The sequence below is a fragment of the Astatotilapia calliptera genome, chromosome 12 (genome assembly GCF_964374335.1).
Source record: "Astatotilapia calliptera chromosome 12, fAstCal68.1, whole genome shotgun sequence".
NCBI classification, from domain to species: Eukaryota; Metazoa; Chordata; class Actinopteri; order Cichliformes; family Cichlidae; genus Astatotilapia; species Astatotilapia calliptera.
The window spans coordinates 12409223-12469218 of record NC_137433.1 but is presented as its reverse complement, the minus strand read 5'-3'; the positions used below and the strand labels follow the sequence as shown (position 1 = coordinate 12469218).

Genomic DNA, 59996 nt, shown 5'->3' with positions numbered 1-59996 from the left:
GTTGACAGCCACGAGAGACTTTGCATTGATTGTACACTGACTGTACTTTAGCACTACGCTTCCCATGTGACATTAACAGTGTAAAAGGCTGAGCACTTGGTGTACACCTTAAAATTAAATGTACTTGAAAAGCATAACAAAATCTGTGGTGACACCACACCAGCACAAGTTGTATTGTAGAGGTGGAATGGGAAAGGTTACTCGGTTTTTCGCTGGCTGAATGTGGGCTTTAGCATGAGCTCTTGAACAGAGAACTTGCAGGATTTCACACAACAAGCATGAATACTAATTCAGCAAGAGAAAACAAGCACTTTCATCAACTTCCTGTTCGGGGAAACTATAAAATAGCTTTATTGTGCTGGGATCATATGCTTTGGCAGAATTTCAAAGAGCATCAGAATTTCAAATGTGTCTGCTAACTCAGCACAAACGCAAAGTTTGTTCTCCCCGATCAAACACATAGTTCATATCCAAAGAGCTCATGTGGTCTTTGATTTCACATCACAATTGACAAATGATTGACGACTAAAGCTGCTGAGACACATGAAGCCCAGCTTCGTAGCTAGATTAAAGAATGGGATGACAAAGAAACAGATTTGTGTTTCAACATGTGCTAGCCTCTTACATGCAATGTTATTCTTGTTTCAGTTTAAGGGCATTTTAAAAAGAAATTAATGACTTTATAATTAATCTTTTCTTTGAGACCTAAGATCTGTTTTTCAATTTCAGTGCTAAAAAACAAACAAAAAAAACCCCACCTCATACAAAGGCTCTGTACTTCTGCTTCTCTGCTATTTTACTACCTATGCTCTGGAGTTAAAGCAAACATTATCTTATAGCCGTTGGACTGATTGTAACACTGAGGAGGATCTTGGCATGGTTTTAAAGGATGTAGGCTTTCTTTCTTGAGTCTGTTATTACAGTTCAAATTTTAGGTGAAGGACAGAAGGTGCAAGAAGAGATCACAACTACAGACATGTAAAGTGAATCAGATAGACTACAGCAGCAAAATAGCGCACCAGGTGGAAACTGAGGCTACAGTTCATACAGGCTCACCACAATGAGGCAACAAAAGATTGGAAAACATTTCCAGGTCTGATGAATCTCTATTTCTGCTGCAACATTTGGATGGTAGGGTCAGAATTAAGTGCAAATAAGATGTGTACCCATCTTCTGCTTCCAGCAACACTATGTCACAAAGCTTTGATTATCTCAAACCTGTGTCTTAAACATGAAAATGAGTTCAGTGTACTCAAATGGCCTCCACAGTCACCAGATCTCAATCCAATATCCAGACAGTACACCTCATTGTTGGTGTTAACCCAATGTTTGTCACTTGTGAAAAGATTAGTTTGAAATGTTCCGTTTTCATGAACTGTCTTTTGATGTCACACATCACAGTCTGTGTGGAGGATCGCAGGAGCTTTAATCCACATGTGCAACATTTGAATGCAGCCTGTCTCCATAACAAACTGGGTTGAGTTTGATAAGTGGCATCAATCAGGGGACTGGAGGCCATTTAGCAGACTTAATGTGTTTGGAATAATCAAAACAATCAGTAATCAAATATTTTCACACCTTGGTAATTTATACAAAGGAAAAACGAGATCTTTAGGAGTGTACCTGCTAGGTTGTAGCTATATGGGCATCAGAATTGTTTCCATCTTCTCATGAAAGCAACTGTTCCTTTAAGTAACAGTGACTGACTTTAATATCAAAAGAGACACAGCAGCTTCATATTACCAGCAGACACTCTTACTTTTATTATTTCTAAACTTTTTTAAAATTCTTTTGACAAATGCACTTTGAGCTCAAATTAGCTTCCGACTTCAAAGAGATCTGCTAACTATAAAACAGATGGAGCGTAAGTCTGACGACTGCATTACATACCAGAGAAACACCGAGCATGTTTATGAGAGTAACTAATAGTGAGAGTTAGACATGCACGTGCTGCCATCAGACCACATCTTAGGATTTCAGCATCAAAACACGAGCCAGAAGATCTTTGATGCAACAGCAGTCTGGAAGCAGATAGTTTATAGGCATTGGTTTTTGTGTCGCTGATAAAGAATTCCCCTGAGATGTACACAAGGCTGTGAGTGATTTAAAGAAAAATAAGTTTAACATGGGACAGGACGGCCTCGGCAGAATTCATAGCATATGGTGAGCATTTATGCATTTGGTTGCTTTTATTCTTTTCCACTCACTAGAGGAGAGGAGTTGAAAATGCCGAGCCCAGGGTGAGCTGAGGTGGTTTGGAGGAGACAAAAATGGAAATAGAACTAGAAACTAATAAAAGATGGTGTTTGATTGTTTACAGCACTGTAGGAGAGGCTTTCTGTCTATATACCTCCCTGCACCACATAAAAGAATGAAAGCAGAACTCTTACGTGGGGCTGATTTGAAAGAAGCCTCGTTAATCATTAACGAGTCTCAGTGTTGTGTACATGCCACAGTAGCCCAATAAATATAGGCGAGCTCACCATCCAGATTAAACACACACATGCCATAAAATGACGACATATCCTTTATGATGGGTTTTTTATTTTTTTATTAAGATTTACACATCTCAGTTTTTTTTAATCTATGAGGAAATTCTCACAAGCTGTTCACAAAGGAGGAGATAATGTAAATTAGTTATTATCTGAGGTAGGGCCAGGACTGTGTGTGTTTTGAAGTCAGTTGATCCTAGATGCAGCTGACAAAAGCTCAGACCAAACACAGTTTGTTCCGAGATGAGGTGGGGCATTTCTGATCACTCCTCAATTCTTTTCAGCGTAAGGAAATGTTCCGGACACTGTTAAAGCCGGGAATACCCTATGCAAAAGCAAACTGAAGGCAGGCTAAGCCGCACATCAGCATGTGGACAAACACAGAGTCATGCAATCCTCCGAGTGAATAATATCAGTGCTTTGCATGATGATTTGCCTAGCAGCTTCTTCATCGCCCCCAAAGTGGGGCTTTATTGTCCTCGCTTTTTGTGTTTGCATTCCATTGTTACCGGGCGAGTACAAATATCCTCCTTTATGCACAAAAACCTCAGCCGGGCCTTCCACTACAGCGCCTTGTGTCCAGCCCTCATCCATCCGTCAGCATTGCCCCTGTTCTACACAGGGCCCCCCAAGCTCATACTCACCACCCCCAGCCAGCTCTTTGACATAATGCTGTTGTGGCTTTCCGGGCCTTTATGTTGGCTGTTGTCTGAGGCAGATTGAAGACCCTTTGTGTGTGTCAGCCCCTGTCCTGAGTGGCCAGGAGGAACCTGCTGGGCTGCGAGCAGAGAGACAGGAATGCACATATGAATAGGTTAGTGTGTGGAGGGCACCTGCTGACAGAGGAACGGCGTGCCTCTGTGAGTCTTAGTTCATCAGCGTAACCATCTTGTTCAATTACACGTGCAGCTCGGTGTTGCGTTCCCTGGTCATTCACACTGAAAGGAAGTGTTGTCACCACCACTGGGACTCCTTTTTTTGCTGTTTGGTATTGTAGAGAGGCTTAATAAATGATGTGCCAGTTCCATTGCTTTAGCTGTGACTGATGATCCCCACTAAACACAACCATTTGCCTCTGCTCTTCTGTTCTGAACTGATTTACATAAAAATAGGGTTTACAAGGAACTTAATTAAAATAATAATGTAAACTTGAAAACTGAAAGGTTAATCCACAACATATGTGGGAAACTGTAGCTCTATTGTAGAGTTAACCTTGTCATTTTTTTCAGATCTCATTATAATTTTAATTAAGTCCTCTAAGGGCTTCTATAATTAGCAATGCTGCTTAATTATGAATAAAGTTCCTCATTTGAAAGGATAGTAAACATAATTTCCATGGAAATTTACTTAAAGAAATTATAATAATTTTTTTAAGTGATTTTGAGTGTGCTATGGCTGCTGGTGCCAGACAGGTTGGGCTGAGTATTTCAGAAACTGCTGATTTACCAGGATTTTTACACTCAACTATCTCTAGGGTTTACATAGAATGGTCCAAAACAGAAAATATCCCGTGAGTGGCAGTTCCCAAGATGAAACTGCCTTGCTGATGCCAGAAGTCAAAGGAGCAGAGTGCTTTGAGCTGATAGGAAAACAACAGTAAATCAATCAACCACTCATTGCAACCAAGGTATGCAGAAGAGCATCTCTGAGCAACACAATGAACCAAGAAGGAGATAATCAACAGCATCAGAAGGCCATGCCATATGCCATTCCACTGTGACACAAACCAATTATTTCAACTACAGCAATGTCTTAAAACACATAGATAACCACTAGTTTCCTGCTTCTAAATTCAGGTAAAATTGAGGTTGTTGTACTTGCCCCTAAAAACCTTAGAAACATGGTTTCTAACCAGTGGAGGGCATTACCTTGGCCTCCTGTAACACCGTGAGGAATATTGGAGTCATTTTGGATCAGGATTTATTTTACAGTGTACATATTATACAACTATGTCTTATTGCATTGACTCAGTATCTCTAAAATAAGAAACATTCTGTCTCAAAGTGATATTGAAAAACTACATTATGCATTTATTACTTCTAGGCTGGACTACTACAATTCGTTATTACCAGGATGTCTTAAAAACTCCCTGAAAAGCCTTCAGTTGACCCAAAATGCTGCAACGAGAGTACTGACAGGGACTTGACACAGAGAGCATTTTTCTCCTGTATTTGCTTCTCTTCATTGGCTCCCTGGTAAATCCATAATCAATTTTAAAATCTTTCTTTTCACATTCAAGGTCTTGAATAATCAGGCCTTGTCTTATGTTAAAGACCTCATCGTACCATATCACCCCATAAGAGCACTTTGCTCTATGACTGCATGCTTACTCGTTCTTCCTAAGATATTTAAAAGTAGAATGGGAGGCAGCCTTCAACTTTCAGGCCCCTCTTCTGTGCCCAGTTTGGATTTCGGAGACAGACACCCTCTATTTTTAAGATTAGGCTTAAAACTTAAATAGTTTAATGAGCTTTGAAACTCTGTCTCTTTTTTGACAGTGTTCCTTCTGTCCCGTCTCCCTCACCTCACCTCCAACTGGTCTCAGCAGATGACTTACACCATAAGTCTGGTTCTGCCAGAAGTCTCTTCCTGTTAAAAAGGAGTTTTTCCTTCCCACTGTTGCCAAATGCTTACTCAAAGCTTTACAATATAAAGCACCTTGAAGTGACTGTCGTTGTGATTTGGCACTATAAAAATAAAACTGAACATAACTGAAAAAAAATAATGGAAAATAGACCTCCACTGAGCCAACAGCAAGCGAACATGTGCAAATGAAGAACATGCTGGAAAGGGAAAAAAATCATATACCGCATATTCACAGAGCTCATTTGTAGATTTGGCAGGTGATATACTACAATATGGTTTCCCAAAACAGTCTGCTATGATAGAACCTTGATATATGATCCAACAAGCTTCATTAATTGTCCTCTGACTCATATGGAAACAGCTTAAGGGTTGTTTCACTGGCCATGCTTTTGAGAAGATTACATCTCCATAATCAATAAAAAGAAATTTAACCATCCATCCCAGAGTCAAAAGAAAAAACATCCGGGAATAAAAAAGAAGAAAAAAAAAATCAGACAATAACACAAAAATCACAGTTCACTGCACACAATTACTCAAGGAAGTTTTGACATTGTCCAGATGTGAGAGCTCCATTTTAGTCCAAAACACTGCTAACATGTCCTATGTTAAAATGACTATCTGATCTATGATGTGGTTGAAAAAACCTGGCCTGCAGATAGAAATAAAAAGCTAGCAAGCATGTGTCACATGGTGATCACCTGATAACCCTGACATTTCCCATGGTCACTGAGCTGACTGCCTGGAAGAGCTAAGCTGCAGCCTCTGGACTCATGGATCTGATCACCCGCTGACCTGGAAAGTGAAAGCGTAGGATCTGCAACATCACATCAACCAGCAGACAACATGCTTCTTTGAAGTGGGAGTGGACCTAAATTGGATTATGCAGCATCTCAGAGGAACAGCTCCCATATATTTGATTACACACGCCCCCTGAACCAACATCCACACGCCTACCTCCGCGACACACAACAGATAACATGGAGCTGTCTTCCATGCCAGACTCTGGTACTGCACCTCCTAATGTGTGCCCATCTGCCAGCCATTTACCTGATTACTTTGGGATAGCTCAGACAGGTCCGGCTCTGCCAGGGCAGCTGCGAGGCAAGAGAATAGCATTATTTTTGTTCAGCTGAACACAGGAAAGATAAGGACTAGATGACCTTTTTTATCTGTGAAAACAGAAATCTAAATAAAAACATTAAAAATAATATTTATATAACCACTGAAACCACTACTTTTTACAGCTTTAACATTATTCTCAATCTGTAGAAAAATACACAGAGGAGTATTTGCTCTCAATACTTAGACTAAAAAGTTCCCAACACCAACTTTAAATCCTTCACACAGACCACCTTCTATTTCTGAGGAAAATAACATCCAGTCCTGGTTTAACTTGGGCTCATTATGGTGGAAGTGGGTTCCAGGGCCAGGAAGTTTCATTGCTTTCCAAATAAATCTCGCTAAACAGAGCTGCAGTCCAAATTCCTCATCTTGTGGAGTCCTTCCCAAGTCCTCACACTATGCGAAGCCTCTCAGAAAACAGCCGTTAAAATCATGCTGCATTCTTTGCTTTAACATAAAAAATCTGAGAAAAATGAAGCAGCACAGATGCTTCAAAGAGATTTTTAAAGTGTGTGGCAAAAAATGGGTCTTTCTTGACCAAGCATTTGATTTTCACTCATGCAGGCCAGATTTTTTCTCACATAAACAACTCTCAAACTCAAACCAGGTCATGAAAAATTAAAGACCAAGGCCCTTAAGGTTTCCTCCAGTTTTATCAAGTGACACAGAGGGTTTTCATTAGCTCACTCACTGCTACCAAATCTGCATCACCATCAACTCTGATTGTGTTCCATACAGCCTGGCAGGGGAGCAATCACAGGGTGCTGTGGGTGAGTCCGACAGTCTGTGTGCCAGTCAAAATTACTGGTTCAACTCAAAGAGCAGAATGTGCTTTTTTCCCCTCCATAATGCCATTCAGACAAGAAAGAAAAAAGGGGGGAAAAAAGGCGAGCCAACCACCCTGCTATTATAGACATGTGGCAATCAAAGCGGGTTATCCCAGATACAGTTCCTCAGCTGTGTGCAAGGAGGAACTTGTCACTGAGCATAAACAGCTCTCTTGGCTTAGCTCTCGGAGTTAAAATACCCCCAATCCTACCCCATCTACCCCTCAACACCCTATCTCCCTGTGCTGTGTGGCGTCAGCTGCAATCAGCTCCAGATGTGGCCTGGCACCCCTCCAGTCACGGCATGGATGTGGTTTGAAGGTAGTTTGGAAACACCACCCACCAGCGGACCCAATGAAAGTTCCTCAGACTGCAGAGAGAGGTTTCTGTCATGGGTTTGTATCTGTGCAGATCGCACTAATACCCACACATCTGTAGGAGGCTGAGAGGAAAATGTATCTCTCCTATGTGCATGTGTTACTTATTGTACATGCTTTGAATAAGTAAGTATGTGAGATAATGGTCACACAAGTATTTCCATCTGTTTCAGTATAAGGAAATACTTCCATAGGTTTTTCACCTCCGGGCCTCCTTCAGTCATGTGACCTGTGTCTGATTACTTAAAAATGAACAAGTAATCTCAGTACAAAACAAACAAAAACAGCTAATAATTGCTATTTTTTTGTTAAAAGTTACATGCTAAAAATCAGCAGACCGTTAAGAATGTGAGACACTCATATGGTTTAACTTAATTCTGAAATCCTGAGACTCACAACTAACAACATCTCGGTGCAGAAAAGTGTTAATGCTTTGCACCAGAAGCAGAAGGTTCCACAAGCTTCCTCAAATACAGTCGTAAAACTAGTAAAGTAGAAACAACGAACATCCCACTGTGGCTCAGGAGGTCAAGTCGGCCAATTGGTTCTGTGGTTCGAGTCCCAGCACCTCCAGCTCATGTGTTAAATTATCCCTGGAAACATACCGAAACCCAAATTGCCATCCATTGTGAGCCTTATAGTTAGAAAGCACTTAAATACACAGAATAAAGTGCTGTAGGAATGGGTGAATGTGGCTTGTTGTGAACAACACTCTGAAGGCACAGTTTGGGTAAAAAAGTGTGACATACGTACCAGTCCATTTACCCTTTTTAAGCTGGCCCATGTTTTGTTTTTTAAATGACCAGAAACCAGAAAAAAACCTGTTGGAATTAGTTCACTAATATATCAGCAGTACAGCTGCATAAACATAAACTGCCTGGACACTAGAGTCCTTCTGTGATGTCTTGCTATCAGCTGTAACAGATTTCCCTCTTTCTCACAGTTACGCTGTTTAGTTCTCCAGCAATGTGCTGGGAGGATTGAATGAGGTCACTTTGTGCTTGTTGCCATCTAATTCAGATGGTGTCCCAGGGAAAGTGTCCAGCCCTTTTAGGACAACAGCTCCCCCTACTGTTAAGAGTTTAAAAGTTCAACAAGGATCACTTTTAGATAAAAGCGACCCAAAAACAGGCGAGAAGTTGGCGTACAGTTTTAATAGAAACACATGCCATATGCTCAACAGAGCCAATTATAAAAACTGATATTGTGACTGTAACAGGTGACTCGTACTATTGTGTAACACTCACAAGGGGTTTCCTCTGTGAGCTTTTAAAAGCTGCACTCCGTGTTCAAGTTCTGTGACATCATTGCACCTTTCAAATGATCTCTGTACTCTGCACTGGCATGTTGTCCTTGTCTTGCTGTTGCTAAGTTGTGTGACTGTTTTGGGTCTTGTACCAAACGTAGGAGTCTGGATACAAACTTAATTCCACAAATACACATCAAAGCTTATAATGCACCACCAGTTATCTTAACATTAAGCCACCAAGAGCACTTCAGCTCAAAAGGTGGGCGTGTTCGATTGATTCTTCCCACTTCCGAATCCATTTCCTCACCATGTCTCAGTTCTCATCAACAGCTGTAACTTTCTCTTCCAAACATGAATGCTGATGCTTGCTAAGGAAAATGTGGGCGATCATTCGTGTGATCTTAGTAACACAGCATGCCTCAGGTTCAGTGCATCTGCCATCAACAGGGGGGTTTTAAGAGCTCCTGCAGGTCTCCCTGCTGTGCCAGCTGGTAGGGTAGCTGGAGCCTCTTGTTCATCTGGCTGCGGAGTGCTGGGCAGTGCTCAACAAGGAGCTGACAGACCTCTTCGTGGCCCCCTTCTGCAGCCTGCTCAACCATGTAAGAGAGTAAAAGATGCAGACACAAGTTAAATGATTATATCTCAGCAGAATGGCTGTGTTATTGCTGGAAATTCTGTACCTTGTGTAAAGGGGACATGCCATCATCATCACAGAGTGCTGGATCTGCTCTGTGTTGCAGAAGGAGTCTTACCACATTCAGATGACCGCAGTAAGATGATCGATGGAGCGGCGTGGCCCCGCCTGGCGTCTGCGGAGACGCACAGGCACCGTTCTCAAGAAGAAACTTGCACACACAGAGATGACCACTGCGGCTTCCATAGTGCTAAAAAGGAAAACAGCATTAGTAAATTACAAGTTTAGGTACATGGGTACATTAGGTACATGAGCTCATGCTGTGCAGCCAAACGTGTCTTCTGTAAACTGACCAGAGCGGTGTATCCAGCTGAGTCTCTCAAATTAGGGTCTGTCCCCTTCTGCACTAAGTACTTTACCCGCTCCAAGTCTCCATTCATTGCAGCAGACCAGATACCTGCACAGGACGCACAGCACCCTACTTCACTGACACATCTTTCAAATCAGAACAAAATAGTATTGCTTGGCCTAGTCTACATATTTGATAGCAGTGCGGTTTAACTCAGTCACCACATGCCTGAAAGGTGAATGCAAACCTCGTTCAAAATCCATTTCGTACAGCGTCTGGTAAACACCAGCAGAGGAGACGGGATGAGAGCAGCACAAACAATGCTGTCTGTCAGACATTTCTTAAAAACGCGATAAATGAAAACATTCAAACCTGAAGGTGAACGCAAGTTTATAGTTACAGAAATGCTGTCAAAGATTACTCTGTTGACAGTAACACTGTTCTTCTTCTACTGCTATTGTTGGGCTGCTCTGTGGCGCATTACCACCACCAACAGGACTACGTCGCAACAAACAAGCCGCAAAAATGCTGTTAGTGAACCAATGAATGTTTGGCCCGATGACAAGTTGAGATGTTACATTTGAAATAAGATAAAGGCTGATGCGATGCGAATGAGTGGCGCTTTTCTTCACACGAAACGAAAACCTTCAGGATGGCTAAACGCTAGCGCTACAAATAACTTACGCACGAAACGTGCTTACGTAGAAGCCTCTCAGCCAATTACAGAGCTGTTTACAGGCCCCTTCAGATGCTCTCAGATTTGGTAGCGTTACATTAATGGATTTGTTTAGGCAAATTAGCGGCCGCGGTTAACTTTGACCTGCGGTGACATAATTATTATCAGTGATGCACTTCTACAGCGACTGCAACTGCTCACGCTTGCACTATCATTTTATAAGCATCAAAAATTACGTATGCTGTTTGAAACTTATACATATCACACCATCAGCTCTATTTAATGCTTGACAACAGCACAGATCCAATAAATTAATACAGTTGACTCAATAGAAAACACATTGAGCTTTTTAAATATAATAATAACACTCCCAAGTTCAGCTGTGCCTATAAGTATTCCTCCAAGTTACACTTGCAAAAAATATCTAGTTTTCCCGACAGCTGTGAAGGCATCTTTTGTCTCGTGTTGTTGTCTGATGCAGCAAGCTAGTCAGCTTCATTTGTTTCGGCACACGAAAAGGAGAGTAGCTGGGAAAGGATACGTCATTGTCCTATTATTTTAGCCTTACTAGACCTTCAGCCATAGCGCGTGAAGAATGAGAAGAGTCACGTTATTTGTTAACGGGACATGTAAAAATGGCAAGGTGGGTAATAGTGTGAGAGCTTGGGCCGCAGAATGACTGGCTTTTTCCACTGTACGTACCTAAGGTGTTTCAGGATGCACTGCTAACTGCTGATACTCAAACGCCACATCATGTACTCATATGATGACAGAGTTAATCTCTGACTTTATTACATTTTTTTCCACAAATAAACTACCGTTGAACTTTAAGGTCAATCACCATTTCCACCGTGAGTCATTTATGTCATGTGTATGTTAGGCTGGAGTGACCCTTTTGCTTTCAGTCCTTAATCCATCGTTTTCCCCCCCTCTCTTTAGGTTGTAGCAGTATACGGAACCTTGTCTGACTTACTATCTGTAGCAAGCAATAAGTTAGGAATCAAAGCCTCCTGTTTGTACAATGGAAAGGGTGGTCTCATTGATGACATTGCCCTTATAAGGTAAGCTCAGCTGTGACAACAAATTTGAAGGTCTCCTCTCTACATTATGTTTCTGACATGTGCGTCTGTGCCTCTCCCAGAGATGACGACGTGCTGTATGTGTCAGAAGGAGATCCATTTATTGGTGAGTGCTGGCATGTCTGCTGCTGGAGTCTCATCCACTGTCAGAGTGTCCAAAGGTTTCAATGTCTCTGTTGTCTTCCTTCACTTTATTATCACAGACCCTCAAAATGAAGCCAAGATTACATCAGATCCGCTGGCAGCTCACACTGACTGGCTAACCCTTAACATTGGTGGCCGTCTTTTCACCACCACCAGGTATTTGCGCTTTAAATTCAGCTTTCATGCCATATCTCATTCGTTGTTTCTCTGTTCTCTGGTTGCTGAATGCATCTTCTTTTATAATCAGGAGCACCTTGGTCAGCAAGGAGCCGGAGAGTATGCTCGCTCACATGTTTCGAGAGAAGGGTACTGAGACCAGCTGATCAATGAGCATTTCAGTTCTTATTCAGCCATGTTATTGAGTAAGTTTCGTCAAGCTCTGTGTTGTGTCTGTTTTCAGATGTGTGGGGAAACAAACAGGACGAGCATGGGGCTTACCTCATTGACCGCAGCCCTGAGTACTTTGAGCCTATTCTCAACTACTTGAGACACGGTCAGCTCATTATCAATGAAGGCATAAATATACGAGGTAACCTTTCTTCTTTTTCTTTTTTTTCCTTCTTTTAAAAATGTTATTCCTAAATGATGAGGTCTACCTGCATGCAAGTGATCTAATGTCTAAAATGTTAAAAAAAAATGGAGGGATATGTAGCAATCTCCTGAATGTTTTCCAGGTGTCCTCGAGGAGGCTCGCTTCTTTGGAATTGAGCAGCTTGCTGAACAGCTTGAAGTAGCGATCAAGGTAGTTTTTAATGCGGAAGTCAAAAAGCTAGTTTACAATAAAATCACGTTTTATGCTGTTAAAAATGTTAATAAAAACAAACTGAAGTAATTTGTAAACCAGTTAAACCCGATATTTGATAGAGAACAGTACAAAGAAGAAAAAAAAACAAGAAGTATTAAAATTGCATACTCATTTTGAATTTGATGACTGTAATGTTATTTTTTTCTTTTTTTTAAAGAAACAACACTCTGGGAAAGCAATTGTTGTACTTTTTGTGCATGTTTTTGTTTTTAGTCTTTCAGTCCATGCCTGCTTCACATTCAGATGCTTTTTATTATGCAGCCATGTTGATATGTGAAGCTGGTAAACTGTAACTGAGCATGCAGAGTGCTTATAACTACAAGCCACATTCACCCGTTACACATATATCTATAAAACCACTTCTTTTTTTTCTTCTTACACCCAAGCGTTTTGTCTAGCATTTATACTCACACCAATGGTTGCATTAGGAGCAAATCGAGGTTGAGTATCTTGCCCAACTACCCCTGGCTGGGGAATCAATCCTCTGACTCAGCCGTCCCCAACACCCGGGCCACGGACCGGTAGCGGTCCGTGAGTCGTTTGGTACCGTGCCGCGAGAGTTGAGGCTCGGGTGTGAAATGTATGGTTTTTATCGTTAAGTCGGTTTCCCTGGGTCTTTTCCCGTGTTGTAGTCGTGTGTCTTATTTTGAAGGAAATATTTACGTGTTACTATAGCAACCAGAGAGCATCAAGAAGCAGAGAGGAGGATGTTACTCTCAATGTTGTTGGCGCATTTCAGGAGGATGCTGCTAATAAAGTTACACAATTACACAGCTGAATTTACTATTATATTTACATAATGCCACAGTTTTTGTCTGTATCATTTTATTTTGTTGTATTTATCTGCGACACCTTAAAGGCCGGTCTGTGAAAATATTGTCTGACATTAAACTGGTCCGTGGTGCAAAAAAGGTTTGGGACCACTGCTCCGACTGATATACGACCTGCTCTACCTCCTGAGTCACAGCTGCCATAGAATGTGGTTGGCATTGTCTTACATGAATGGTGTAGAGGCTTTCCTTGAAAAGGAAACAAATCAACTGGGAAGTAGAATATGTCACGTCAAATTGTGTATACCATTCATCTTAAATGGTGCGTTCACAAATGTGCTAGTTACCCATGCCATGTGCATTAATGCACCTCCACCACACATGCTGACTTTGAGCTGTGCTCTTAATAAGCCGGCTAATCCTATTATTTCTCTCCGTATTGACGCTCCATTTATGGGTGCACCTGGAAACAGTTTACCGTCATTTGTTTTCAGACGTGTTCCTGAGTCCATGTCTGTGTTACTAAAACACAACAATACAAGTTTTTGGTCTTGTCCATTGTGTGCAGTGGAATGGATAAATACCCATTTATGCTAATGAGCTGTTGTCAATTAACTTTTTTTGATATTATGATCTGCCACGTGATTGCTTTTTTCCCCCCCACAGTTTTTTGGGAAATTCAATATCGGAATATATTTTTCAATTATTTATAAAAAAAAATTTGTTTTAACATTAATATTTTATTATCAGAATTATAACCTGTCTTTGTAAATGCAGAAAGTATGGAGTCATTTGGAACTCACTGAAAGCCCAAATTTAACTGAGAATTTTGATTTTTACATATCACCTCTGCTTCTTTGGAAACATGGTTGTTAAAAATGTGATCTCTCCCTTGCATGCTTTCTTTTTAAACAGAACTCGCAGCCACCCGAGGACCACTCTCCTATTTCCCGCAAAGAGTTTGTCCGTTTTCTTTTGGCAACACCGACCAAGTCAGAGCTCCGCTGTCAGGTACGGTTAGATGAAACCGTTTTAATTCACTCTCATATCATCTGATCAAATTTATACTTGACCCTATTACTCTTAATGTTTCTAGGGACTCAATTTCAGTGGCGCCGATCTGTCCCGACTTGACCTGCGCTACATCAATTTCAAGATGGCTAACCTCAGCCGCTGCAATCTGACACATGCCAACCTGTGCTGCTCCAATCTGGAGCGGGCTGATCTCTCTGGAGCCAACCTGGATGTAAGCGTGGCGGCTCTGGTGTTGTTCAGGCTAAATCTTATACATATCCATTCACATCTGTAAATGCTTCCTCCTTCCGTGTATCTTAATGTGCTATTTTTTTGTTTGTTATGTTTTTTTAAATGTTGGCCTTGTGGTGATGCAAAAATGTACTTGTCTTAGGATTTTTGGTCTCTATCTGCTGCCCCCTCACTTGTGTAGAAAAAAGGACTACTCTGTTCTTTAATATCTTAAAGATACTGCTACAAATCTTCCTCTCACATTCAGCTTATTTAAAAAAAAACGGCACTTTTTTTCTCCATAATCTTTTCATTAATAATTTGTAGAGGTTAGGTCAGACTATCATAAAAACTTTTGCTCTTTGCTCTGCTGGTTGCAGGGTGCTAACTTACAAGGGGTGAAGATGCTGTGTTCCAATGCTGAGGGAGCTTCTCTCAAAGGATGCAATTTTGAAGATCCATCTGGACTGAAGGCCAACCTGGAAGGTAATCTTTAAAAGCTTTTCTGATGAAAAAGGAGGCAGCCTTAATTTCGTTTTTATTTTTTGTTTTTGTTTTAACTGTACGATTTTTATTATTATCATTTTTATTTTTTTCTTTAAATCAGGCGCTAACCTGAAAGGAGTCGACATGGAAGGAAGCCAAATGACCGGTATCAACTTGCGTGTGGCCACTCTCAAAAATGCAAAGCTGAAGAACTGTAATCTGCGGGGAGCTACTTTAGCAGGGACAGATCTCGAGGTGAGTCAAGGATTATCTTTAAAAGCACAGAATAAAGTGGGCTCAGGTGGCAGGTTTTGTTTATGACATCAAAATCAGGAGCAGAAATAATGACACTGCGAATCTGAATAAAATTCCCAATATGTGATGCAGCTCGCGAAAAGCAAAGTCCCACGTTTTTGTTTGTTTGTTTGTTTGTTTTTTATGTTTCCTGAAATCTTAAAACTAGATGACATGCAAAAACAGGTTTAATTTATCGCTCTTTCTCCATTTTATGTTCATTTTAACTTGAAGATCTCAAACTTTGTGCTTTTCGAATGATTGTGGAGCAAATAGACACTGACCTGAAGCACATTTGTAAATGATTAAAAGCTTCACTAAACTTACAAGAAGCCGGTCGATCTGTCACAATCCACACAGTGTTAACAGCACAGGCCAAAGACGGCAAGGCTCGCCTCATTACTTAGGAATTTTCATTGGGTTTTTTTTTTTGTTTTGTTTTTTTTCTCCTGTCCAGAACTGTGATCTATCTGGCTGCGATCTACAAGAAGCTAACCTGAGAGGGTCCAATGTCAAGGGAGCCATTTTTGAAGAGATGCTGACCCCTCTGCACATGTCACAGAGTGTTAGATAACTCAACACCACACCTGCAAGTCCAATGCGGGCCACAGCTTTCCCCAAGTCGCTCCTTTTCAATCTCTCTATACCTATCAGTGCAGTACAGGTATATGTATGCACACCCCTGGCATTCCACCAATATTATGTTAGCTTTAAATATATTGCACTAGAATTTATCCAGGGTTGTCTTATGTATGTTTGTATGGTAGGGTGTTTTGAGAATGTTCAGCTGCGTTTATCACCAAAAAAGTAAAAGGTTCCTAGTTTGTGTAGATGTGTCTGGATGTAATCAAGTGACTATACTCATTTAGTTTCATACTTTTATTTCATATTACTTGACATGTTAATAGGAATCAAAGTCAGCTTACCTTTGAGCAGTAAAGCTCAGAGCATTGAGCTTCACTGCATGCTGCTGTAGCAGAAATGGAAGAGGGTTAATTACCAATAACTGTGTCAATATATATATTCTTCTTTAAGTATGTAACTTAATATTGCTGGATATACAACATATTATTATAAAAGAAATAATGCAAGCCAAAGCCATACACTAGCACAGTCTAACAGGCTAAAAGTGCTGTTAGAGCAACATAAAACTATGCTACAGGCTCGTTTTAAACACAGCTCGAGTATGCAATACAAGATGTATAGCTGTGAGGTTTGTTTTTCTAGTTTGATGTTTTTCTGTCTCCTAAAAAACAAAACAAAAAAAGCTTTCCCTGGTTTTGTGCTCTGTGAATCTACCTCTTATTAACCCGAGGTGTGAGTGATCCACAACTGCATGCATTCGGATGTGGCAAAGCTTATCGTAATGTTCATGCACATCATCCGTTATTTATCCGATCCCCAGTACGGCAGGAGAGTCCATTTTCATGTTGTTAAAGTGGGGTTTGCCTGGAAACGTGCTTCGTGTATTTATGTATGTCACTTAATCATGCTTTAAACTTGTTTGCACATGTATATGTTAACGTGTAACGTGGTATATCCTTTCACCAAAAAGGTTTGGTGCTTTTCTTATGTAATGTTGTGTAAAGCAAATCCAGTGCTTCCAAAACTTCCCCAAAAAGTAATTCTTAGAGTAGACAGAGGTGTTGTCAGCTGTTTTCTGAAGGATCTAACTTCAGTTCTTGTTCCACAGTGTCCGTTTGCATGTGAGGGGGGAGGGGGAAAGCTGTGTCTTTGACCAGTGAAGTTTCTCTAGCTGTAGCTCGAAGCTGCACCAATGATGCAATATTATTCACTCAATGAAGTGGAAGGTACCCGGCCTGTGAGAATGAATGATGAAGGCAATCATAATGTGTATTTCACCCTGAGTGTGAAAACCAATGGAAGAGCTATGGTTATTTATTTTAATACATCTCACTGAATGCAATATGGGGCTGGGGTTGATTTGTTTGAGGCAGGGAGTTGTGTAGTTATCCCTGTCTATGAATATTGCACTCGACCATGGAAATATGTTTCCATAAATGACTGTTATAAATAAACTGCTATGAAGAAAAAGTCTTTGTCATCTGTTTTTCTTTCTCGGTTGCTTTGGCTCAGTTCTCGAATGACAGTCATCTAAACAACATGTCACATCCTTCAGAACTGCTGCTTGTGCTCATTTGAATGAGCATTTGTCATTCTTTGTTAAAATTTGCAAATGTTTTTAGACATTTTGGCCTATGACTCAGCACAGCTGTCTACAGCTTGAGCTGTCATTAGTTGCACTTGTCTTTATGAGCAAAATGGATAATGTTCCTATCGGCCGAATAGTTCTACACACTTGGAATATGTTTTGAAATACAACATCTGACAACCAACAGCTGGAAAGACTAAAGGTCTATGTTGTGAGTATTAGGAAAACATACACTCGCTGGACACTTTATTAGTTACACCTTATTAGCACCAGGGTGGTAGTGTCGCACTGTTGCAGATTTGTCGGCTACACATTTATGATGTTAATCTCCCATTCTGCTACATCCCAAAGATGCTCTGTTAGATTGAAAGCTGGTAACTGAGAAGACCTTATGCAGCCACCGTGCAAATCGAACAACTGCGGGAATTCAAAGACCTCGGCTCTCTGATGCAAGAAAAGTGGCATCTACAGCGGAAATGTACTCAAGAATCGGTCAAGCGGCGGCGGCATTCCCCTCCTTACGATGGTGTATCTGGAAAAAGACAAACGTCACCCTCATCACCAAAATCCGCCTGTACTGCTCACTGGTATTGCCCATTCTTCTCTACTGATCCGAGCCCTGGGTCACCCTCAAACACAACCTCAACAAGCTCGAGGTCTCCCAAATGGGCCGTTTGCGTCAGATTCTCCGAGTGTCCCTCCATGACCGCCTCAGCAACAGCGTGACACGTAGTCAATGTCACCAGCAGCCCTAAATGGAAGAGCTGACCCTGAAGTGACGACTGCAATGGTTTGGCCATGTCTGCTGCATGAGCAACCATCACCTACCATATCGCCTTCTGCTGCAGCAGTGCACCGCCCACTGGAGAATCGAGTGTGATGCACCCAAGGCGACTTGGATCAAGCAAATTGAAGACGATCTTAAACAACCATCAAGCAAGCAAAGGTCAAGGACACAGATCGCAATGACTGGAAGTGCATTGTTGACCAAGATGGAAACCCTACGGCACCCACAGCGACGTATTTACTTCGACCTCCCCTGCTGACCGCCAGCTAGGGACAAAACAAAGAACTGTGGAGACCATTTAACCCCAGTGGCTCACTTTCATCTTAAAGAAACCACTTTCAGGAGATTTTAGCGCATAATCCTGCTGGTACATTATGGTCAAAAGGGATGAACACGGTCAATGGACATGATACAAGGCATGATGCATTCATGCTTTCATTATTTACACCAAATTCTGACCCTACCATCCAAATGTTGCAACAGAAATTGAGACTGGTGAATCAGAATGTTTTGCAAATTTTATGCTGACCAATTTTGGTGAGCCAGTTTAAACTGTAGCCTCAGTTTCCTCCTCTTAGCTGACAGTAGTGGCACCTGGTGTGTTCTTCAGCTGCTGCAGATGTTCTTCTGCATACCCTGGTTGTTATAATTGGTTATTTCGGTTACTGTTGCCTTACTATCCGTTCAAAGCAGCCTGCCCATTCTCTCACATCAACATAGCATCTTTGCCCAGAGACGTGCAGCTCTGTAAAACAGATGTTTGTGTACATCAGGGTACACATGAGGTGAAAAACATACCAAAGCAGTTCTGGAATAACTGTCATATATCTTGTGAAGTCAGTTCAAAGTACATCATAAAATGATCAGAAACTGCAAAAATCACACATCAGGTGCAATTGTTCAAACAGCTCTGTGGGTTGCCAGAGTTGCCAAGTGTTGCTTAATCCCACTTTGTGACCCCCTGTAGTGAAGTGTTGGAGGAAACAAAGCACAGTTATATAAATCTTGGAAAATCATGTGCAGCAGACTTCACAAAGGACAGCAGAAGAGATCAGAAGTTCTTGTCTAATGCACAGAAGGTAAGGTCTTATCTGAAATGTGATAAGGACTGAAACAATATCTGGAGTTAAATGGGGGAAAAATTCTATCATTAACATGCTTACGTGCAAAATGTGAAGCTTTATCCTCAGAATGGCTGCAAAAATCTTGGCACTGTGGCTGCTGCTCGCAGGGACGGTGTTTCCACAGGGCTGCTGTCAGCACTGGTCATACGGACTGAGCCCAGGAGGGAAGAGGGATCTGGACAACTTCTCAGACACACTGGGCAATGTAAGCATTAGTCTAACAGCAACTCTTTATCTGTACATTAGCAGCTGTTGCTTTTCACTGCAATGTTTCTTCATTTTTCCTCAACAAAAGATGGTTGAAGAGTTCCCACGCGTCGAAGCACCTTGCAGTGTTTTCGGTTGTGCAGAGGAATCACCTTTTGCCAAAATGTACAGAGTGAAAGGACTTCTTGTAAGTTTTTCTCCTGAATAATTCGATGTTTAGATTCACTGATGCATCTGTCATTGCTGTCAAAAGGCAGGCAAAGACCTGACCTCATTTTCAAAAGAATTTTCTCCTTTCCTTTCAGGCGAGTGTGGCCGAAAGGGAAAATGGACACCGGACATTCAAGAAATGAAAGATTTCTTTGATTCTACATTTCATTTTTTATATAAGCATAAAACATTTTTTTGTGAATGTTGCTCTTGTTTTATTATCTAAAATATAAATAAAAGCTTTCAACTCACTGAATTTGTTTTCTGCTAAGTTTGCTTGTAATGTTTGATGCAACAGCACCTCGATTTATTAATTTATTTTCATCTTATGACCCAAATCCAAGCAAACAGTACCAGGAAAAAAAAGCCCTTTGTATTTGATGTCAAATGGACAATTTCTCTTTTAGTCAAGTTTGGCTAAGGAGAAAATTTACAGCCACAGTTCAATGACAACAATATGCATAAATTTGGGATAGTTAATGGTATTATGTACAGTAAGTATTGTCGTGTAGGGATTTGGAAGATTGTTACAAATTGGCAACTAAAAATGACACAATACAATTCTTCTTCAGAAACACTATAATTTTAGAAAATAGTAATTTTATGTATTTTTTTAATGTATTTTTTGCTAATTCTGCTTAAAAACAATATTTCTGCTTCTAATATCTCAAATACGCGATACTTTTTGGTGCATCAGTGGACCTTGAAGTATTTAAATCTAAATATAATAATAATTTAATAATAATTTCAAATAAAATACACTGAAAATCCATTTAATTACAATTATGTATATATATATATATATATATGTATATATGTATATATGTATATGTATATATATATATGTATATATATATATATATATATATATGTATATATATATATATATATATATATATATATATATATATATATATATATATATATATATATATATATATATGTATATATATATATATATATATATGTATATATATGTATGTATGTATGTTTATGGCACTATAATATGAAAAATATTTTTCATATGTATATATTTTTTATTTAAATCCTCTTTACCTTTTTTGACTTAGTAGATGTGTATCGTAGTAGATGCTGTGACTGACTCCAACTGGAAAGCAGGAAAGAGCCATGTATTCTGCAGCTCGGCTCATAACTTGCACTCTGTTAAGTGCTCATATTACCCCAGTTCTTCAGCAGCTTCACTGGTTGCCCATAGAAGCCAGGATAAATTTTAAAATCTTACTTCTCACGTTCAAATGTATCCATAAATCTGCACCTTCATATTTGTGTGACCTGCTCCATATCACCACTGTTTCCCACCCTCTCAGATCATCATCTGCTACTCATCTTACCGTTCCGTCCTCACACCTTATCACTAAGGGGAACAGAGCTTTCAGTCGCTCTGCTCCCCAGCTCTGGAACTTTCTTCCTCCTGCACTAAGAAATATTGACTCCCTCTCCATATTTAAGACACAGCTCAAAACACACCTGTTTAAACTGGCTTATTCGCTTTAATGCTGATTTTATCTGTTGTCACGCTCTGTTTTGTAATTTTAACTTATTTTATGTATTTTATGACTACTGTTCCTTTTATTAATTGTGTTTTTTGCAAGGAGACCTTGGGTTTCTGAAAGGCGCCCTCAAATAAAATGTATTATCATTATTATTATTATTATTATGTCTCTTTTCTTTCCAGTATCTCCCGCCTTCGTCCATCCAGCCTTTCTCTCTGGCTGTCTTCTTTGGCTCCTGCTTTCAGCTCCCCTCTCTCAACATTGCTTGTTTTCTGGCACAGACGATCACATGATGTATCTCTTATCTCCCTATCTGCCTTTCCTCTAACTTTCTCAGCCATATTGTTCTCTTTTTCCATCTCCCTTCATCAAAATTTCTAACTTTCCTTCTTATCTATGCAAACCCTCTTATATTTCCAGCCCCCTCTATCCCCCACCCCCTTGGCTTTTCTCTCTCTTCCATCCAGCTGTCAATTTTTGTTTGACATTTTTCTTTTACATCGTCTTATCCTGTATCGAGTTGTCATGGCCTCTGGCACCCCTCTTCCTCTGAACCCTGCCTTGCTCTCCGTTTCCTTTACACTTCCACTGCTCTCCAGTGTGCTCCTTCAGCAATCTTCCTTCCCCTCTTTCATCTTCCCTTGAGTCTTCACCTTCTTTATCTACCTTTTCCTTCATCCTGCACCCCCACCTCCTATCCTAAAACCATCAGCCCGTCCTCATCTCCCTTTCAGTCACAGTCTGTACTTTTTCCTCTCTGTGCTTCTGTTCCATCATTTAATCATCCTCTCTTTCTTTTGTTCATCTTCCCCACTGCTCTGCTTATACAATTCATTCCTAACCTCCATCGCTCTGCCATTGTTGTGTCCTCTTCATCTTCTTCCAGCTTCACCTCACACCTTCTGTAATTCTAATACACTTCTCCAGCTTCTTCTGCCTCTGTGTCACACCCTCTCCTGTCTCCTAGCATTTTCTTTTCCCATTCTGCCCTCCCCGCCTTTGTGCGTTCATCTTCTTTGCTTCTGTGTCCTTCCTTTTCTGTCTACTTTCATTCCTTCCTCTCTCTACTTTGTATCCTACATCCTTATTTTGGACCCTCTGCACTCTTTTCATGTCTACACCTTCTGTTCTGTGTTTTTTGATCTTTCTATCTTGATTGTCTTACTTTTTCACTCAGCCTTGTTTTTTTTAATCTTTCACCAAGCCATCTAACAGATCTTCATCCACTTTTCTGTAGCCTGTCACTCCGCTCGTTTCTGGGTTGTTGTTTTTTAACTCGACCTCTCTATTGTCAGTCTTTCTCTTCTACTGGCTTTTTTAAAAAAAAACCAAAAAACCAAAAAAAAAAATCTTCCAATATCTCTTGTCCACACTCTCTCTCACTTTGTCTTTAATTTTCTTTCATCTTTATTCAGGAGGAGGAGTGTAGCCCTCCAACTAGTTGCTTTCTCTCTGATCAGTTTTACTAATCGTCTACTCTGTGGATTAGACTACTCTGTCTGTTCCCCGTTCTTTTCTTTCCACATTCATCTTTCTTCCATTTTATCCAGTTTCTTTTTGTTTCTCCTGTTACTACCCCTCTTCTTTTTCTTTCTACTGATGTCATCTTTGTGCTTCTTGCTGAGCGACCTATCTTTCTCAACCCTTTTAGCCATATTTTTCCTTATTAATATTAAATTTCCACACTTTCTGTTCTCTTTCTATTACACTCATTGACCTTTACATCTCTCTACCTCAGAAAGACATATGCAAATGTAAGTATAAATTACACCTTATTGGTCATGCTTGGGAAGAAGCTTCCTATCCTTCTTCATCATTCCCTTTTCCTTCATCTTCATAATCCTTTATGTTTCTCACCACTAACTTTGTCATCTTCCTACCCTTTGAACCTATACCTGCCATTTGTGCCCTCCACCTGGATCTCTCTCTCTCTTTTTTTTAAGCGGTCTTTTTGCTCCCTCATCCCTTCAGTTCACCATCCTTTCCTTCACCCTACTTCTTCATACTCTTATACATTTGTCTTTCTATTCAGCTTTAAATTCTCCCTCTCACATCTTCTGTTTCCTCTTCGTTTTTTTCAACCTTTCAGTTCAGTCAGTACTGCTGCTCCCATCCGTCTGCTTCATCCCAAACAAGCTTGACTGGGGTTTAAGTCTGAGGACTGTGCTGGTCTGCCATCATTTGTGTGCCTACCTTTATTTCTCTTTGGGAGGAGCCCAGCCCAACCAGTCTGTCTTCCGCTGTTACTTGTCTTTTTTTTGTCCTAGTAATGCATCGCAGGGTGTGGTAACACAGTTTGTTCCCACGCAGCTTTTGCATGTAGGTTTTGTAAGCATTAAAACAAAAGTTGGTCCTCCAGTACACATTTCTTTCCACCCCACAACTAAAACCATCCAGCAGGAGTGTGTGTGTGTTGGTCAGTCGAATAAAAATAAGGGCGTGTGTACTAATGTAGTTTTGTGGTAAAAAAAAACCCCATATATATATATGTATGTATGTATGTATGTATGTATGTATGTATGTATGTATGTATGTATGTATATATATATATATAAATATATAAAAATAATATATAATAATATATAATATATAAATATATAATAATATATAAATATATAAATAATATATAATTATTTTTTTTTAATTTATTTTTAAATTTTTATTTTTTTAAATACTTGTTTTTGGCTCCAGCAGGACACACGAGCCTGATGCAGCGTCTCTAGCCACCAGGGGTCACTAGACAACAACATGACAGTCCATCTTTCCATGTTTTAGTGTCGGTGTGATATTTTTGTAGCTGTCATGTTCACAAATTGAGCTGCAACTTTGTAAAGTCTGCATGCTCTCTCCAAGTACCTCTGAGGTTTTATCTACTGCGTGGACTTGTACTCCGCCCCCCAGTGAGGGTTTTGATACGGGCGACACGGGGCGGCATCGTGGTGGGGGGCGGAGTTCTCTGGCTGGCTGGAGCAGCATCTAATAACCAACTCACAATATAAAACAAAATAAAAACAAAACAGCAAACACGAAAACACCAGACATCATGATACAGACTTGTAATTTGCGCCGATGTTTTTTCGAAATTCTATACGCGAAAAGTGATCGCGAGAGCCCTCGGTATGCCTGCTTGCTGCTGAAGTCAAAGTAAACTTTATTGTCATCTCTGCCACATACAGTCCAGTATATAGAGAGATGAGACGACGAGGCTCCAGTTACAGCAGTGCAAGTAAACAAACAATAAATATAAGAAGAGTAAGAAAATAAATATAGCCTACACTTTAGGACTCGGGGTAAAGGGATCAATAACAATTGAAAATTTACAATTTACAGTTTGATGATTTAAAGTCTCACACACAACCAGTCGAAAGGGGAGGGAGACCTGCTGCTTCCAAATAGAGCACATTGCATTCATAATGTTGTAAATCCAAGCCCATTATCTATTCATGATTTGAATCCTGGGTTGTGTGAAATCCCAGAAATAAACCCTATTTGCCTGGGGCGCCAAACAGGCTAGGACCGCCACTGCCGCCCCCTCCCTACTGCACCGGATCCCGTCAAGAGCACCATTTAATGACATTTACTGTACATTACTGTGTTTGCTTTCCAACAGGACATGTGCCCGAAGCCAATTTACTGTATCGCAACAGCTCGCTCAGTCCATTTCATGTGCACTCCGCAATCTCCTCTGCATTATAAAAGTGCTTATTTATGGTTTGATAAGCACAATTATTCAGCCGGGCCAATGTGTGCTTCGAATTTTAAACAAACTGCACAAGAAATCGAAGTTTATTCATCACGACGATTTGACATCCATACAGCAGCCTGTAATATCCTGCTGAAGAGCGAGTGGGGCTGCCGCACTCTTATCTTCAATGGAAAGTGTTTTTTGTTTTTTCTCACAGTAGTTCAATCTGTCTGTCACTCTGGTGTTACTGGGGCACACACACACACACACACACACACACACACACACACACACACACACACACACACACACACACACACACACACACGACAGAAAATCGTCTCCGTAGTTACTGATGAGATTGCTGCTACTTTGGTTGAGCATACAGTCCACACCACATGGGTCAAGTATTGTCCTTTATTTAAAGAGCTTTGATAAGGGCTGAATCATCTATGAAACGCAACAGCGCAGCAGGACATGAAATATCGACCGGAGATCAATGCCCTTGTGTACAGTAACCACCCTCCATTTGAAATATCAAACATTACTGACTATAAGAAACTTCTGCTATTATTATTCTTGTTGCTTCCCTCAAGAGGAACATCAGCAGCAGATTTTAAATCACACTGTACAAGGAAACGAGCTCCTTGCTGCTGAGCATGGACCCCCCACCAGCTGTGAGGTCCACCAGGTTACTTGTAATTAGTCTCACTGAGACCAGCCTGAGAATAGATGAACTAATAAGAGAGAACAGGGGCCTTAGTCATGGAGCTGGCAGACTCTGTAGGCTTTGAATCTGGAGACCAATTTTATGTGTGAAACTAAAGAGAAAGTGTATTGCGAAGAAATTACAGTGAAGTAAGCTTTCTTTTTTTTAAAAAAAAAAACCTTGGAAAGAGTTAGAAAAGAAACTAACTCTGTTTTATCTGCTATATTTTTATATAAAGGCTGGAAAAGACTTGACTCTGTGCAAAGGTCATTTTTATACTTCAGGCAATCTTGAACAGGACCTAAATGTTCTAGTCTTTAAGCTATAAACAGCTTCTGCAGGTGGTCTTATATATTGTCTGCTGGGAGTGCGCTACTCCAGGGTGCACTGTTCCCCCAGCTGAATGGTCTGTGAACGCACATTAACTCTTCAATATCATCCATTCTTGGAAAAAAAATAATAATAAAGGGATTTAAAATAGCAGAAACAAAACCAAACCCATGGCTAATATGTGATCTGACTGTGAAGCAGAAACAAAAAGGTTTTGTCTCTGGTGATCTGGATCAGATTTTAAAGTGTCTTCGGCTCCTGGCTCCATCTCATATTTGCTTTTCAGGCGTGAGAATTGCAATGAAATTTCCAACCTGACTCTTGTGTCTTTGCCAAAATATGAAAATGTTCCTTTAATAAAGCCTTTCCTCCTGGTGTCCTTGCAATAAACCATGCAATATTAACTGGCCTTGACACAGGCAAATGACATACTGCCAATATGAATGTAGCTACACACGCCTGTGCTTTCCCTGCTACAACTTCCAGAAATGCTCTTTTAAGAAAAAAAAAACTGCTTGCTGTGATGTAACTATCACAAGCCAGTGCAAGTCAAAAGGAAAGTTGCTGTGCGTCATCAAGCATCCTCAGCAATCATGTCTTACGTAGGACTGTTTGGCTGACATGGGTCCACTGAACTGCTTCCGCCTTGTGCAGCTCCTCTGTCAGTGTTTAATAAAGTGACTTTAATAGCTTGGTGCTCTGTGTCAGCTTGAAGGAGACCCATTGAATACCCCGAGGAAGCTGTAACCAGGCAACTAAAAGAGGCTGTGGTCTTTTCCTCAAAGAAAATGGAAGGCCGGACGCAGAGGCCAAGACCCTATCTATCTATCTTTTCATGCACGCAACAGAAAATCGTGAGTACAACCTGGCCGACACCAATCAGGGAGTTGCTATTCCAAGCTGTCAAGTCTGCTTGCATTATGCAAGAAGCAACTGTGTGTGTGTTATTTTGAATAGTACAGAAGACACATAGGCAAATGAAGGCAAGAAATATCTTGCAGTCTACAAAGAAAAAAAAATAATTTCCAGATGTATTTTAATACCGGAGACACGCAGAATTGTATTCTGGAGGTGGTCATGTATTCTCGCTGTCATGGTGTTTGTTCAGTTTCATCTGCTAATCAGCAGATGAAACTGAACACTGTCACGATAAAGCTTCCCTGCAAGATCTGATGAACACAATGTGGGAGGACCATTAGGGCAATTCAGCAGAATGATAAGGGAACAAGAAAATATTGACCTAGCCGATCTATGTGTTTGACCTGTAAATGAACAACCTACATGTCTAACGGATGTCGGTATTTGCATAACACCAGGACTGGGATTCGAAAATCAGCAGCTGGTCTTCCTTTGACCTTTTCATCTGCCAAAGTCTAAAGATTAGTTCTTTCTCAGCCGGGATCAGAGGTGCCATTGACTTTGTCTCATGAGATTGCAGCAAAGAGTACAAGCTGAAAAATCATTCTGTAGCACATCTATATTGTAATTCTTCACAAATCCTTTGGCACAGGCAGCACAAACCCCTCAGGTTTCCACTGTAATATTGATCCTCTTGCTATGAATATTGACACAAGGTAAAGCAAGATGAATTATACATCATTCTCACTGTTGAAAGGAAAGCAAGAATATGACTGAGGAGAATTGAAATGCTCAAAACAACAGCTTGAGCAAATCTCTGGCCAACTAGTTCATGTTGTTCCTGTGATCTGGAGAGATTTTTTCTTTTTTTCCCTTTAAAAAAAAAAAAAAGAAAGAAAAAAAAGAAAAAAAAAAAAAGAGAATCTCTCTAAATTAAAATGCACAGAGCCAAGATCCCAGTCTTCCTGGAACAGCTCGACTGACAAGGAGAGACTGGCCCTGTGGACTCATTAAGTATTTGTCTCCAGCTGAGCTTCATTTCGTAGTGCAGTAATGTGCTTGTAGACTGGGTTACAATTGGTAACAATGTAATAAAAAAAAAAAAAAAAGGGGGGGGGGGGGGCTAATTTAGGTTCCACTCGTTGTCAAGTGCCACTGGAGTTTGCAACTACCTCTGGCATCTTGGGTCCTTTATTGCAAGGGCGGGGGGAATGAACACTTCTGCTTCACTCGGCTGGTGTTCTGAAAGGAAACAGACTAGAGGAGTGAAATATGGGAAAGGAGAGGGGATTGGAAGTCAGCAAAGGGCAGCACAGGCCAGCAGAAGCATGCAGTCAATTATGCTGACAAGGACCTGAGAGCTCTCTTCAGGGCTAAGCTGCCTTTTGGAAAACAGCATGGCAGGTGAACAGGTTTGGGTCTTTGTAAAGTGTGAAAACATCTTACACTCGACCTCCTGAAATATCATAAAAGCTACAAGGCACCTGGCAGCAAAAATAAAATAAATATAAAATAAAAAATAAAAAAATAAAAAATCTCTCGCAGTTGGTCTTTGATCTCACTTTCAGACAGGACGAAGCATGAGCGTTAGCAGGCATTCCCCGAATATGAATATTCAGCACTAATTCCCATTGATCTCTCATACACTTTCCTCCCCTTCCCGTGCTGTTTAACATCTATTGCACCAAACACAACACTGATTTATTCAACACTACGAGCGCATCTAAAATGTGTTGTGATCTCAGACTTCCCCCTTCTAAATAATGCACACTGAGGCAGCACACAGAATTTGACCTCAGAAAGAAACAAAGAGTTTGAAATATTTAATATTTAGAAGTTGAAGGGTTTGGAGGGTCCCCCCATGTACACTATATAACACAAAAAAATATATCAAACCAGCGCTAAATGACCAGCCTTCTGGTCAAAGGGTAGCATTTACTTTCCTGGGTAACTTGACCTGCAAGATGACAGCTTCAAACCAGCATGTAAAGCAAGGCAGAAACAAAGAAAAGAGTTAAAAAAAAAAAAGTCAGTACAAGAGCTAAATATGAAGCAAATATTACAACACATTTCCTAGAGATACTTTCTATAGTGCTATGCTACACAGTGCTTTTTATTGCACACCACACGCTAAAACTGTGCTTTATCTTATATACAACGGAAGGAGCCCGCTCTTGTCCTTTACTGCCACTTCTATTTTGTTTTATTGCGATTGAGAAATGGTGGCTGTGTCGCACATTTTATGACCCCCCTACACATCTGTATTATATACACACACACACACACACAGGAGCATGGACGTGTCAAACAGCATGAAATGCATTCATCTTTTGCCAAGGTTCTCTGCAAAAGACCATTAAAGCGACAACGGTGGCGGGTTTAGGTAATAAGAAATGCATTAAAATGATGCCGGTAAGTCCTCCGCCTAGAGCTACATCTAATGCACAAATGTTCCCTCCTTTGGTTGTATTCTAAGCTACTCTGTTGATAATCATTTACATGTTGCAGTTCACAACCCCTCGATGTTTTTGTCATCACTATTAACACCAGATAAAAAAAATAAAAAATAAAATAAAAATAAAAATAAAAACATTTGCTGCTCCACGACCCACCTGCTTTTTTGTCCTTCCAGCACTCTCTTGGGGTGCTAATATGCATTTAAACATGATTTCCAAGCAGATCATTGCAGAGAGAAAACATGGTGTAACAGAGTAAAAAGGCATCTCCTCTTTTTTATATGCGACAGCACGTGGGGGAAAAGACTATACATACTGTAAATATCCTGTAAACCTGTCCAACCTTTGCACCATCACTGCGTTCTCTTTCCTCTTACATGTGGACTCATACTGATTGGAGGACAACCTGCCATCCTGCTTAGGGCTCTTCAGCCTGCTCCTTCTGGACTGCCGTCCTGAAGAGTCTACCTTTTGCAAATGTCAAACCAAGAAAGAAAGAAAATCTCTGGAGAGTGACACAATAAAGGCTGAAGAGCACCAGCTGCTTTCTTTGTCTTTCAGTTAAAAAAAAAGAAAAAAAAAGAAAAAAAGTATGGATTTACGTATTGTTGCTGACAGAGCCGTTGCTCAAAATCGACCCCTTGGTGACCTCTGTGCTGACGGTGGAGAGCGGCACGCTCTCGTACCTCTCCACCACGGCCCAGCAGCGGCAGCGCAGCAGCGTGGACTTGAGCTGTTTCTGGAAATTGCTGTTGAGGAAACCGTAGATGATCGGGTTGACGCAGGTGGAGATCATGGCAGTGAGGTGGCACAGCGAGAAGATGATGTCATGGCTGCAAGACGGGATGAGCTCGTGGTGCCAGTCAAACACCGTGTTGAAGACGTTGAGCGGGAGCCAGGAGAGGGCGAAAGCCACGACTATGGCGACTAACATGGCATTTATTCTCGTGGAGCCCTTGTTCTTTTTCTGAGCGGTGTTCCTGCTGCGGTCCACCATGTCCTTCCTCCTCCTCAGGCGAAGGTAGACATGCAGGTAGCAGACCATGATGAGGATAAGCGGGAGGAAGTACTGAAAGACGAGCAGGGAGGTGAAGTAAGCTCGCCGTTCCTTAACTGACGGCCACTGCTCCATGCAAATAAAGTTGTCATTTATTGGGAGTGGAGTGCTGAAGTTCTGAAAAGGCAAAATGAGTACGTTGTAGGAAAGCAAAGGCACTGAGATTATGCAGGCCACAATCCAGGTGATAGCCACAGCCAGGTAGGAGTGGGCTACCATGGGTTTCCATCCTGTCGGGTGGACGATAAGCTGATAGCGCTCCATGGCGATCAGAACGAGGGAGAAGATGGAGACAGTGACTGATATACACTGGATGAAAGGTGTGAGCTTGCAGAGGGTCTCTCCTAAGATCCAGTGGTCCATCAGTGTGTAGATAATAGTGACCGGCAGGCATATAATGCACGTGAGAATGTCTGAGCAGGACAGATTGACAATGAAGATGTTGGTCACGTTGTGCATCTCTTTGTGCCGTGTGATGACAAACACCAGGCAGGAGTTTCCAATGAGCCCCACTGCCATGACTGTACTGTAAGCAATGATGAGTAACGTGGTGCCACTCACCGACAGCAAGCAGTCCTCGGTCGAATTCCACGAGGCTTGGTTGTGATTGGTGCTGTGCTGCAGCTCCATGGCAATAGTTTTCCCAGGCTCGCTTCGAACACAGAGGACCAATCGAACCAGATTGTTTTGCAGCACCTGCTGTAATTATTTTATGAATGATATAAGAGTTTTCCCTAATCCTTAAGCTCAGCCAGTCTTTAAAGCAGTCTTCCTTTGTGGCCTGGAAAAAAGAAAACAGGAAAAGAAATGTGCAACCTTTAACAAAACTTTCCATCATTGGAGTTTTTTTTATTTTCACAGTAATGGAATTTTAAGAAATGAAGACTTCGGTTTATTGCTCAAATTTAAATGTAGCAACCACAAACACACCAGCATGACAGGAAATTGACCTTCGCTCGCTAAAAAGCTCATTTTACCCATTAGAACTGATTGCCATGCTGCAGGATAGGATTTTAAAATGTGCAGCGCATCAGGATGCCATTCCACAAGTGTCTTTTTAAAAGAGTGTGTTCAGTATTGGAGATTCAACTTCGCACGCAGCAGAGGTAGTTTCCATATAACAAAAACAGAAACTGATGAAGGGGATAATTAATCTCGCTATGCAGATATCACGAGCAGAACACAGACCCCCACTTTTTTTAAAATTATAAATCTTTGCAAGCAGGCAATGAGAATAAATGATGCACTGATGGAATATCATAAGAGAAAAAGCACAGATCTAGGTTTTTGCGGCGTCGCTGTAATGGCATGCTGGTTCAAATTTCCATCACAATAACAGTGATAATGACTGCTCCTTCAGAAACAATCACCCCCCCTCCAATCACTCTTATCAAGTGATGGGAATTTATTCTGTCCGTAACAGCTTTCATCGTCACTGGACATTCACAGAAGCCTCACAGTCCTTACAGTTCCCGAGAAACGGCTGCACTGGAAAACAGCAGAAATACAATTCCACTCCACCAAGGCCAAGGACTTCTGAGTAGTGTGTGTATCCGCATGTGTATAATTATTGTAAGTGCGTATGCACAGCAGTAAAAAGAGCCCTGATTAACTGAGATGTTTGCCCACAGCTCAGTTCCCTAGAAAATAATTTTGCAAACATGCTGACAGGATTAAATCACCAAAGGATGGAAAGTATTTATCATTTTAATTGAGCACTCCTTAACAATGATAAATGTTGACAGGTAGGACATTAATTGCTCGTGGCTGTCTCGATAATGAGCTCTGATGTCCTATTAGAATGTGTCGCTTCGTCTGCGGTACACAGATAGAACCAGAATAACTCAGGTATATACTTGAACTTGGAGGCTAAAATGACTTGAATTCATTTGTGGTACACAATCTTTTTCTGGGTGCCAAACTTAGTCTGACTCTGTTTCAACGCATATGGCGGACATGTAGCCAAGACCCATCCTTCAGAGCCTTGATGCAGAATATTTATGACAGAATTTGGACTTGTGAAGCGATGCAGTGCTTCCCATTGTGCGGTGTCTGCAGGCGGAGGAGTAGAAGCAAAAGTAACGAGAAATTTTGCTAAAAGCTGACATTAGATTTCATCCTTAATGTGTAAATTATACCGATTATTTCCAGATTACACACAAGTAGGAAACCTGCTGGGTGGGGAAACAATAAAAATAGTCTGAATGGGAGGAATGTGTGAAGTCACTGCAGGGGGAAAAAAAAACCACACAGAAGGAGAAATTATATCTCGTGGGGATTTATCTCGAAATAGAGATGAATGCAAAATGTAGATTCCCCCCACCCTGTGTTGTTATCCCTGCTCTGTCACCAAACCAAACAACTTTGCCAAGACACAAAGTCAGCACATGAATTATTACAGAGGCTGAAACGCATAAATCAATGAAAAGTATGATAGTATGATTGTGTGCGCGCGCCCTACCCTCGGTCTTTGTAGCTCTGTCCTGGATCCACTGTCTCTCTGCAGCTGTGCGTCTGCTCGCACTTGGGCGGACTTTCTCAGCTCCGGACAGGTGAAGGAGACCTCTGTTGGTAGATGCCAACTGCTTTTCTGTCCGGGGGGGAGACTCGTCAATCATTTCCACATCACAAACCGGTAAATGTCCAATATAAAGCTCCACTTAGACTTTAAGCATGTCATTTTGGAGATCAGTCTGACCAGGGGGGCAAATATTTCGAGGGAAGGAAGGAAATCCCACTGGACTGGGGAGACCGACAAGCGACGGGAATCAACAATCCCAGCGCGAGCGATCAGGTTATTAAAAACTCTACGCGCAAGAACGCACGAGCCTACAGAGAGCCATCACCTAGAAAAAGGTCATTAGAGCTTTCTTTTAGCATATGATGAAAAATAAATAACCGTCCTGGGAATTTTAATTACTCACTCCCATCGCCACCTGCAAGAGTTAGAAGCCAGAGGAAATGGCACACTAATTAGCCACCGTTTCTTACCGAGTCTTATTTCTTCCAGGACTTCTTCGCGCCGCTGTGCATCAAGTGAGACAAAGCTGAGAGTTTGTGGTCGAGGAGGAGGTAGGTGGTGTCCTGCCAGGACCACTGGTAGGAGCTGAGATGTCTCTTAAAGCGACCTCATGCCTCACACTTGCAGGCAGAGATGCGACTGGGAACATCTTACATAATAAGTTCTCCGTGGTTGGCACGCGCGCACGCAGGCGCGCGCACTCACGCGCTCTCGCACACGCACGGGGGCCAATGGGGAAATTCAGCTGTTTGATATATGGTTTGGTTCAGCCAGACCGACGCTGGCCGTACCCACCTGAAGCCTGGAGACATGTATTAGTGACATCAGATGATCCGTTTTTGTTTCTTGGAAAAGGGGCACGCGGAGGTTTCTCGTAACGACGTCAGCTTTCATGTCTCCCAGATGAGGAATTGCCGTAATATCACAGTAAATTTATATTCACGTGTTATTTTTTTTTTTTAGCGCATTTTAAAAAACCAGACAGTGCTTGCTGTATAACAATAAAGTATAGAATGAAATCCAGTACTATGCAAAAGTCTTGAGCCGGTCGTCCCTTTTTTTGTGTTTGGCTTCCAGGGAGCCTGAGTTTCTGCTAATTCTTTAAAGTGGTCTTGATCAGTGGTTCTCCAGGCTTTCTGAAACTATTTCAGAGTTTTTCTTTGGACACTGACTGTTTTTCAGTCTTGTGAATTCAGGCCTTGTTCCTGACCTTTTCCCCCTTTTTTGTTCACTTAACCCTGACTTACAAGCATTCAAGCATGAAAAAAGGTGATTAACTTAAGGGATGAACCAGTGTTTTGTCCACACATAACAAGAAATTCAGCAAAGGTGTAGTTTTAAAAATTGTACCTAATGGAGAGCAGTCTGTCACAAAACATGTAATTTGTTCCCATTTCTTTAGTTGAATAAAAATATATATCAGTGATAACACATGTCTGTGAAGGTTCTCAGTCATCCAGATCATCATAGTCAAAGGAGCTTGCAAAGAAAAGCTTCTCGGATGAGAGGTGAAACGTCTTCAAGTAACTTAAAGAAGTCCAGACGCTTTTCTTTGCAAGCTCCTTTGACAGTGATAACACAGTTTGACAGGTATAAAAGAGTATTTTTACCCCAACAAAGCAATACACAAATAACAACTAGGCAAAAAAGTTGGCATATCTCACCATGTGCTTAAAAACTTTGAGGGGTAGCTTGACAACTGGAGGACAGGAGAAGAAGTGGCAGGTGTAAAACACACAGAAAACAGCAGACAAACAGTATGTGAAAGTCACCTCCTTATGAAGAAAGTGTCTATAGCATCTGTAAAACACGGTGGACACATCACGGACACATCTAAAAACTGCAAGACCCTTGAGGCCTGGAGTTGGGGACCCCTGCTCTAAACGCTTCTAATGCAGTAAAAACATACATGGATAGTGTCATGGATTAGTCTTTCCAAGAGTCTGAACCATATTATTATTGAAGGAGTGTTGGATCATCTCAACAGTGAACATAACAAAAAGCAGGAACATCCAAAGAAGAGCTTTGAATGTCCTTCAAGAAGCCTGAAGAATTATGTCTGAAGAGTCCTTAAAGACATGACAAGAAAGCGTAGCTAAGAGAGTTCAGGCTGTGTTGAAGAATAATAGTGATCATAGCAAGTACTGACTTTCAAGCTTGTTAGAATTGTATAAACTCTGTTTTTGTCCTATATGCTATGTTGCAAACGTTTCAATGAATCACTGCACAGCACCTATTTCCCATTATAAATAAATGAGGGGTGGTTGAAGAGTTTTGTACGGTACTGTATATCATAATTGTGCTTTTGTTTCCGTATATGGAACTGAGAAATTCAGGCACAAATTTCACTCATTATAGTTCTGCAGAATGAATTTTGGATTGATGTGAATGTCAGCGTCTAATGTGCCTACAACTTTCTGTGTGTTATGTCCCCAAAGCCAGTGAGACGCATCTTAAAATCATCTGCTGCCAGAGTTTGATAATGAATACTGATAGACACTGCCTGCATTAAGACATAAGCTGACTTCTCCATTAGTTATAAAGATCACCAGCCTTTGTGATTGTCTGTGAGATGTCTCAGATCTGCATATCTGCTAACCACCCAGGGGCAATGTTCTCTGAATCTGCCATATGCACCTATCACAGGCTTTTCTTCACCCAAACCGACTGAAGCATCATCAAGAATAAGCTCGCAGCTCTGATCCCTCTGCAGCTAACACCTAGAACTATTTTAAACCCTTTTTTTTTGCACCTCCCTTGCTTGTGCAACAGATTCTTAACTGCATCTTCACACTGTCCCCACACATTCCTGTATGAAGAGGAGCCTGTTTGAAACAACAGTAATAGCTGTTTGTCTGAGAAGCAGAACTGTGTAATGACTTGCCACCAGAGCTCTGTGGGTGTTTACTCGACATAGAGACACGAGTTTCAAGTCACTCAAGACGACAAATCTATGCACATATTTTTCAGAGGAGAGCAGGACTGCTGAAATGAAAAAAAGAAATGCTCCAGGACTGCAATATTGCCATATTATTTGGCCGCGGTCGCCCTTTCTCTGTGCAATCAGCGCTGCTGTCAGTCACATTTTGAGTTTTCTTTGAACTGGAGCTGTTTTGATGGAAGGAGAAGAAGAAAACACTTCTTGGAGCAAATCTCTAATGTCTAGACAGTTGTGCACTGTTATGACTTGAAATTGTGTTTCCTGACCGCATGTGTCACCATGTCGGTTTGATTGAAAAGCGACAGCTTGATTCGGTAAAAGGAAGTGTGGCCGGTGAAGTCGGAGCAGTCTAAAAAGACTTCGAGTGGATAAGGGAACATTGCTTCTCCAGCCAAAAATGGTGTCGCAGTTCACAGTGCACACAACCAGAAAGCAGGGGGAGGTTTGTTTCACATGACATGATAAGGTAGAACAAGAAACAGACAACATGTTCTAAACATTTTGGAAACATCATCTTGCTGTCACTTAAAAGATTTAAGCACTCTTTGATCACTTACTGCAGTTGGTACACAATATCTGCTATTTAGTCCCCCTGTGCTTGTACACAACACTTGATTCAAATAGGGCCCTATTTGGACAGAAAGCTTATATTACATAAGGTATGTGTACAAGTGTGTGTAGTTTTTAACACTAGCAAGCTAAAACAAGGAAGGAAGGGTGGTGCTGTGAAATGTCACACTTTGCTCAGTTGCATTTGTATGTAGGTATGTAAGGAAAGAAAGAAAGAAAGTCATACTGCTGTGCAAGGCAGTCTGATAAATGAAACTAGTCACATCGACAGATTACTTAGACATGCACTTTATTACCATTAGAAAAATCCCACATAAATCAGAAACTTAATAACTTAACAAAATAATTTAAGATATTAGACTACAGCCTAGGTTCAAATTAGAGTTTAATTGAGCTTTAAATGGTGCTCAGGCCCATTGTCGAATTGCCAGCTCACTGTGTTGGAGGGGTTTGTGTGTTCCAGTGATCCCAGGGGGTGTGTTGTTTGGGGCTTTTGTGCTTGCCCCTGATAGGGTCTCCAAGGCAAACTGGTGATTGTGCCTTAGCCCATGGGACCCAGCTGGATGCAGCCTGAAGAAAAGACATAGACCACCCTCCTGTAGGCCCACCACCTTCAGGAGGTGCTGTAGGAATTGGGTACAATGTGTGTTTTGCAGCAGCCAAGGGCGGAGACCTGGCAATTCTATTAATGCTGACCAGGGGGACATGAAACGTAACCTCTCTGGCGGGGAAGGAACCTGAGCTCGTGTCTGAGGCTGAGATATAGTCGGGTTCACCTCAACACATGACTTGGGCTCTGGAACCAGTCTCCTCCTTTAGACTTGCCCATGATGAGGTTGGAGGCAGGGGTGGGTATTCGTGTCCCCTCAGCTTGCCAGTGGATGAAAGACCTATAGGGGCACGATTAGGAGGAACAGCCTGTCTGATCTGAACCGAGTCAAGTTCTGTGCAAATCACAGTTTGTCTATATGGAAAACAATGTTCGAATATTAGGATGTTTATAAGTGCACGAGGCACCAGGACGCCCTAGGTCACAGATTGATGATTGAGTCTGTAATTGTATCATCAGATCTGCGACTATATGTTCACGACAATCAGGTGAAGAGGAGCTGATGAACACCTGGTGGGGAGTTGGTTCAGGTAGTGTTAGGTTTATATTGTTGATTGTCATTTATGCTTAGAAATATATATTCATATATGCTTAGAGTTTTATAATCGATTGCATATTGAAAGAATGTCTCATCCTAGGTCTGTAACAACCCTGTGTAGCGTGAAGAGGGGAGTATGTTCACGCCTCTTCAGAGTGTTCTGGCATAGATCACCCACCTCCTAGGGTCATGAGAGAGGTTGTATCTTCTCTTGCTGATATATGGTATAGCAAACACACCTATATCTGTTTGAGTGAAACAGCCTTATGTTTAAGTGAACTGCTGGACTCTGGCACCAGCAGGTGTGGGGAGTCTTCACAGAGTCACATCTTGACCCCACACACACACGCATGCCTATACGTACACACAGACAAGGTACTCTTTGTTCACATGTATGCCTATGTAAGACGTCACTTGTTAATGAACTTATGCATATTCATGTAACCTCAATAAAGAGCAGTGCTACGAGGGAGCAGACAAGAGCGACTGGGGTTTGAGCGGAAGGAACAGCGCTCGTCACAGTTCTCTCCCTCGTGCACGAGTAACACAAAGAGCTCTGGTGACTTGCGTCTTGCTTTTGCTGTCATAGTAGAATTGTCTTGGCGTTCCAGCAATAGGGGTTTGTGCTAGACAGACCCATCAGGTAGTGTGGGAGAATGCTAGTCTGATGTTCTGCCACACCTAAACGTATAGTGAGGGTTTGCTGGGAATGCCTGGCAGCCTGTGAAATCTTTAACTTTCTGACTGGGAGAACTTGGACAGTATTCCAAAAGAGACTAGGGACACAGATGAAGAACGGATTGTAAGGTGGCTGGTACCTCTCGTGGTGGTAATCTCCAAACTAGATGCAAGACATCAGAGCTGAAGGGAGCTATTAAGCTAAAGGAGTCCTATCAGGCTTGGCTAGCCTGTGGGACCTTGGAGGGAGCTAACAGATAAAGGCCAACCGGAACGTCGCACAGGCACCTATAGCTGAAACAAAAACTCAGGTGTGGGAGGAGTTCAGTGAGTGAACTCCTCCCACACCTGTGGAGGCGTGTGGACTATATTTTGTTTAAACAAAATATAGAGAAGAGTGAGAACTAAATAAAGTTTCATGTAAATTTTAAGATCTGATGCTAAGGATGACATCCGATATTTCTCGGCGATAGCTTATCACTAACAGTGTGCTTATGAATATGTGATGATTTATGAGGGTGACTGGACCACTCTGGGCCAAGTTGTTGTTCCAGGTCCTTATCGCTTTGATATTTTGCATCTGGCAGATTCTTGGCGGGACACATGGGAGTCAAAGTCTTTGAACAGACTGCTGATGCATTTCTTCTGGCCCGGAGTAAAATCAATCGCAGCTTGAGCACGCTGTGTGCACAAACATACTTCTAGACACCCTTTTATAAGTGTGACACTGTAATCCGCTTAATTGAGAGGTTTCCTTAAATCAGCCTGCACGTGTTCAGAACAGAATAGAGGTCTACAAACCTCCATTTACATGATTGTGCAACTCCTGGCACTGCCAAGCTATTTCAAGCATCTCTCTTTACTGCTGTGTGTCTCCTTTTTCTTTTATTCAGCTTTATTAACCTTATTCTTATTAACCTTGTTGGCGTAGTAAGCGGTCTCGTAGTGCTGATACTGTCTAATCTGTAAGACTAAAAGGAATTATGATTGTTTGTTCCACAAATGACGCTCAAGGTGCTAGAGACACACCGTGTATTGATAGTGACACCGTCGTAAATTTGAACACTTCATGTTTACCTTTCACACACGTTTCAGTCAGGTTAGATCAAGGTCTTTCTTTTAGGGAATTAGTTTATGGCCCTGTTTACAGCTCACCTATGATGTAAGCATGAAATGATCAGGACAGAACGGATCAGTCACTCATGTTACAGCAATATTGTTCCATGCCAGTATTTTATATTGCAGCACATATTAGTTAGTATAAATACATCCATATGTCAGGCAGTGATAAGGAACCTTATGCATACATGTATGTGCTGATTTTGTAAAGTGTGATCTATGCACTAACTAAAAGCTGTCCTGCTACCCATGCTGTCATTCAGAGATGGGGAAATTGAACTTTTTGAGAAAGTGGGATGCTGACTATTTTTTAATTACAGTCTTTTTATATGCATCTAAATTTAATTTTTGTGTTTTGACATTATGAGAAATGAAATACTTGATCCACTTTCATATATAATAGTGTCATAAGTGAAGATAACCACAAGCAAACTGGGCTTTTAAAAGCTAATTTATGGGGCAAAAATATCCAGAGATGTAATCGGCTTTTATGAAAGGAGTAAGGATATGCTTCAGCCTTCAAACAGATGGCCTCACACTTGATATGATGCAGAATTTCTAGCTGAATCAGTGACTGCAAGCTGCCCAGTCCCCGAGGGCAGTAAGCAAACCTCAAACTATAACATTTCCACCACCATGATTCACAGTTGGTATGAGGCTCCTCTTCGGCTGAATACGGAGAAGTCCCAAAGAAATCGGCAGATGATTGAAACCTTTCTGCATCTGCCACATGCAGATTGAGAAAGTACTTTGGCAGAAAATGTTTTCTTTCTTCAAAAGGGAGAGACTTCTTTCAAAGTATTTAGACATCTTGACAGACTCATGCATAGCTTCTGCCATTTTTAAGGTGTTAAGAGAGCTCTGTATTTTGGTAGGAAAGCAGCAGATGCTTCACTAAGAATGGGAACACCACATCTTAGATGTCAGAGATTTGGATAAGACAGCTCCCACCTGTCACTCTCCAAAGGAGGGTCTTATCACTGGCAAATAATCTGGAACACTTATTTTGTTTTGTATGGGTGTATTTAGTTTTTACACACGACTTTGCTTTTGTTTTCAATTTTTGTTTTTGGCAAATTCTAAATGATAAAAGCTGCCAAACAATACAGCAAATCTCACATATAATCATGTGCTGGCCTAAAACAAGGATGTCAAACTTATATCATGGTGACCTTAAGTGGGTCGTACCCATCAAACTACATGATGAACCTTTTGTGAAAAATTACAGGAAAAGTGGTTAGTTTGTTGCTCAGACTGTCCTGTAATTATGAAATGTAAAGTTTTTTATAGTTCCCAGAAAATGTTCCTTTTATTTTAAACTGTGGACTTTTCAAATAAAAGGAAAACAGGGACTTTCCTGTCATTTAATTGTTGATCTGTTAGTTAATTACTATGAACAGTTGTGATGGCATCAGCCACACAGGGGTAAATTAGTCCATTTTTCACTTTATTAGTTTGCTTTGCAGTTTTCTTCATTAATCATTTGGTTAAACCTAACACTGGTATTATGAGGCGCGCACATAGTAACATTGTGTGGTTTTTCTAAAATGTTTTGTTATATTAATTATGTTTCTCTTTCTTTGAGTTACCTGGGTTTGGGCGGTGGCTGTTTCCTGTCTGGGCAAAAGGCGTGGCTGAGGACTCTGGGGACAAAATGCCTGCTCAGCAGGACCAACCATGAGCTTACCAGGAGCAGGTGTGTTTTAGGTTTAGTTAGGTTATTCTGTGCTTAGTTAATATTAGTGTGTGTTTTGTTTTTCCCCCTTATTGTGTTCAAATGGTTTGGCCAAATCATTATAAAAGTTACCCTCATGTGTCTTTGTAATTAGGTCAGTTTGTGAGTTAAGTTGTGTCTCACTTTGTTTTGTTGAAGTTTCTGGAAATTCTTTTTTGTAGAGTTATATTTAGTTGACCTCTTTTATGGGCCTGCTAAGTATGGTTTTGAATTTTGTTAATTTTGGACTTTTTGAGGGTTAAAATAAAGAAAACCCTTTTTGAAGATATTTTTTTCCTGTGTCCTCTTTGCTTTGGCTGCTTGGTCCCTCACAACAGTAAGGGGGGAGACTTTAACAATAGGAAAAGCTTTAAACAGGGTTGTCAAACACGACGCTCAGGGGCAAGAATTTTGACCCCATGTGGCCCACTGGACGTCTTTGGAAACTTTGGAGGAATTTTGGACATTTCACTGTAATTTCATCAATTTTGCAGCTTGTCTTTCTGATAAAGACCTTCCCCACAGTGATAATACACCCAAAGTAGTGAAAACAATTAAATGACAGAAAAGTTCCTATTTTTTGTTAAGTGGGCCATAAAAATGGCCTCCATACAAGAAAGCAATAAGTTCTAATGAAAATGAACTGGAAATGGGGTACACAAGATTTATTTTTCCTCTGAAGCAGACTAGTGGCTGAAGATGCAGTTCTGGCCTGCAATCCAAGGCCCACAGTCGGCACGGTCAGAATTGTTAACCTTGCCTTGCTAGGGAGTGGGTTTCCACATCAAATCCTGGCACTTCAGCTCTCAAGCTCCTCCTCTACACGTCTTGATCAATTTCCTCTCATTGGTTACCTCCCAATTCCGGAGTAGGCTTTTCTTCCTTGAACCCAGCATACCAACAGTTTCCAATCCAGTCTTTTTATGACAACAAATCCACATGAACCCTGATTAAAACGAGTCCTCCCTCCAGTGTCATTTGATTATTTTAAAAGCAAAACCTTCCAGGCCAGATTAAAACTATTTTCCTTTAAAATATTCACTTCTCTCACTGGAGTTTCCAAATTTAAATGTTTAGTGGGAGATTCTCTCAATTATTCCACCATGCCACATCCTGCAACATTTTCACCACTATAGAAATTCCTGGGATTTCTTTTTTTTTTTTTTTTTTTTTTGCAAAGTAAAAATAAATAACATAAAATAAATCTTTTGTGAATTAACAAAAACTTTCTGCTTTATAATTACAGGATAGTAATCCAACAGGCTACACATTCACTTCTTACAATGTAAGCCCAAAGAGTTGCGCTGACTGATTTCTTTCATTAACTACAAAAACATTTTCTTTATCATGTAGAGGCTTACTGATATATGAAAGTGAACTTGTTTTTCTTGTACTGAGATGTCTGTGATATTAAATATGAAGTTGAACTGCTTTTCACTGACAGAAAGTTTTACCAGTCTGGTCCACTTAAAGTGGTCAGTATATAAAATGAGTTTGACATTCCTGATTTAAAGCTTAAAGTCTATCCACTCCTTTGCATTTTGTATCCTTCACATTTACGCCCCAGGACCTGATGTTATCAATAGCCAACATTAATATATTTTAAATAAAGCAATCCTACATTATAACTTTTTAAAACAAAAACATATTTATCATGTGAATGAAATGGTAACACTAGATAAACTTGAACTTTGCTGTCAAAGCCACAAAGGGAAACTCTGTCATGACCTTTATTTATATTCAATTTTCTCCTCTATTGTCTGCTTTTCATGTCAGTCGTTGCTTGTTTGTGTTGGACACCCGATCGCTGCCTGCTCCCTTTGTCTCGTTCGCACCGTCTTGTAAGTCTACTAACATCTAGTAAACTACATATAAATCAAATGTGCCTTTTTTTGGGTGCTGTGCTTTTAAATTCCTGTCTGAACTGTGACACAATCTCCCCTGCAGTATCGCAGCCTCTTACATGAATAAAGCTGAAGTGATCCTTGACACCATCACAGCAACACAGTTCTACAAATCCCCCGAGGCTTTAAATAACCCCAGCAATGAGCAAATGCCACAATGCCTCAGGTAGCTTGCGATGACAAACAACCCTCATCAGTTGCACAGATCACATCTGACATCGAGCTCACCCCGGTGCTCTTCGCTTAAAATGCGACTTAAAGGAGCAGCACACGGTGGGCGGTACATATAAGATGTGCACATTATTCAGCACTGACAAGTACAATGTTCAGCATTTCAATAAGTCACACATTTATGTTGTAACAGATGGATCACACTGGTGTTGTGATGAGCCCACAGGTAATCATCAGCTGACTCTGCATGCGGTCCCCTCAAGTCTGTCGAGTTTGTTAGTGTCTTCCAGCTAACGGCTTTGTTTTCACAGTTTCGCTTTATTATCATCAACCTTGGTTTTGGTCTGCTCGGGGACAGCGAAAATAATATTTTAAAAAGGACAAAAAGATTTCAACTAAATGTGAAGCAGTCTGATGCTTCCTTTGGAAGTCAGTGGAAGCTAAGGCAGAGTTAGAAGTTAGAAAAAGGTGAGCTGTTAAATGTAATTGAAACATAAACATGCCTCACAATCAGGTGAGAGACCACACGTTTTTCACAAAAACTTGAATATAGTGTTACTGTCCTTCACAGTTATAGTTTGTTTTGTTTTAAAAAGAGAATCGTTTCTTTTAACTCATTGATAACATTTTCTGATCTGTGCAGAATAGGCCTACGGTCATGTGATGAAGAACGTTTTCTCAGGACAGTGCACATTTCAGCAGCTTATTCAACCAGGTTTAGCAGCAGTATGACTTCTTTACACTCTTCTTTGCATCATTGCTTCAATTCATTGAGATTTGCAGGCATTCAGGTATACACAGCTCTCTTAAGGTACAACCACAGCATTTGAGTGGTTTGACTGGGTTATTGCAGCATCTTAATTCTTCTCTTTTTCAGTCATTCTGTTGTAGGCAGGTCTGACTGGGATGATTGTCCTATTGCATGACCTAATTTTAGCAAAGATTTAGTTCATGGTTGACTCAATGACTGCAAGCTGCCCAGATCCTAGACCTGCAAAGCAAACCCAAATCATCACCTCTCTACCACTATGCTCACAGTTGATATGAGGTGTTTGTGCTGATATTTGGTTTTCACCAAACATGGTGCTGTGTATTATGGCCAAGCATCTGCACTCCGGTCTATCCAAAGGACATTGTTCCAGCAGTCTTGTGATTTGTTGCAACTTTGCAAACCTAATCCATGCTGCTGCCACGCTCATTTTAGAGAGAGGAGGCTTTCTCCTGACAACCCTTCCAAACAAGTCGTCCTTGTTCAGTAATTGTACTGTCATGAACTTTAACATTTAACATACTGACTGAGGCCTGTAGAGTGTGAGATGTAACTGTTGTCTATCTCTGAATGTTGCATGGTCTGATCTTGGAGCTAATTAGTTGAAAGCTCCAGACCAGCAATCTGACAAAATGTGTGTTTTTATAGCAGTGCTCACAGTTGGTGAAAGTAACTTGATGACATGCAGCATGTGGCTGATATTTACTGTTTTATGAAAGCATTAAAGGCATGCTTAGTTTTTCGCAGAAGTGCACAAAGTGGGAATGTATAAAGCTGTGAACTTCTGCCAAGTTGCAGATTAGCTTAAGCTAACCTAAAAAGCTTAAGCTAATATAAAAAATTCACTGTATATAAGACACATAATCCATGTGATGTCACCAATTTGTTAGCCACGTCAGTTGTGAAGCCTCAAGCTAAGAGCAGTTTAGCTAAACCCAATGTAGCGTAACATATAATATTTGTATATTTGCATCTTCTAATCTTTGGTATTTCCCTTACTTAATTCACCTAATTTATCAGTCTCCAAGCCACAGCCATAATGGAAAGTCTGCAAATAAGGCAAGCTAAAAATAAAACTCATTTCAATTTTGATTCAAGCTACTTATAGAATTGCTTTTCATATCATGCGCTAACCTAATTTTAAAACAAATAGACTGAGAGGGAAAAGAAAAATAAATAGACAAGTGAGGAACCCGAGATTGGGGTCTATTAAATCATAGCTGCATTAGCGGCAGGCATTAGTCCCTCTGACCCTCTTCGTGTAATTCATATAAATGTTCTGCATCTCCTCTCTGCTTTCTCAAGCCACATATGTATTCTGCTCAGCTCGTGTCTGTGTGCAGCATGCACAGTCTTTCTTGCCGCCTGGCTTTCGCCTCCCTGTTCCTTGTTGCTGGTGAAGGATTCCTAATTCACACTAATATTGTCACTGCAAATAGAATGGTAGATGTCACACCTCAAAATAGCCCTCCCCCCAATGGCAAGAGGTGAAAACTGAATTCAGAGGCAGCATAATATGATAGCGGGGGACAGCAAGTTGTTATTGATCCACTCAAGCATTTGTTCAATATGAGTCTGCTGACACATGGCAGATATGACCATCCGCCCACTCGGGGGTTCTTGGCCACTGCTACATCGCCTCTTTGCAAGATTCGGAGAGGATGCCAGTCATCATGTGTTGCTGTATGAGGCTGAAATGTTTAAAAGCATCATGCATCACTGATTGTGTGATTGTGCTGTGTCCAGCATGATGCAATCAAATCATATCATACACATGCTAAACCAGAGACATAAAGACTTTTTTATTTCTTAGATTTTCCATTAGCAGTATAGGCAAACTGTAATATGACACACAGGCTGTGCTTCTCCTTTGAGAGCATGTGTCAGAGGACAGTCCAGTTGAGTTATCAAGCCTCTGCTTGCTGTCTTGTATAATGTTCTCCACAGGGAAATGCCCAGCTCCTGCCAAGTGTGGGCCATGTGTGAAAAAGCGATGATCCACCCACTGTCTGTCACTGCAAGACGCTATAAGCTATAAGGCTGCTGCCCTGGATTTTACGATGTCTGAGTGAACAGTGCAGAAAACTGAGTGACTTCTACTCCCTGTTTTCTTCTTTTTTATCGAGAGTGAGTGAAATCCTTCCACTCACAGCAGCAAACACAGTTGGGAGGCTTAAATATTTCACCATTATTAGTTTTCTCTAACTACCCCAGTGAGGCAGGGAAATATCTCTGCCTTTTCCAGAGCTGGCTCAGACCTCAGTGACAGACAAACCCGAGGAAGGTCGTGCCACTGCTTTAGCTGACTTCAGCGGCTAATATGGTCACTATTTTCCCATGCTGTGTTAATTCTAATCATTCCTCAGAAATGTGTTGTTGTTGTTTTTTCTTTGTATCCAAATAAGCCCACTACAGTGTCCAAATGTGATTTCTCACCACATGATTTCATAACGACAATAAAATACTGACACAGATCTGTTCAATTCTCATGGCGGTGTAAATGACCCTGTGCTGTTCATCATTCTGGGAGAGCCGTGCATCACAGAGCAGCCGTCGCTCCAAGACAGTTGGCTTCACCAAACAACAACCTGAAAAGTTTTGTCTTGCAGGATTGTGGTGTGGAGGAAAATTGATTCCTCGCTTCAAACAGCCAAGTAACCCTGGGAAAATTGCACCTGCCACCTCTGTCAGTTTATAACCACCCTTTCGAACAAAACACACAATTCACCTGGCACTGCTCCTGCTCCTTTGTAAGCCGTCTGATTTTACAGTCTTGCCATGCATTCTTCGTGCTCTTACGACAGGTTTTAGCTCATACAAACTTTGCAGCTGTGGTTCTCAAAGTATGGGCAACTGGCCACAAGAGGTCCTCACTAAAATCTGATGTGCCCTCAAGGTTGACAAAGAAAGATTACCCTGTTGTGGATTTCATTCACCTGCAGTTAGTGTGGTACAATGAAGCAGGGCAACCTAAGCCTTCCTAACAAATGCATCTTGCGTCTAGACGTATGATTTAGTCGTAATGGATTACAAACACCATCAAGATGTTTTTATATGATGCATTTTTCCTGTGGCGCACTCAACCGTATGCTGGATCCCTAAATAAGCCCTCAGTCATCAGAACTTTAAAGCCGTTCCTAACGATGCCCGCTCTTATGGATTCAAGTCACGTGTGCAAGAAATACTCACTTTTCTTCTATTTTTATGTTTTTCTACCACATTTTACAACTCACATCTCCTGCGCCAGACTGAAGATGGCAGTTAGTTGGCATGGAAACTGTTTTAGATGGGGTGCAGTTAGAATGAATGGCACCACTGGAGCTCCACTGTCCCAATCTAATCAGCTGTATTGTCTGTTGGTCTGCCAGCTCCTTCTCTTATCAGATAAAGTATAAGGGGGCCACGCTGTGGAGCATACCTAGTACTTTAACTTTTCTTTTTCCCTTTTTTGTCCATCAGCCTGCATCTCAGCAGGCTGATGGACAAAAGACATGCTGTGCCTGTCCTTACTGCAAAACAGGCTCAATGTTCAGTAACAGCAGCATAAAATGCCTTCTTCGAGGATTATTTTGATGAAGATTAATAATAGTTGCGTGATTTGCGTAACAGGGTTGCTAATAAAAGCTCAAGGTCATGGACTGGGCCAGTTTATGTCTTTCTAACTGAGTGTTTGTGGTATACACCCACAGTTAATTCTGTAAATGTTGCCCACTTTGTTTTCATTATGTTGTCATTTCTCTTCCTCTTCCTATGTGCGTCGTCTGCACGGTTTAATTTAGTTTTTTCCTGATGTGAGGAGATGCTGCTGTGCTGGTATACTGGAATGCTGTACTTTCTGTAATACCACACTTACTATACAGAAAAGCAGGCTTTTGGATATTTCACACCACAAACTCTTTTTTTACTCAGTGTCCACCTGTTATTATGTAAATCCAATTCGCAAGACATGTGAAAATTATTAAGCAAATGCTTGTCTCTTTGAAGTGATAAGTGTGATCTGCTTGACACCTGATGTTAGGAGTTAAAATGAAAAAAAAAGACTTAGTGTTGCTGTACATTATCAGCCTGAAGTCAGAGGACAAATAAAAGGCAATATTGGTTTTGTAAAAACTTCATTGCCTGGTGACATATTTTTATTGTGTGTGTGTGTGTGTGTGTGTGTGTGTGTGTGTGTGTGTGTGTGTGTGTGTGTGGTGGGGGGGAGGGGGGGTTGTAGTGATGTCATACCACAGTATCAGAGATCAGAGTACCTCTAATGAAATGATTAATCAATTTGGTCCAATCAGTTCTGCAAAGCCTAAAGGCAGGAGAGAAATAAATGGAAATCTGCAACAACTAATTGATTAACTGAGTGCTGGAGTCTTTCAGGTCTAGCGGTTGAAGAATGACGCTGACAGAAATACAGTAGTGTATATGTGGTGCCTATGCTTGCTGTTCAGACAAAGGCAGCAGGATCTATTATAGACAGGACTGTGGGAGGGCACTTCTTCACCCAGATGGAAAATATATATGCAAACAAAAATTCATTTGGTGTTTATAAAGGGCATTTCTACACCCGGGACAGAAACCCCTCGGAGAAGCCCCACTCTCAATTTTCCCCGTGCACCGTGCTGCTGTGTACAGTGTATTGGACAGAAAAATACATCAAGTGATGGATTATTCCAGCAGTGTTTTTTTCCTTTCTTTTTTCGCAGGTGGGAAAAATAACTGCTCTGAGTGTCGGGGAATGATGTATGCAAAATGAAATGTCAGCAGAAGATGAATGAAACTGTAAAGCCCAAGAAACATGGAAGCCACAATAAATTAAAAACAAAAAAAGCATCATGACTTGCTCCCTTGGAAAATCTATCTGGTAGCACATGCTTCTAAAACTGTGGGAAATCAATCTGTGATGAAGGAGAGCAAAAATACTGGAGGCTTAAAAAAAAAAGAACAGATATGGCTTGAAGAGCTTTATATTATCTTTTTGCATTGTGTAGCCTAACTACTGCTTTTTAATCGGTCAGTCTATGTAAGAGTTCCCAAAACACAATAAAGTAAATTGTAAACAATTTTCCCTGAGCAATAACCTTACAAAAATAAACACAAAAGTGGGACAAAGTAGTAAATATGCTAATTCCTAGCCCCTGGTGCAGGTGTGACAGGTAGACGCTTCAAAGTTGTTTGAGAAGGAAGCAGCGCCATCTTGTGTCAGAAAATATCACAAGCATGTATTTGTCTTTAAAAGTAGTGTTAAAGAAATTTTTATTCATATCATTTTAATTTCTTTTTTAAACGGCTAGATTTAATATAATGCAGATATTTTCAGAAAAAAAAAGAATATTATTGATCATTTTAAGAATAAAGTCGAAATTTCAAGAAAAAAGTCGAAATGTGCAGAATACAGTTGTTTTGAGACAAACTGCCACGGCTGCTGCTCTACAAAATGCCTTGTGTAGCTGAGTTAGTGAAGAAAAAGAAGCCGTCGTGTGATACAACATACATCCTCTTGTTATACTAAGGTGTGACCATTGATCGCATCTGTCCATTACCAGCCATTTCATTTTGAACAAATCCACTCTTCTAGGCTTGTGTGTGGGTATGTCTGACCAGATGCAACTTTCTGCACCATTTTTTCAACTGTAATTTCCACATTTCGACTGTTTTTTCCTCCACATAGATTTTCGACTATAATTTCGATATTTCGACTTTATTCTCAAAATGATGTTTGTTTGTTTTTTCTTAATGTGGCCCATCGTAAAAATGATCACGTCTACACACTGAACACTCATTTTAAAGGAAAAGGTGGAGCTCTCGCTTTATTTCTCGGCAATGTGAAAGATTTCTCTGATTGGTTTGATTTCAGAAATGGGTGGGACATAGCGCAGCAATGACCAATGGAAGTTGATCTAACGCCAAAATACCAAAAAGTAAACAGACTTTGTTTTTATGTATCAGGTGCAACTCAGTTCGCAGAAGTGAAGGTGTTCCTGAGGCCGTGTAGTATTAGACACCCGTCTGGTTTTGAACAATACGAGGACTCTTCTCTGTGCAGTCGCTTTGGTTGTGTTTTTAAGCGTACATCCTGCTGATACAGAGTGCGTTGCACTAGCTGGCGCGCTAAGTAGCCTCTAGCTTGTTTTGGTTGCTGTCTTTTATACGAAAGTAACATTAGCTAACAGCTCTGCCGCGGAGTGACAGCTAGCCGAAGGTAGGGAGATTTGTTTGTAATTTATATGCTTTCTAACAGTTCTTTGGGTTCACGTGTGGTATTTATCGGGCATTTAATGTGGTATGATTCTGTAATTTCACACTGACTGTGCAGTGCCATTTCCAAGCGAGCATTGCCACCCACACCGAGTGTTTAGCTTCTAGCTACATTTTTCATCCTGTTTGCACCACATGTCGCTGTGCTGTATGATTCCACTTTAGAAGTAAAGTGAAGGCAGCTTTGCGTGATGTATGTATCAGGCAGACAAACGCGATGAAGCCCGAGCGCCGCTGTGCTGTCATGGCTGAGGATGGAGCTCTGAGTCCAGTAGGGGGACGCGCCGGGTCATCAGGCCGCCTGCGCCGACAGTCCTACAGAAGTTCAGAGCATTTCTGCAGCCTGCTGGACGGCCTACTGTCTCTCAGACACAGTGGGACCTTGTTTGATGTTGTGCTGGTTGTGGAAAGTCGCCCAATACAAGCCCATCGTATAATATTGGCAGCCTCCTGTGATTATTTCAGGTAAAACCCACAGGAGTTATTTTTTGTTTTGCTTTCATCTTCACTTTGCTGTTTTCTCTCTGTGCACACGACAGTACTGTATGCAATCTTTTGTGCCTGTTTCCACAGATCCAAAATTATCATACAAGAGCATTCATATGCATGCCATTGACCATCAAAATAGTCAGCCACCTCCAGGCTAGTGAATGAATAAGTTGTTTCCTATAACACACACCACAACATATGCTAATGTGTTCACTAGCAAATCTGACCAGTTACTCTGGCACCCCCGTGTCACAAGACACAGCCTAGGCATTTTGCACAGTCCAGTTGAAACCAAATGTATCCTCAAGCTCAGCAACATTGTCATATGATTACTAGTGGTTTGCATATTTTGGGTTCTGCCACCAGTCACATGATTGCTTTGCCCTCAGAGGCCTTGAATTACACCTGTGATTTAGTCTTTCCCTGCGTACTGTAGTCACATCAAAACTTCTGTGGAGGTGATTTAACTTTTAAAAAAATTAAAGAGTTCTTTCTCTGTGATATAACTCTGGTTTGTTTTTATTACCGTCTAAAGCCTAAAACTTGAAAACATTTACTGGTAATAAAACCAGTGTCACTTGTTCCTTTAAGTCCACTGCTTACAAGGTCACCATAGAGCTACTGTGACTGGAATACAAATGTCACCACCAGATAATTTCGAGTGTATTACTGTGAGCATAGTTACTGTGCGGTAATGCTATAGATTCAAAAACATGTAAAAACCTAACTTGTTGGTATTTGTTCCTGGCTATCTGTTTGTCAGATCACAGTCAGTGTTTGAGCATAAGTGTTCTTATTCACTTGAGTTACTCCATAACAGCCTGGAAATGTTAACAACAATGGAAACATTGCAGATGTCTGTGTGAAGCAGAGATAAAAAGATGGACTCGTCAACCCATCCTTCTGTTCATTTTATTAACTGCTTATCCAATTCTGGGGCTGGAGCCTGTCCCAAATGTCATAGGGTGACAGGCGGGATACACCCTGGGGACGCTGCCAGTCCGTCACAGGACTCCCACAAAGAGAAATTAACAACTACACATACATTCACACCTGGAGCTGGTCTACATTAAATAGTTAATCTAACATGCATGTCCTTGGATTGTGGGAAGAAGCCACAAATTCACACAGAGAACATGCAGACACAACCAGCTGGCAGGTTCAAAGCAGGAACCTTCTTGCTGTGAGGAGTCAGCAGTGATTTGACTCACTCGCACTCAATGTAGGGCAGCTGGTTCAGCTGATTGCAACATTGCACCTGATTTTGACAACACAATCAGGCCCAATGTTGCATCTGTGTTTTAATCTCCCCAAATGTTTCATCAGCTAGTTAAACCAGTAAGGTGACATAGCTGCAGTTTCGTTTTAGGTCTGTGGTGAATTTTACTTTTACTTGCGATTTCTTTCCTACGTCATGTCTCAAACTAAAACTGTAAGAGAAACATTTTAGACGTTTCACTGAAAACATCAGCCTGTAGTTTGCATAAGCCAAGAGTCAATGCAACATTTTTGTTCTGAATGCTTGTTTGTAGTCAGTGCAGGACTGCAGAATATTTTCAGGGTAATGCAACGTGTCAGTAAACTCCCAGGCTCTGCTCTTGACAGGTTGCCCTCTAACCCCCTTACAGATAATGATTTTCCATTAAGCATTGTCAAATTCAATTTAATTTCACTGGTAAATATGACCTTAAAAGTGCGTATATAGAATAATCAGTTATATTAAAAACAGTTTGTTGGCTTATCCTAAAATAAGGCCTTTTCTCCCTCTGCTGGCACCATTTTTGCTTTTTCTCCCATACATTTGAATTCAACGTTCTTTGAGTTGCTACAGCTCTCCCTGTGAGTCTTATCATTACTGGGCGACCAGGATGACCCAGCATAATACTTTATTACCCTTCTCCACTAGGGGGATGTTTGCAGGAGGCCTCCGGGAAACACAGCAAAAGGAGATTGCAATTCATGGAGTGTCCTACATGGCCATGAAGAAAATACTTGATTACATCTACACATCAGAGATTGACTTAGACCCAGAGTGCGTGCAGGAAGTCCTGATAGCTGCCACACTTGTACAAGTAGGTTGTTGTTCCTACTTATTTCTTATTCTTATTCTGTTTTTTTTTTTTTTTTTTAATTCTTTCAGTTAACCTGTGCAGCTTTTGTGTTTTCCAGCTCGAGAATGTCATAGGCTTCTGCTGTGATTTCCTTTTCTCTTGGATGGACGAGAGCAACATTTTAGAGCTGTATCACCTGGCCGATCTCTACGCACTGCAACAGCTGAAGGCCAAAGTGCACTCCTTCATGCTCAGCAACATTCAGACGTTGTCCCGAACAGATGTGTACCGACAGCTGCCCCAGGATGAAGTGTTCAGTGCGCTGAGCAGCGACGAGCTCCAGGTGAACAGCGAGAATGAGGTGTACGAGGCAGCGCTTCACTATCATTACAGTCCCGAGCAGGTGGAAACTGACCAGGTGTACTTGCAGGTCAGTCCAAAGGTGTGTCTGCATTTATACTCATCTATCTAAATAAAGCACACATCTTAATTACACTCTATTAAAGTGTTGCATTTATGTTTCTGTCTCCCTCACCTGAAGGACAATCTCAAGATGCTCGACGCAGTGCGATTTTGCCTGATTGAGAAGCACATGTTGCAGAGATTGCACAACAGACTGAAGCAGTGTCCGCTGAAGGATTCTGTTTCAGCTGCACTGCGTTACCACGAGCAGGAGCTCCTGCAGCCTGTCCTCCAGACTCCTCTCACCCAGCCGCGGTCCACTTTCCACTGCATACTGGGCTTCGGGGGAATGTTTAGTTCCAGCTCCCTCGCATACACCGATCACCTGTTTCAGGTGTTTCACCCAAGCTGGGGGGAGTGGAGGAGTCTCACTGCAGCTCACACTCCCCGGATGTCCAACCAGGGCATCGCCGTGCTCAACAACTTTGTTTATCTTATTGGCGGGGACATGAACACCAGTGGATTTCATGCAGAGACCCGCTGCTGGAGGTGAGAGCCTATCATACGCCCTTTATGGTTCATTTTTGTGGTGGAGTTAAAGCTGCAGCTGATTAATCTCATTAATCAGTTTATTACTGAATTTTTAAATTATAAATACAGGAAGCAATCTTACAGGAGGCTCTGGACTTTCATTTGCATGATTTGATCCTCGAGACGATAAAAGGAAAGGAAGGAAGGAGTTTGAGGATCTTTGCCAGCAGATGGAGTTTGCCTAGTTGTCATGGAAATGTAGATTTTCCATGTTACAGTTATTCAGTATCTTAAAGAACTTTTTCTCCGTGTTTGCTTTTTAAATGATGTGTTCACAGTTTATATTTTGACAACATCCGTTTAGGTACATCCACACCTCCAGCATTCACAATACTGTGGTGATTTGGGAGCTTTGAAAGCAGACACAGCTGCAGAAATATCAGGGAGGGAGTTTTCTTCTGGACAAGCAGAAAATGACTGAAATCACACACCTTTTGTGATTTCATCCTTTTTTGCTCAGCAATCTCCGGTGATGTTTGATGCTCTCGGCCTGTCTCCATTATGTTGCAGAATGACTGCCTCATACTCAGGTGTTATTTTCAGTGACGCTTTCACATGAAAGCCCGAGCAAAGAACTCTCTGGTCTTTCAGAGATGTTCTTTAAGTAAGCGAACCTGCTCTTCCTGTTTACCGGTCTGAATGGTCAATATGATGTGCTTACACTGCTGTTCTGGTGAGGAAGATTATCTTTACTAGTAGTTTGCCACAACAGCGACCAACATTAAAAGGGCTCAAGCATTAATTAGATGCAAATGGGGATACAGGTTTGATTCAAGTAAACTAGACACTGATATTTATAGTTTAATTTAGATGCTTTTAATTCAGTGTAAAGATACTAAATACATCGCTCCAGGGGTGTTCTCTGATTCACAGTTACTGTGGTGGAGGATTTCTGAGCAGCTGTCGGTCTCTGGAGGCGTTTCTTTGGCTGACACATTACTGATGTTACTTGCTGGCGTCAGATGTCTTACTGACTTGTGCACCGCATCATAAAGTCATGGAGCTGAATATTCGTAATTTCTGAGCTTTAACACCAGTTGACAGGGCTGGTGGGAGGTGGAGAAATGAAGTGGGGGGAAGAAAGTTGACTTCATGCTGAGACTTTGCACACAAACATCCCCAACTAAAAATCATTTACTAATGTTGCCAGTGCCTTTTTTTTATATGAACATTGGAAATTGAAGAAGTGAACTGAGTACAGGTTAGAGTAAAGGGGATTGGCTCGTTGCTTTAAGATGAAAAAAAAAACAACAACAAAAGAGCTGCTAAATCCTTAAAGGTTTTTAAAACGTTATCAATAGAAGCCTAACGGTTCTGTTTTGTTTTAATAGAGTTTCCACTTTGCTTCCAAATGAGCTCATCTTTCATAAGGTTCTTCTTCACTGTTCTGAGACTCGTCTGCTCTTTCCAGATACGACCCCCGTCACAACAAGTGGCACACCATCCAGCCTCTGCAGCAGCAGCATGCCGACCACTGTGTTTGTGTTGTGGGCGGCCATATTTATGCCATTGGAGGACGAGACTACAACCACGAGCTGGAGTCGGTGGAGCGTTATGACCCACACAAAGACACGTGGGAATTTGTGTCTCCTCTAAAGAGAGAGGTATGGAAACCTGAAGGTGTGAAAGATTGAAAATGAGTGCATCTGATTCTTCTACTGTCCACATGATGGCGCTGCTTACTCACATTTGTGCTGAGACCTACATCCACTGTAATACTAGTCTACCCTTTCAGGTGTATGCCCATGCTGGAGCAGTGGTGGATGGAAAAATTTATATAACGTGTGGGCGCCGAGGCGTGGCGTACCTCAGAGAGACTTGCTGTTTTGACCCAGCAGCCAATCGCTGGACAGGGTGCGCAGAGGGCCCGGTGGAGCGGGCGTGGCACGGCATGGCAGCCGTTAACGGCCGCATGTACGTTATTGGAGGAAGTAATGACGAGCGCGGATACAGGAGGGATGTCCTGAAGGTATCGTCCTGAGTGATCGCAGCTGTTTATCGTTGGCTCTTTACTTCTCATGCAGTTTAAAGTATTGCCTCTTTTTCAGCCTGCTCACCTCTGTTTTTTCCTCCTATAGTATGAATTTATATTTAAAAATATTCCACGGCCTTTTCTAGACTGACATTATTTTGCATACTAATACAGGCCAGAAGCTTTGACTTCTCAAGCTAATTAAAATCTGTACGAGCCAGAGCAGCACGTTTTGATGCTCTGCCTGCAGCACTTTTATGAAATAAAAAGTCATTTATTGCTTGCTTTATTTTTTTCTTCAATTTCAGGTAGCGTGCTTTAACCCCACAGCCAACTCCTGGTCTTTAATGTCCCCCCTCCCTGCGGGCCACGGAGAACCCGGCATAGCTGTGCTGGACAGTCACATCTACGTTGTGGGAGGGCGTACGCACGACAAAGGCAACAGGATGAAATACGTTCACGTGTACAACGCCGACAAAGACGAGTGGAAAAACGGCACGAAGTTTAAGGCGCACGTCTCCGGCCTGGCAGCCTGTGTAGCGCTCATGACCCCCGCTGTGATTGCCCAGGCCAGAAGCTGGGAGCAACGCACCAAGGCTTCGTGGGAAGAAGTGGACACGGACAGCTCGGATGACTCAAGTGTGGACTGAAGCTGCCGTGTTAATTGGATTCCATCATCATCAAGGACCTCCTTGCGATCTCTTTCTTTCTTTCATTTAACTCTGCATGTTGAGTTTCGGATGTATTTAGTTTTTTGGGGGGGTCACATGCATGTTGACAACTCGGAGTGCCTCTGAACCAAAGGTGTCATTCAGGACCTTTTTCTTATTTCTCTGATCTGACCTTAGGTACTCTTGCCCCGTCCGGGAATCTCTTCTCTGAACAAATGTTCACGCTGCTGTTTGTTACTGATCGCTCGTCATAATTTCCTTAAAACCACCGGTGTTTCTGCGACGCTTATCACAGAGAGCAAAGGACGCTTTCGAGATTAGTAGCTATGCAATAACATGGTACTTTGGAGTAAAGACACGAATGTGGGCTTTTCCTTTAAGACTGTGGGGCCCCGAGTTATTACTGTGGGAACAGTATTACTGTGTGGCTAAATAAACATAAAAGCAACATGTTGCTCACTGCTAGCAAGGACAAGTCTGTGGCGAGACTGCCGGAGAAACTCAAAACCCGACGATGAATCTCCACCGAAATCCACAACTACCAAAACAAGAGAGCAAAAACTATGACCAGGCATATCCCAGACCAGAGTGTGCTCTGGTGTGACAACTTGAAGCTGAATGGGTCACAAAGCCACTTGGAGATTGGAGAAGTGACTTCTTCCTTATTTCTATTTTCTGCAATGTCACACACTGAAGTTGTATTCTGTAGTAATAACAGTTCCTGTTTCTAAAACAAAAATACTATAAAAGCAGTTTTGCAAAAACAAAAAAAAACCCAAGCACGTGTTTTATCTGTGAAAAGAATGGCGGGGGTCACACAGTTAAGCTCTCATTATTCCTCAGCTGGTTCTCTGCATTGTCAGTGCACAACAATAAGCATACAAGAAGTGGGTTTTGTCTCCATCCCCCAGACAGCTGCTCAGTGGAGCTATCATCTCTCCAAACCTCTGAATGATCGTTATGTTTTGCAAATATCGTGCCTTGTTTTCTTGCTTTCATTCACTCTTAGCCTGAGTTTATATGTGATCTGCGTATGTCTGAACAGAGACGAGCCTTAGCTATCGTGCCTCTGATATCATCATATAAATAATGAATAATTCCAAATAATAATTATTTAATTTATTTATGTCTGTAGCTAGATAGAGGAAGGGGTCTACAGATTGAAGTTGCCATTTATTTGTAAATGAAATGTGAAAATTAACCATTATTTTTGTGCATGTGTGTCCTTTCACTGATCCGCTCATCACTTGAGCTTAATCGGAATCCTCATGATGGTTTATTTCAGAATATTTGTCTTCACCGAATCGCTTAGCACTGTGTGTGTGTGTGTGTGTGTGTGTGTGTGTGTGTGTGTGTGTGTGTGTGTGTGTGTGTGTGTGTGTGTGTGTGTGTGTGTGTGTGTGTGTGTGTGTGTGTGTGTGTGTGTGTGTGTGTGTGTGTGTGTGTGTGTATGAGAGAGTGTGAGTGTGTGTTGCCATGGTTCATTGCAAACCCTGTTTCACACTGGACTCAACCACTGTTAACGCTTCATTTGAACCCACGTAATTGTAAATGTACCCGCCTTTTCCACATGATTTGCTGGAAACACTGTCAAACATATGCAAACAAGATAACTTTTTAAATTTGATTAAAAAATATATGTCCTGCTTTTGTCACGTCTGAATGTTGTATAGGGAAAAGTGTTACATGGATTTTACAATGGACTGGATTTTGTGCCAGCGTTGAGCTGGAAGCACCATTTATATGTCTTGGGAATCAAACATCTACGGAACTGAAACTGACTTCTAAGAAATATTAGTTTTTGTTTTGCTTTTTCCTTAAGAAAAGAAGAAGTAATTGCTGAGAAAGTTACAGGAAATTGTCAGGCGTGTAACTAAGAAGCAGATGTTTTGGCTTCGACAACTCTCTGACTTGAGTTTGTCTTTTTTTGTTTGTTTAATTTAAAGCCCATTTCATAAATCTAACATCAGCTCCCAACAGTTGATTGTGCTCCTTGTTTGAACTGCTGCCTCCTGCCTTTTATTCCTCCCAGTCTCTACCAGTTCCTCTCCATTTGGCTCTAAACTCCATCAGCTTTATGAAGGCTGACTGCTACTTTCCTCTCTGAGGCTGTTTCATCTACATCTGTTACCCCCCATCAGCACTAAGTGTGTGCTCCCTCCCACACACCCCTCTCTTTCACACTATTGTGCCAGCCCCCAGCAAGTAGTCTGGCAGGATCTGCTGACATCAGCGCTGGACATCCAGGATCTGTGTTTGTGTTTACGCATCAAATCTCTGTGTTCTAAAACTATACTACCACCTCGGGGCCACTTAAAACGTACAGTCACGCTCTTAACCGCGTCAGCGGCCGTTACAGACATCTGAGTGCGGGTCGATCTGGTGCTCTTTGCTGGACCATTATCAGAGCAATTAAAAGGCCCACATTAGCCTGTGATGTAGAGTTATGCAGATTAAACCCAGTGGAGTTGAGGATGTATGAGCCGAGGGGATTTTGCTAAGTGCCCACTTGTATCCTCTACTTTCTCCTGCTCTGCAGGAGAGGAGGAAGTCAATTCAATAGATAACAAAGAAAGTCACCTGTAGACGAAGATCTGGCCTGCAAAACATTGCCTATCATTGTGTCGCAGACGATTTCACTTCTATATGTCTACACTGGAGTGTAGACATATAGAGTCATAGGGGCCATAGGGGGGCTTTGTCTTTATATCGTGGAGCATAAAACGATGAGTTTATCATTTATGTTTGCACCAGTATCTAATAGGGGTGGGTTTTGATAATCGATTTATCGATTAAAATCAATTCTAGCTCAGATAACGTGATATCGATTCATTAAAATCCTGAATCGATTTTTTAATATAAATTTATTTTGCCTGAAATGCCAGAATCTCAGGTGAAACCTCACAACATTTCAACAACCACCAAACAGCTAAAACAGTGAATGAAAGCAGGAACACAATACTTTCCCGTCTAAAAATCTGTTTTCTGCATTATTCGCTTGCTTGTTATGCACAAGACTGCCGTTGTTTACAGCGCTGTCGGCTGCTGTTTTTTTTTCCTTTTACTTACTTCTGAAAAGAAAACCTAATTTCTGCTGTTCAATGGGCTACAGAACAAATTGAAACTTTTTTAAATTATGCAAAATGCAAAACGCTTAGCTGTGTCTCTGATAAAACCGCTGTAACTTCAGAGGAAATGTCCATGTTGATTAATGGTTTTCTTTCGTTTTTGATCTACTACAGAATATTTTTATAAAATCCCAGGCCAGGAAAATCACCTTCAGGTTTTTCTGTGTTTTATCTTCAGCTACTTTGACGCAAAGGCATCTGCTGTGATGCTTACACCTTTGATAAAGTCTTGCGAGTGTCAGCTTCCTTTTTATAGATACAAAAATATGTAAATGTACTGATCTTAATTATAATATTTCTGACTGTCTGAGGCAAAATTTCCCAGATACAAATCGAATTGAATCTAATCATGGATCGAATTGATTCGGGACCTTGTGAATCAGAATCGAATCGATTCTAGAAATCAGTGACGATACCCAGCCCTAGTATCTAAGTAACCCCTGTTTTTGCTTGAAGTCCTGCAAAAAGTTGTATTATGTATTTTGTATCACAAAGTTTTTTCATGCAGTTGCTGAACATTTGGCCTGCTTTGCACTTTCCTCGTGAACTATTCCCAGGTGTAATTTGTATTTTTTTCCACATGTATATATTAATTTATACTTTAATTACTCAGAAAAGATTTCTATAAAGTAATAAAACTGACCATTGTTTCTCTCTTTTTTTACT

At 41.2% G+C, this 59996-nt stretch overlaps 5 protein-coding genes and 1 long non-coding RNA gene across 11 annotated transcripts; 3 read left to right on the top strand and 3 right to left on the bottom strand.

The window, feature by feature from the left end:
• Positions 1 to 2527: 2527 nt before the first annotated feature.
• On the bottom strand, positions 2528 to 6264 carry LOC145432235 (uncharacterized). Its single transcript, XR_013912516.1, has 2 exons — positions 6126 to 6264; positions 2528 to 3270 (listed from the first exon to the last, which is right to left on the bottom strand). It is a non-coding gene; the product is annotated as an uncharacterized LOC145432235 (long non-coding RNA).
• Positions 6265 to 8543: 2279 nt separating this feature from the next.
• On the bottom strand, positions 8544 to 10328 carry ankrd39 (ankyrin repeat domain 39). 2 transcript variants are annotated; one of them, XM_026187802.2, is made up of 4 exons: positions 9884 to 10328; positions 9641 to 9744; positions 9334 to 9537; positions 8544 to 9240 (listed from the first exon to the last, which is right to left on the bottom strand). In XM_026187802.2, exons 1-4 carry the CDS (start codon positions 9972 to 9974, stop codon positions 9094 to 9096), a joined length of 546 nt encoding a protein of 181 aa, XP_026043587.1. In that variant the 5' UTR covers positions 9975 to 10328; the 3' UTR covers positions 8544 to 9093. The 2 variants fall into 2 exon arrangements, with proteins under 2 accessions (XP_026043587.1, XP_026043588.1); XM_026187803.2 differs by having other exon boundaries at positions 9406 to 9537; positions 9884 to 10309.
• Positions 10329 to 10770: 442 nt separating this feature from the next.
• Positions 10771 to 17190, top strand: kctd9a (potassium channel tetramerization domain containing 9a). Its single transcript, XM_026187801.2, has 12 exons — positions 10771 to 10955; positions 11252 to 11373; positions 11454 to 11497; positions 11595 to 11691; positions 11783 to 11841; positions 11936 to 12064; positions 12210 to 12277; positions 14026 to 14121; positions 14207 to 14356; positions 14736 to 14841; positions 14963 to 15096; positions 15593 to 17190. Exons 1-12 carry the CDS (start codon positions 10908 to 10910, stop codon positions 15707 to 15709), a joined length of 1170 nt encoding a protein of 389 aa, XP_026043586.1. The 5' UTR covers positions 10771 to 10907; the 3' UTR covers positions 15710 to 17190.
• Positions 17191 to 19025: 1835 nt separating this feature from the next.
• LOC113033766 (progonadoliberin-1) lies at positions 19026 to 19888 on the top strand. Its single transcript, XM_026187851.2, has 4 exons — positions 19026 to 19174; positions 19274 to 19424; positions 19515 to 19613; positions 19732 to 19888. Exons 1-4 carry the CDS (start codon positions 19164 to 19166, stop codon positions 19777 to 19779), a joined length of 309 nt encoding a protein of 102 aa, XP_026043636.1. The 5' UTR covers positions 19026 to 19163; the 3' UTR covers positions 19780 to 19888.
• Positions 19889 to 28540: 8652 nt separating this feature from the next.
• On the bottom strand, positions 28541 to 40913 carry npy8br (neuropeptide Y receptor Y8b). 3 transcript variants are annotated; one of them, XM_080308919.1, is made up of 3 exons: positions 40812 to 40913; positions 30807 to 31026; positions 28541 to 30658 (listed from the first exon to the last, which is right to left on the bottom strand). In XM_080308919.1, the coding sequence occupies exons 1-3, from the start codon at positions 40899 to 40901 to the stop codon at positions 29787 to 29789; spliced, it is 1182 nt and encodes a 393-aa protein (XP_080165045.1). In that variant the 5' UTR covers positions 40902 to 40913; the 3' UTR covers positions 28541 to 29786. The 3 variants fall into 3 exon arrangements, with proteins under 3 accessions (XP_080165045.1, XP_026044537.1, XP_026044536.1); XM_026188752.2 differs by adding an exon at positions 32707 to 32835 and having other exon boundaries at positions 28541 to 31026; positions 40812 to 40890; XM_026188751.2 differs by lacking the exon at positions 40812 to 40913 and adding exons at positions 32707 to 32835; positions 33237 to 33431 and having other exon boundaries at positions 28541 to 31026.
• Positions 40914 to 49675: 8762 nt separating this feature from the next.
• Positions 49676 to 57846, top strand: klhl22 (kelch-like family member 22). 3 transcript variants are annotated; one of them, XM_026188180.2, is made up of 8 exons: positions 49676 to 49970; positions 50231 to 50491; positions 52422 to 52587; positions 52685 to 52996; positions 53108 to 53517; positions 54971 to 55163; positions 55295 to 55528; positions 55840 to 57846. In XM_026188180.2, exons 2-8 carry the CDS (start codon positions 50244 to 50246, stop codon positions 56179 to 56181), a joined length of 1905 nt encoding a protein of 634 aa, XP_026043965.1. In that variant the 5' UTR covers positions 49676 to 49970; positions 50231 to 50243; the 3' UTR covers positions 56182 to 57846. The 3 variants fall into 3 exon arrangements, with proteins under 3 accessions (XP_026043965.1, XP_026043964.1, XP_080165044.1); XM_026188179.2 differs by having other exon boundaries at positions 52685 to 53008; XM_080308918.1 differs by having other exon boundaries at positions 49676 to 50491; positions 52685 to 53008.
• The last annotated feature ends 2150 nt before the right edge of the window (positions 57847 to 59996 follow it).

Coding starts and splice junctions, on each gene's coding strand:
- ankrd39 (XM_026187802.2), bottom strand. CDS start 9,974: ATGTCTGACAGACAGCATTGTTTGTGCTGCTCTCATCCCGTCTCCTCT. Junction 9,745..9,883: donor CGAAATGGATTTTGAACGAG/GTTTGCATTCAC, acceptor CGTCCTGTGCAG/GTATCTGGTCTGCTGCAATG. Junction 9,241..9,333: donor GCATGTCCCCTTTACACAAG/GTACAGAATTTC, acceptor ATGGTTGAGCAG/GCTGCAGAAGGGGGCCACGA.
- LOC113033766 (XM_026187851.2), top strand. Junction 19,425..19,514: donor TCTCAGACACACTGGGCAAT/GTAAGCATTAGT, acceptor CCTCAACAAAAG/ATGGTTGAAGAGTTCCCACG. Junction 19,614..19,731: donor ACAGAGTGAAAGGACTTCTT/GTAAGTTTTTCT, acceptor CTTTCCTTTCAG/GCGAGTGTGGCCGAAAGGGA.
- kctd9a (XM_026187801.2), top strand. CDS start 10,908: ATGAGAAGAGTCACGTTATTTGTTAACGGGACATGTAAAAATGGCAAG. Junction 11,498..11,594: donor AGAAGGAGATCCATTTATTG/GTGAGTGCTGGC, acceptor TTATTATCACAG/ACCCTCAAAATGAAGCCAAG. Junction 12,065..12,209: donor TGAAGGCATAAATATACGAG/GTAACCTTTCTT, acceptor AATGTTTTCCAG/GTGTCCTCGAGGAGGCTCGC.
- npy8br (XM_080308919.1), bottom strand. CDS start 40,901: ATGGTTGGTCCTGCTGAGCAGGCATTTTGTCCCCAGAGTCCTCAGCCA. Junction 31,027..40,811: donor CAGCCACCGCCCAAACCCAG/GTAACTCAAAGA, acceptor TCTTTTTTCCAG/GCCACAAAGGAAGACTGCTT. Junction 30,659..30,806: donor CCGAGGACTGCTTGCTGTCG/GTGAGTGGCACC, acceptor TGTCCTGCTCAG/ACATTCTCACGTGCATTATA.
- klhl22 (XM_026188179.2), top strand. CDS start 50,244: ATGAAGCCCGAGCGCCGCTGTGCTGTCATGGCTGAGGATGGAGCTCTG. Junction 50,492..52,421: donor GCCTCCTGTGATTATTTCAG/GTAAAACCCACA, acceptor CTTCTCCACTAG/GGGGATGTTTGCAGGAGGCC. Junction 53,518..54,970: donor GCAGAGACCCGCTGCTGGAG/GTGAGAGCCTAT, acceptor TGCTCTTTCCAG/ATACGACCCCCGTCACAACA.